This window comes from Triticum dicoccoides, chromosome 5B (assembly GCF_002162155.2).
Source record: "Triticum dicoccoides isolate Atlit2015 ecotype Zavitan chromosome 5B, WEW_v2.0, whole genome shotgun sequence".
Lineage (NCBI taxonomy): Eukaryota > Viridiplantae > Streptophyta > Magnoliopsida > Poales > Poaceae > Triticum > Triticum dicoccoides.
The window spans coordinates 680,808,823-680,875,498 of NC_041389.1; the positions used below are offsets into that span (position 1 = coordinate 680,808,823).

The window sequence follows — 66,676 nt, forward strand, 5'->3', positions numbered from 1 at the left end:
TTCATTACTCTTTTCCTTCCTCTTTCTTGATTTTGCCTTGTCAAGTCATACCCATAAGAAAAAGGAATAAAATTTGCTCTTCAGAACTCATTGATGCATGATACTGACGAACACTACTTTCATGTAAGGAAGCCGCATGATAGCAGGATGGAATATGTATGAAAAACAGGATGGTGTGACATATTGACATGTATGATGTATATAGTGTAAACTAAGCACAAGGTGTTTAAACTTGTTAGAATCAATGCAAGCTAGAAAACATATGAAAGATGAAACCAATATCACTCTGCCAAATTAAAAAGGTACCCTAACACATGTATTTGACCAAATTAGAAGCAATACATGGCAACAGGCTAGAAATAATATGCAATATGCAACGAATAAAGGTGACTCATCATAAGTGATTGATGCAGGATACAGAAGAGAGGTAGTTTCATGTAAGAACAAGGTTAACACATAGATGTAGTGTGTACCAAAAATAGGAAGCATGTCATATTCACAGGTATAGTGTGTAAACTAAGAAGATGCAATTTACCCTAATTAGAAGCATTACAAGCTAGACACCGTATGCAACATGCAACCACATATCACACTACGAAGTTAGAGCAACCTGTGATGGTGGTGTAGGGGAAGTGCGGTCTTGAAGTACAGAGCTATGTTCAATATCTTCATTTAGGCTTGCTGTTTCTTGAGAATCATGTGGAGAGGATGAAATTGCATTCTTTATAAGAGTATTGCATCTCATATTAACCCACGCGCCTGAATGTCTCATCATAAGCGATAGATGCAGGATACACAAGAATAGTAGTTTGATGTAAGAACATGGTGTGATAGGCAGATGTAGTATGTACCAAAAACAGGAAGGTGTGTCATATTCACATGTATAATGTGTAAGCTAAGGAGATGCAATTTAACAAATTAGGAGCAATACAAGCTAGGCACCATATGCAACATGCAACCAGATATTAGAGCAAACACCTTGGGTTGTGGAGTAGGGGAGATGAGATTTGGAACTAGCACTGCAGTACGAGTAGCAGGAGAATCTGCAGAGATCATCTGTTTCGGTTGCTCCAGAGGACCACCATCATTCCGTGCCTTCGTCCTTTCAAATTTTGCCTTGTCAAGTAAACACGCAAGAAAAAGGAATGAAATTCGCACTTCCAAATTCGTTGATGCATGATACTGACGAACACAACTTTTATGTATGGCAACCACATTGTAGGAGGATGGAATATGTATGAAAAACGCTAAGCAAAAGGCATTTCAACAAATTTGAAGCAATGCAATCTAGACACCATATGAAAGATAAAAAAATCACTCTACCAAATTCGATGTATCTCATTATAAGTGGCACTTCAACAAATTAGAGGCAATACATGTTTGAAATGATATGCAAGATGCAACAAATATTACACTGTCAACTTGAAGGTGTATCGTCAGAAGTGATTGATGAGGGATACACAAGAAAAGTAGCTTGATGTAAGAACATGGTCAATAGAAAGACGTAGTATGTACCAAAAATAGGAAGGCATGTCATATTCACAGGTATAATGTGTTAACTAAGCAGATGCAATTTACCCTAATTAGAAGCATTACAAGGTAGACACCATATGCAACATGCAACCACATATCACACTGCCAAGTAAGAGCAAGCACCTGCGATGGTGGTGTGGGGGAATTGCGGTGATCAACTAGAGAGCTACGTTGACTATCTTCATTTAGCCTTGCTGTTTCTTGAGAATCATGTGGGGAGGATGACACTGCACTCTTTAAACGAGTAGGGCGTCTCACAGTAACCCACTCGGGTGACTATCTCATCATAAGTGATTGACGAGGGATACAAAAGAGCATTAGTTTGATGTACGAACATGGTTAATAGACATATGTAGTATGTATCAAAAATAGGAAGGCATGTCATTATCAAAGGTATAATGTGTAAAGTAAGCAGATGCAATTTAACCAAATTGGAAGCAATACAAGCTAGACACCATATGCAACATGCAACCACATTTGATAGAGAGAAGTTAAAGCAAGCACCTAGGATGGTTGTGTGTGGCAATTGAGATCGTCAACTGCAGAGCTACGTTTACTGTCTCCAACTACTAACACTGCACCCATTAGAGCGCTGAAACGCTTAGTGCTTATCTTCGAATTACACTCGAGCGACTTCTGTCTTTTCTTTTCTGCATTCATCAACACTGCGTCAGAGTCTGAAATACCCATGCATAAAAAACAATAGTGTGAGTATGGGTGAAGTGTGTGCACAATTACTACAGTGTAAAGGTAGCAGATAGCAGGTCGGTGAGAAATAAATGATGGGAGACAAATGATAGCTCTACAACATGCACGGCACACTAAATTACTACAGGATTCTATGAAAATAACAGTCGACTGAAAGCAAATAGGTCGTTCCATTTTTCTGCACCATCCGATGTACAAAGAACGGGCAGATCGCCTTCATCTACCTCCAGCCAGTCAGTGTTGATGATCTTCCTCGAAACGCCAGCGACCATCGGCCCAGTATTCCTCCCCTGCCTGCGCCCTCCCCTCGATCTCACCGCACCGCCGTGCTTGGCACCGCCCCCCGGCCATCCATTCAAGCCCCGCCGACCTCCAGATCAGGCGCAAGCAGCTCCTGCACCCCACACCCCTATGATAGACACCGATGTGCCGCTTCCCCGGGGAACAGGCGGACTAGGTGCTCCGCGCGCCTAAGCGGGTGCTGCTTCTTTTAATTGCGGTTCGACTGACCCTGAATTGAAATCCAGGCGGGCTACTGACCTCTAGCAAAGGTGAAATAGTAAAGGGAGGAAACCTTGTGCATTTAGTATCACGAAGAAGACGCAGTAAGAAGCGCTCAACTAGTTTCTTTCGTGGGATGAATATGGTGTGAGCAGAGACGTAAGATTTGCACGAATAAGGGAAGAGTACCTCTTTCTGCTGGCAGTGTTGTGTCCTCCTTCAATTTTTCCAACGATCTTCTTGTGGTTTGCTGGAAACGAGAAGTTGTGGAGGATGGTGGAACCTTGGACAAACCCATGGCCAAGTTGTTGAGTGTGGTGCGGTGGCCATCTGTCGGCGGCGGGGAACCAGATTCGAGGCGGCGAACGACGGTGTAGGGGAACAGCTCCGGTGCGGTGGACGGTTGCGATAGTGGAGCGGCAGCAGTGAGGCGCAGGACGGCGTGGTCGGAGTGGTTCTGGTACAGCGCACGTTGGTGTTGGCATCGTGGAGGCAGCTCTGCTTCGGCTTCAGCTGCTAATTCCTTGAGGGCGTTGCGGTTGCGGTTGCGTTGGGCGACGATGTCGGGGTACCGGATCCGGCGTGATGGAGGAGGGCGACGGTGGATTGGCCGCTATGGGGTGGAGGACGGAGGAGGCTGGGGTTTCACGGCTGGTGGAGAGGGCGTTTTGGCGCCCATGGAGTATGAATGGGGAAACAGAGGGAAGCGGGGAACTAAGGGGGAACAATGTTTCGGTTTGAGACGCACTTGTTTGAAATTTGGGGAAAGTTACAAACTTTGCCCCCATCTAAAATTTCGGACATATTGTGGGTTGGGGGTAGGACAGTAATCTCAGGTGTCCCAAATGTGGGCGGGATAGATTTCGGCCAAGCACATGGGTGTTTAGGCGCCCACGGCGTGTGAATGCTTCTCGGAGGCGGTTGAGACTGGCGTCTTGGTGAAGTTACAAACCTACCCCGGTTTAGACCTTTGGATATCGGGCCGATAGGCTACACGGGCAAGAGTCGGGACAGTAATTTCCTACCACCAAACATTAGTCTCGCGGTTTCGGGTGACCATAGGCCTATTTGGCGCTTCGTTCAATATTTGGGAGCAGAAGCATTAACGTTTTCGGTTCTCTTGAATTGAACTTTCAGGATTTGTCAAACTTCACAAATCTTTACTGTTGAAAATCCTAAAGCTATGATTATTTTGGAATGGAGGGGGTACATTTGAATATACATTGTACACGAGTATATATTAAAAAATATGCAACTTACCTCAGTTCATGCATGGTTCCAGATATAATCTCCTTGGTTGCAAAAAAAAAGTTAGATATGCGTATGAATATATATAGCATGTTCAAACTCACAACAAAGATTGATGCCCCCTTTTACATCTGATTTACAAATGCCATTATCTCGGGTTCAAATAGATGAATGCACTTCCTATGAATTCGAATCTTCGAAACCCCCTTTATGTTGAATTCGACATGTATTCTGTTTTGTAGCTAGCAATTTGGAATGTATCCATGCAAGTGACAAATGTATAAAGTGCTTCACACTAACAACATGGAGTGCACTAATTAATGTTTATATATGAATTGCAAAAGCATCCATTGCCTGTATTGCAAACTGCTCTCACTCTATGGATCGATAATATGAAATAAACACATGCACATGCTAGAATTCAATAGAGTATGGGTGTCTGATAGACCGATTTTCGTCCATACGCAATTTGCAAAATTCATGATCTCATCCAAAAATAAATGCCATTTATATTTTAAATTAATGCGTAGAACCTCCTTTTACACGTAGATGCACTATGCCTCGACCCGTTCTCACAAACACGTTATATATCTCTCTATCTAATGCATAAGTGCACACACTTTATATGCATTGGCATTTCTCTTTCACACATGCTCACAATCTCTCTCGGGGTGTCGGGGTGTCTCACACACATGCTCTCTCTGTTTCTCTCTCTCTCTCTCTTTCTGACTACTATGTACCACTCTTTTCACTAATCTCAGTTGGAAAACACTATTTCTCTCACATGCATATATACACACGCATGGTCTCTACTAGCCCTCTATACGCACATATATGTGCCTACGTGTCTCCCGCACGCACATTATCTTTAGGCCTCTCTCGCACACATTGCCCCCCCCCCATAGACACACCTCTCTCTTAGTAGTTGGCAGATATGATTTCATCATATCATTCGGTAGGATGTCCCTAGCTGTTAGGCTGGATGAAAATACGAGGCAAAGTTTTACCCTAGTTCGGACCCTTGCAGTTGAAGAAAGAGCCTACTCCTGGTACTGTATATTAGTGATAGGGGCGTGTACAAAGTACACGTGAATACCAGACATTGTGCATTTGTGTATACTATCGACAAACTAGCCCCCAAGCTTCTATAACATACTGGGGGCCTAGGGTTACAAATCATATATAGTCGGCTTATCACTAGTGGGGATAGAGTCCTCCGCGACTCTGGTAGCTTCATGTTGTATGTCGAGTCCTCCACATGGGTCTTCGTATAACGCGTCTCGGTCCAACCTATATGTGGCGCAGGATGGAACCGACCCATGAGTCTTCATGTTCACCCACCACAACTATAAATGATGTGCCCACCACACCACACACGCAATCGGCCACTAAGGGAATAAGCATATACAATAGTACAACAGTATCTAGCTCACAATACGTCTTCACATTTTGTTGATGGCACTGATGGACTTTGCATTTGATGTGTGCTTTGTATTTTGTTGGCGACACTTACGGTCATTGTATTTGAAGAGAAAGCACGATATGGTCACTGGACTTCAGAATAAGCTCATCACGGTCACCACATACATTTTGTCGTGCTGACCAACACGTGGTTGGATGGTTTGGAGGACAATGGTTTCTCGAGCCCACCAAGGTTAAAGTCCCGGTGCTCGCATTTATCTTATGTTAATTTTAGTATTCCCCGGCGATGTGCGTTCAGTGGAGGAGACGTTCCACTCGACTATGAGGCACCTATGGTGACTTCGTAAAATCTCAAGATCATATATGTTGGCCCACTCTCTCAAGTGTGCTCATAGGGGTAGGGTCCGCATGTGTGCGCTTATAGCGGTGAGTGCTTGCGCATATATATGAGCCCTTGCGTCTGTACCGTGTTAAACAAATACATGTCATGATTATACGGTCAGCGGCTCACCCGTACAACTCTGTGTTTTGTTGATGACACAATCAATTGACCAGTCAAACGTTCCACGCGGCGCAACTAGTGTTGCACCATCGGGGTGCGTAACCGTGGGGGCCACCTGTCAGCCCGTATATGAAAGAAAGAAAATGGTAGTTTGAGTCTATACTGTGTTAATAAAATAGGAGTACATTTTAGGGTGATCATACGGTCACTGGCTCACCATACAGCTCCGTAATTTGTTGATAACACGATCAATTGACCAGTCAAATGGTCCACATTCAGCAGTGCACATTACCATAGGGCCCACCTGTCAGCGCGTATATGAAGGACAGAAATGGTAATAAATTAGTGGTCAGTGGGTATTCAAAGTCGTGAGACCTTTGGTTGGGGGGCATTGATTGGGCGGTAGGGTGGGGATCGCCGGAGAAAAAGCTCGGTGCGGGGGGCCTAGAGGGATGGCCGGTGCGGCGGTGGACCGGCGGTGGGGAGTGGTTTCGGGGAGGGGCGGGCGGCGTAGCGGCACAAGCCGGCCGCGGGTGGCGGGGGCCGGCGGTTCGGCCGGTGGCGGCTGGCGGCTCAGGGGGGTGGAGTTTGGTGATAAACTGGAGGCCCTTGACTTTGTATCCAACGGCTGGAAAATCTAATGACCAGAGATTAAGAAGTCAGTCGACTAACGTGTAGCCTCACCCCGCATGTACACATGCATGCACGCAAGACACACACCCATGTAGGCGTGCAACACTGACACGTATACATAACATACACACGCACGCATGCTGACATGCAACACTGACACATACACATGCACTGACGAACACACGCACGTACGCGCCCATGCATGCAACACTGAAACGTACCCTTGCACGCACGCAACACTCGCATGCCTGCATGCACACAGCACACGACGCAAGACACACGCTCAACGCATACGTGCATGCACCCTTTGTTAAGGAGATGGATTGTTACGGGTATTAATCAATCTTATCTGTGATAAGTAGAACATTGATGTTTGCAACGGTCTTTATGAATCACAACGTATCGAACAGGCTATCAACATAGTAGGCTTATCTACATGAAAGAGATGACGTCACACTCAATGAACAATCATCGGTTTATGAAATGCCCGCTTCTGACCGCCTTGGCCCACCAAAGGTTCATCTGCTGTGCGCTGCCTGCGATGGGTCACTGACATGCAGGCCACGTACCCAAAGAGCCCACACGTTAGTGGAAGAATGGCGCGGTGTCCTAGGTCAGAGTCGAGGGCGCCACTCGCTGCGCGCCAGGCTGAACACGCCTCTTTCCCGCATTCAAACGCCTCCATGAAACCCGCCCGTGTGGAAGCCGAGAAACCCACTCTGAACACACGTCCGTTCATGACCGGGCCGACATTAAACGCAACACCGGCCGAGCTCCTCCCGTCCGCCATCTATTTAATCTCCTATTTAAACGAGGCCAAACGCCGGCCAAGAATCGCACACCTCCGCCGCTCCCCTATCTCCTCCTTCACCATTTTGTCCACTCTTACAATGGCTTACGAAGAGTAGTTATTCCGCATCCAAGCTGGCTGGGTAGCCCGCTGGATACGAGCTATGCAGCTCGCTGATCCACCTCCCTCCCCTCGCCCGACAGAGCCAGTTGCCGCCCCAGGCCGGCGCGCAGTTTAGCAACTCGCTGCTCCAGGCCAGCTCGACGAGGAGCGGCGCACGGGCGTCGTTGCTGCCGTCCATGCCGCCGCCTCGTACCACTTCTCCCATTTCTGTGGCCGAGACTCCCATACCGGCGGCCGTGCCATGCAAGCAGCGACAGAAGCCGGGTGTGCGGAGAGCGATGAGTCGGTGGCCAGCGCCTCCGCGTCCGCCGCCATCATCGAGGAGAAGTAGAACACGGGAGGCCGCCGCCGCTTGGGTCCCATGAAGGCCACCGCGGAGGCGACGCCGGCGTACACAGCAGGTGTCTTGCCGGATCCTTTTGTTGTGAGGACATTCATCGACCCTGCATGGTGATACGTCTCCAAAGTATCTATAATTTTTGCTTGTTCCATGCTATTATATTACCCCTTTTGGATGTTTATGGGCTTTATTTTACACATTTGTATCATTTTTGGGACTAACCTACTAACCGGAGGCCCAGGCCATATTGCTGTTTTTTTTGCCTATTTCATTATTTCGAAGAAAAGAAATATCAAACGGAGTCCAAACGGAATGAAACCTTCGGGAGCGTGATTTTTGGAACGAACGTGATCCGGAGAGCTTGGACTGCAAGTCAAGAAGCTGCCGATGAAGCCACGAGATAGGAGGCCGCCCCCTGTAGGGCGTGCCCCATGTCTCGTGGGCCCCTCGGGCGGCCACCGACGTACTTCTTCCTCCTATATATACCTACGTACCCTGAAAACATCCAAGAGCACCACGAAACACAATTTCCACCGTCGTAACCTTCTGTATCCGCGAGATCCCATCTTGGAGCCTTCGTCGGCACTCTGCCGGAGGGGGAATCGACCATGAAGGGCTTCTACATCAACATCCTTGCCCCTCCGATGAGTTGTGAGTAGTTTACCACAGACCTACGGGTCCATAGTTATTAGCTAGATGGCTTCTTCTCTCTTTTTGGATCTCAATACAATGTTCTCCCCCTCTCTTGTGGAGATCTATTCGATGTAATCTCTTTTTGCGGTGTGTTTGTTGAGATCCGATGAATTGTGGGTTTATGATCAAGTTTATCTATGAATAATATTTGAATCTTCTCTGAATTCTTTTATGTATGATTGAGTTATCTTTGCAAGTCTCTTCGAATTATCAGTTTGGTTTGGCCTACTAGATTGATCTTTCTTGCCATAGGAGAAGTGCTTAGCTTTGGGTTCAATCTTGCGGTGTTCTTACCCAGTGACAGAAAGGGTTGCAAGACACATATTGTATTGTTGCCATCGAGGATAACAAGATGGGGTTTATATCATATTGCATGAGTTTATCCCTCTACATCATGTCATCTGTCTTAATGCGTTACTCTGTTCTTATGAACTTAATACTCTAGATGCAGGCAGGAGTCGGTTGATGTGTGGAGTAATAGTAGTAGATGCAGGCAGGAGTCGGTCTACTTGTTATGGACGTGATGCCTATATACATGATCATGCCTAGATAATCTCATAACTATGCGCTTTTCTATCAATTGCTCGACAGTAATTTGTTCACCCACTGTAATACTTATGCTATCTTGAGAGAAGCCTCTAGTGAAACCTATGGCCCCCGGGTCTATCTCTTATCTTATTTGCTTTCAATCTACTTTATTTGCATCTTTACTTTTTACATCTATATTATAAAATACCAAAAATATATTTATCTTATCTTACTATCTTTATTAGATCTCACTTTCGCAAGTGGCCGTGAAGGGATTGACAACCCCTTTATTACGTTGGTTGCGAGTTCTCAGTTTGTTTGTGTAGGTGCGTGGGACTTTTGAGGAGCCTCCTACTGGATTGATACCTTGGTTCTCAAAACTGAGGGAAATACTTAAGCTACACTTGCTGCATCACCCTCTCCTCTTATGGGAAAACCAACGCTAGCTCAAGACGTAGCAAGAAGGATTTCTGGCGCCGTTGCCGGGGAGGTCTTCGCTCAAGTCAAGACATACCAAGTGCCCATCACAAACCCTTCTCCCTCGCATTTACATTATTTGCCATTTGCCTCTCGTTTTCCTCTCCCCCACTTCACCCTTGTCGTTTTATTCGCCCTCTCTTTTCGCTTGCCTTCTTTTGTGTGCTTTTTTGACCTTATGGTCGCGCCTAAGGGTCCTGACCACCTTCTCAGAAGGATGGATGAGATTGAATCAAATATTAGAAGCTTTATGAATTTGCAATTTGAGCATAATAACTTCTTTAGAAAAGAGCTTAAGGAACAAAAAAGTTTTTTGGGGTTTATGAACAAAGAGCTTGATGATATGAATAAACAATTCTATGGTGTTAACGCTCAAATTACCCGGGTTGAAAATGCTATAGCCAAAATTTCAGACAAGCAAGCCACCTTAGTCAATAAGATGGCCACTAAACCAGAAAAATTACCTGAACATAATGATGAGGATCTTAAAGTTATTAATGTGTCTCATATTAGATCTATACTTTGCAATATGAATTTTGATGATTATGGGACTGATGATGAATCAACTTTTCCTAGAAGGCGTCCCAAGAATTCAGAGTCTTTAGATTTTGATGCTAAATTTGGTAAAAGTGAGATTAGAGAATCCTCAACTTCTAATAGCATTGAATCTACTATCTCGGATTTCAAGGAATTTGATTATGATAATTGATCTTTAAAAGGTTGTATTTCCTTGTTGCAATCCGTTGTTAATTCTCCTCATGCTTATAGTCAAAACAAAGCTTTTACCAAACATATTGTTGATGCCTTGATGCAATCTTATGATGAGAAACTTAATTTGGAAGTTTCTATACCTAGAAAACTTAATGATGAGTGGGAACCTACTATAAAAAATAGAATTAAAGATTATGAGTGTTTTGCTTTGTGTGATTTGGCTGCTAGTGTTTCCATGATTCCGAAAACTTTATGTGATATTCTCGGTTTCCATGATCTTGAAGATTGCTCTTTAAATTTGTACCTTGCGGATTCCACCATTAAAAAGCCTATGGGGAGGATCAATGATGTTCTTATTGTTGCAAATAGAAATTTGGTACCCATAGATTTTATCGTTCTTGATATAGATTGCAATCTTTCTTGCCATATTATTCTTGGTAGACCTTTCCTTAGAACGATTGGTGCGATTATTGATATGAAGGAAGGGAACATTAGATTCAAATTTCCCTTAAAGAAAGGCATGGAGAAATTTCCAACAAAGAAGTCAAATTACCTTATGAATCTATCATGCTTGCTACTTATGAACTTAGTGCCAAAGATGACACTACTTAGATCTATCTTCGCTTTTATGCCTAGCTAGGGGCGTTAAACGATAGCGCTAGTTGGGAGGCAACCCAATTTTCTTTATGTTCTTTGTTTTTGTTCCTGTTTAGTGTTAAATTTTGTTTCTACTTTCTGTTTATATGTGTTTTCATGTTTTATTTAGTGTTTCTGCCAAGTAGAACCTATAGGATAAAATATGTTGATAGTTGATTTGATTCTGCTGAAAAACAGAAACTTTGCGCTCACGAGAAAAAAATCAATAAATCATAGGAATGAGATTTTGAATTGATTCTTTTTTATGCTGTTCAATAAACAAATTTTCCAGTACTTCCTATATTCGTAGGATTTTTAGAGTTCCAGAAGTTTGCGTTAGTTACAGATTGCTACAGACTGTTCTGTTTTTGACAGATTCTGTTTTTCGTGTGTTGTTTGCTTATTTCAATGCATCTATGGCTAGTAAATTAGTTTATAAACCATAAGGAAGTTGGAATACAGTAGGTTTAACACCTAAATAAATAAATAATGAGTTAATTGCAGTACTTTATGTGGTGATTTTGTTTTCTTTCACTAACGGAGCTTATAAGATTTCCTGTTGGGTTTTCTGCTGTGAAGTTTTCAAGTTTTGGGTAAAGCTTTTATGGACTATGGAGTAAAGGGTGGCAAGAGCCTAAGCTTGGGGATGCCCAAGGCACCCCAAGATATTCAAGAATAGCCAAAAGCCTAAGCTTGGGATGCCCCGGGAAGGCATCCCCTCTTTCGTCTTCGTTCATTGGTAACTTTACTTGGAACTATATTTTTATTCGCCACATGATATGTGTTTTGCTTGGAGCGTCGTGTATTATATTAGTCTTTGCTTTTTAGTTTGCCACAATCATCCTTTCTGAACACACCTTTTGGGAGAAGCCTACTTGATTAGAATTTGCTAGAATACTCTATGTGCTTCACTTATATCTTTTGAGCTTGATAGTTTTTGCTCTAGTGCTTCACTTATATCTTTTAGAGCACGGTGGTATATTAATTTTTAAGAAATTGCTAGTCTCTCATGCTTCACTTATATTATTTTGAGAGTCTTTTAGAACAGCATGGTTTTTGCTATTATCATAAAGTTGGTCCTAGAATGATGAGCATCCAAGTTGGGTATAATAAAAACTATCATAGGAAGTGAATTGGATGCTATGATCAATTTGATGCTTGATAATTGTTTTGAGATATGGAGGTAGTGATATTAAAGTCATGCTAGTTGGGTGATTATGAATTTAAAGAATGCTTGTGTTGAAGTTAGCAAGTCCTGTAGCATGCACGTATGGTTAAAGTTGTGTAACAAATTTGAAACATGAAGTGTACCTAGCTTGTGCATCCTTATGAGTGGCGGTCGGGGACGAGCGATGGTCTTTTGCTACCAATCTATCCCCCTAGGAGCATGCGCGTAGTACTTGATTTTTTATGACTTATAAATTTTTGCAATAAGTATATGAGTTCTTTTGACTAATGTTGAGTCCATGGATTATACGCACTTTTACCTTTCTGCCATTGCTAGCCTCTTCGGTACCGTGCATTGCCCTTTCTCACCTTGAGAGTTGGTGCAAACTTCGCCGGTGCATCCAAACCCCATGATAGGATACGCTCTATCACACATAAACCTCCTCATATCTTCCTCAAAATAGCCACCATACCTACCTATTATGGCATTTCCATAGCCATTCCGAGATATATTGCCATGCAACTTTCCACCGTTCCGTTTATCATCATCATGACATATATTACTTTTGTCATATTGCCATTGCATGATCATGTAGTTGACATCGTATTTATGGCAAAGCCACCATGCATTATTTTTCATACATGTCACTCTTGATTCATTGCACCATCCCGGTACACCGCCGGAGGCATTCATATAGAGCCATATCTTGTTCTAGTTTCGAGTTGTAATTCATATGTTGTAATCAATAGAAGTGTGATGATCATCATTTTTAGAGCATTGCCCAAAGAAAAAAAAGAAAGGCCAAAAAAAGAAAGGCCCAAGAAAAAAAAGAAAAAAAGAAAAATAAATAAATAAATAAATAAATAAATAAAAAGGGCAATGCTACTATCTTTTTTTCCACACTTGTGCTTCAAAGTAGCACCTTGTTCTTCATGTAGCGAGTCTCATAAATTGTGCTTCAAAGTAGCACCATGTTTTTCATATAGTGAGTCTCATAAGTTGTCTTTTTCATACTAGTGGGAATTTTTCATTATAGAACTTGGCTTGTATATTCCTACGATGGGCTTCCTCAAATGCCCTAGGTCTTCGTGAGCAAGCAAGTTGGATGCACACCCACTAGTTTTCTTTTGTTGAGCATTTATTTATAGTTCTAGTGCATCCGTTGCATGGCAATCCCTACTCCTCATGTTGACATCAGTTGATGGGCATCTCCATAGCCCGTTGATTATCCTCGTCAGTGTGAGACTTTCTCTTTTTGTCTTCTCCACACAATCCCCATCATCATATTCTATTCCACCCATAGTGCTATATCCATGGCTCACGCTCATGTATTGCGTGAAGGTTGAAAAAGTTTGAGATTATTTAAGTATGAAACAATTGCTTGGCTTGTCATCGGGGGTATAGAAGTTGGGAACATCTTTTTGTTACGAAAATGGGGCATAGCATAACTATATGATTTTGTAGGGATGAACTTTCTTTTGCCATGTTATTTTGAGAAGACATGATTACTTTGATTAGTATGATTGAAGTGTCACTATTTCTTTTATCAATATGAACTTTTATTTTGTATTCATTTGGATCTGAACATTCATGCCACAATAAAGAAAATTACATTATGAATTATGCTAGATAGCATTCCACATCAAAAATTCTCTTTTTTTATCATTTACCTACTCGAGGACGAGCAGGAATTAAGCTTGGGGATGCTTGATACGTCTCCAATGTATCTATAGTTTTTGATTGCTCCATGCTATTATATTACCCCTTTTGGATGTTTATGGCCTTTGTTTTACACATTTATATCATTTTTGGGACTAACCTACTAACCGAAGGCCCAGCCCATATAGCTGTTTTTTGCCTATTTCAGTATTTCGAAGAAAAGGAATATCCAACTGAGTCCAAATGGAATGAAACCTTCGGGAGCGTGATCTTTGGAACGAACGTGATCCGGAGAGCTTGGAGTGCAAGTCAAGAAGCTGCCGAGGAAGCCACAAGATAGGAGGCCGCGCCCCCTGTAGGGCGCGCCCCCTGTCTCGTGGGCCCCTCGGGCGGCCACCGACGTACTTCTTCCTCCTATATATACCTACCTACCCCGAAAACATCGAGGAGCACCACGAAACACAATTTCCACCGCCGTAACCTTCTGTATCCACGAGATCCCATCTTAGAGCCTTCGCCGGCACTCTGCCGGAGGGGGAATCGACCACGGAGGGCTTCTACATCAACATCCTTGCCCCTCCGATGAGTTGTGAGTAGTTTACCACAGACCAACGGGTCCATAGTTATTAGCTAGATGGCTTCTTCTCTCTTTTTGGATCTCAATACAATGTTCTCCCCCTCTCTTGTGGAGATCTATTCGATGTAATCTCTTTTCGCGGTGTGTTTGTCGAGATCCGATGAATTGTGGGTTTATGATCAAGTTTATCTAAATAATATTTGAATCTTCTCTGAATTCTTTTATGTATGATTGAGTTATCTTTGCAAGTCTCTTCGAATTATCAGTTTGGTTTGGCCTACTAGATTGATCTTTCTTGCCATAGGAGAAGTGCTTAGCTTTGGGTTCAATCTTGCGGTGTTCTTACCCAGTGATAGAAAGGGTTTCAAGACACGTACTGTATTGTTCCCATCGAGGATAACAAGATGGGGTTTATATCATATTGCATGAGTTTATCCCTCTACATCATGTCATCTTGCTTAATGTGTTACTCTGTTCTTATGAACTTAATACTCTAGATGCAGGCAGTAGTCGGTCGATGTGTGGAGTAATAGTAGTAGATGCAGGCAGGAGTCGGTCTACTTGTTATGGACGTGATGCCTATATACATGATCATGCCTAGATAATCTCATAACTATGCGCTTTTCTATCAATTGCTCGACAGTAATTTGTTCACCCACCGTAATACTTATGCTATCTTGAGAGAAGCCTCTAGTGAAACCTATGGCCCCCGGGTATATCTCTTATCTTATTTGCTTTCAATCTACTTTATTTGCATCTTTACTTTTTGCATCTATATTATAAAATACCAAAAATATATTTATCTTATCTTACTATCTTTATTAGATCTCACTTTTTCAAGTGGCCGTGAAGGGATTGACAACCCCTTTATTGCGGTGCTTGCGAGTTCTCGGTTTGTTTGTGTAGGTGCGTGGGAATTTTGAGGAGCCTCCTACTGGATTGATACCTTGGTTCTCAAAACTGAGGGAAATACTTATGCTACAGTTGCTGCATCACCCTCTCCTCTTAGAGGAAAACCAATGCTAGCTCAAGACGTAGCACATGGGCTCCACGGAAGAGGGGAATGTTAGGATGAACTCGAGCCGGTGCCGGCCATGGCGAAGTAGTGGCCGGTGATGAACTCGAACTGGTGCCGGCCACCATCATCTTCGGCATCAGCCAATGATATCACTTGGGTAGTGGGAAAGCGAGCTGTCCTTTCGCTGAAGCATATACCTCCGGGGATCCCGGCAGTCCGGTGATCGTGCTGCCGGACATGAGGAACACAAATCGATCGGCGGGTGACCATTTAGGCCAGGTATTATATACATGTGCTGTCCAGAACTAGCATCGCGTAGTTCATTTGAATGCAATGAAATCCGTCATGTTTGTAGGAAAATGTGGTATTTTATATGATTTATGTCGTTGTTATATGAAATATCAGTTTGTCTACGTGTTTGCGTGAATTTTGTCCGGTTGGTTGAGTTGTTGTCATAATGTGTGCGGCTACGGTTGGATGGCGTAATTTGCGGGTCACCGGTCGGTCTGTGGGTGGCTCGGGTGGCGTTGTGGGACAAAAACACAGCTCATGCGAGCTCGTCTCCAACCTGCGTGCTGGAGGATGCATGAGCACCCGAGCCATTCCTCGTTCATCGGTGGCAAAGGCACTGGTGGACAAAAGGGTTGCCAATATTTTGGCTACCCCAGGCAAGATCCAAACAGCCCCTCCCAACAGATTCAAATCCCTCATTCCCCATGGAATTTTGCCATGTGTTGTTTTCATGGACTATCAAGATGCTCGTGCATTGCACGGAACATCAAGATGCATTTTTTACAAACTCCCGCATGCATGCAAGGGATAATTAATGTCCTCCTTTGCTAGTACAACGAGGCAAACACCATTAATATTGCATCGATTAGTGTTAGTGGCCTTGTATATCTGCAAATTGTAATTTTGATAGTGGTCCCTTGTATATAAAAATGGAGGGAGAAAGATGAGAGATAAGGTGAGGAGGAGTGGGGCATGGTGGTGACTGGTGGTCGGACTGGGCGGAGGCATGAGGATGGACGGCGCATTATGTCTAGGTTTGTATCTCTCTCACACACACCCACGTAGGTGGGGGACGTGCACGAAGAGAAGAGGTGCACGCACGACGCACGTACTCCCGTCTCTTTCCCAACCACAGCCACGCGGGTACACGGTGGAGCTCATTTCTGTACGAAAAGGCAGCCCACGTGGTAATTTGACACATGTACTGGTTGTCCACTTGGTGGAGGGAGGATCGTCTACCACGGGTGAACAAACAAATTGCGACTTGACGTGTTATGTTAAAAAAGAGGCAAACCATGTGGGGCCTACCTTAGAGGCAAGGCTCTATACACTAGAGTACTTTTGATGTGTCCCGTCAACTCATAGAACGAGAAGAAGCTTGCTTAGTACACCGTCTCCCCCGCCCACGGGCGCGGTGGCTCGCAGGATGAGGTGAAGCTTGCTTACGAGTAGTAGTACTACTGTACGCCTTACGCCTGCTCCCTCGCCCACACGTGCGGTGGCTCACAGCAGAAGGAGAAAATTTTACTACTCCCTCCGTTTACTCCTCGTCCCTACTATGTACCTTGGTTAGAGAGATTATCATATTGTTTGGAATATATACTCCCTCCGTTTCTTTTTAGTCTGCATATAAGGTTTGGTCAAAGTCAAGCTTCGCATAGTTTGACTAACTTTATATTAAAAAATATCAACATTTCAATATGAAATCAACATTTTCAGATGCACCATGAAATGTATTTTCATATTATATAATTTAAGTATTGTAGATGTTCATATTTTTTAATATAAATTTGGTCAAACTTTGTGTAGTTTGACTTTGACCAAAACTTATACGCGGAGTAAAAAGAAATGGAGGGAGTATGTCTTTAGTACTCCATCCTTTTACTTATACAAGTCCACTATAAAAATATACATTTTGCATCTATACAAGGCCACAAATAGTAATCAAGACAAAAGTTACTACTCCCTCCTTTCCAGTTTATGGCTCAATTTCAAAATCTCTCCAACCAAGGTAGACGGTGAGTGGTCGAATTAATTTCGTAGTTTGCACAAGTAATTAGTATGCTCGTTTTTCTCAAGAAGTTATGTTTACCGAGGATTTAATTAGAACGAATGCATGAATGACCACTAAATTTCCATGAACTTCTATATGCATTGGTGAGTTTCCTCTTGACACTGCTCGCATCAGGTGATCTAACGCACCTCGAAATCCAACATGTAATGATACTACTACTAGTAGTAGAATTGAGACTTATCAAACGGAAAAATGAATGTTTTTTAGATGAGCCCTATAAACCCTAGTGGGTACGTACTCCATAAAAACAGTTTTTTTTTCAAAACTAAGTCGCTCCCTTTCATGAATTATGTACTTCCTGTCGCCGACCTGTGGGACATATAGCAACCGGGTCGACGTGTCAAGCGCCAAATAACAGTGCAGAACAGCAGGGGGATGCACCCCACTCGTACCGGCCCAGTAGTAGTAATGAGAAATGAGACGTCAAATCACAATGCCGCACCTTCCCAGACGGACGAAGCAACCATTATTTCACACTTCGGTTCGCCATCATCTCAAACCATGTAGTATTGCTTCAGCCTCAAGAGGGACACACGCATCGCCTTGGTACATCATGACACATGGGACCGCGTGACAGGCCATGCTCCCCCGCCGATCGCTCGGTAAAATCACCTCATTTTTACTATACTTCCTCCGTATCGGTTTACTACATGGCATGCACGTCGTTCTAGGTTGAGAATTTAACTGGCTATATATGTGATGAATAGTACTCTAGCCTTTTAAAAACTGTATACTTTTGTACATTAGTAGTATCGATTGATTGCACCATGGAGCAAAAATTGAAATTAAAAAAAAGGTGGTACATATAGAGAGCGCTCGTCGCCAAATTATGCATATAGTACTATTAAAAAAGCTAGTACGTGCTTAATTGGGGTGCTAAATTCTATTAAAGAAATACTAGTAGTATGTACATACTGAAGAGTTAAAGTAACAAGAGGAAACATAACATAGTTCTGCTGGGGGCTCAGCACAACACACCCCTCAAATTAAACTAAGAACGCCTGAAATTAAACTATGCAACTAATACGGTAGACACTGCATTAGAACCACCATGAGCAACGATACTGACACCTTACTCACTCGGAGTCCTCGTCCACGTCCTCGACTTCATCCTTGTCCCTCTTCCTCTTGGCCGATACTTCTTTGCTTGAACCGCACAATTGGCTCTTGCTCTTCATCCGACCCTTGTAGATATTGAAACAAAGGTAGCCATACATTGTAGCGTAGTGGATGTGGTCTATATCTAGTACATTCCGCTGCCATGCATGACGATGAAACGTGTAATGAGGTTTCTCCAGTTTACGGTACGAAGTATGAACCATGGCTCCTGCCAGGGTCAGTATTGAAGGCTGACGAGAGGACACCAGCCGATTCTTCTGGAGGTCGAAGGGGTTGCCTACAACGAGGCCTATCCGACCCAGGACTTCTTTTTCGTTCCTAAAGTCTACAGTAATGAATTTGACTAGGTTGCTCTCGAGGAAATTCTTAAAATCCAGGCATTCAACATCGGCATGGCATATGTGGTAGACCAAGCATAAGTCATGCACGCAAACCTGGATCACGGCGGGCTTCTTCCTCTCTTCGTCCTTTATATCCTTCTCTCGTCCCAGGACTATGGTATACTCAACATCTAGCCTAGCGACCCACTCATCTGAGTTTTCGAACATGCGTCTGAAGCGAGAAAGGCATCCTTTCACCGTTGCGGAAGAACGGGTGTAGATGACGTCGAACTCATCGCCGGTGATGGTTCTAACCTTGTACTCACTGCCGATCATGGAGATTTGGGACGCCATGGATTTGGGAGGAGGGTTAGGATTAGTGGAACTGCCATAATGTGAAAAGGACAAGACGACTAGGAGCGCACCGTCGTAGTATTAAATGACGTGCGGGGACGAGTAGGAGCGAACTGCCAGCGTGCGAATTACAGGGTAGTGGCTTTCAATTCTCCCATGATACGGGCTTTCGTGAGCCCTTGGATCTGAGATCGAACGGTTGCATGGCGTGATTCTAGACCTATGGGTGAATATCCTATCCTGGAGGGTTATTCTGCAAATTTTCAGCAACTTAGCATGCGAACGTTTGATCTTAGATCCAAGGGCTGCCAGCAGCCCATATCATGGTCGTGCCTACCACGGCCGTCGCGTCGCACGCGCGATCGTGCCCTTGGAGATTTAACACGGTGCGTTAGGCTATCTGATGTTGGCATGTCATACATAGTCATCACTTAGTCACTCATACTACAACAAGGTTAGCTATAAGGTTGGCTATAAGTGTATTTTTTTACTTCTCTGTATCTCTTTCTTCGTACTCCCTCCGTCCCATAATATAAGAACGTTTTTGACACTAGTGTAGTGCCAAAAACGTTCTTATATTATGGGACACAGGGAGTACTTGTATTTATTGCATTTTCCAAGGAGTGACCTCTTCCAATGAAATGGTTTGCTTATTAGTTTTTTGTTGCTAAGTTTGCTTCATTTAATTATCTATAGACTCAAAATTGTCTTTTCACCTAGGTACACGCTCTTAGCACCTTTTCTTCCTTGGGTCACCAAACTAGTCTCTCTCTCCTTGATTAACTTGCCACATCAGACTTTATGCCCATGTGGCAAGCTTAGCACCTGTAGGAGCAAGTAAGTACAATAGTGCGCTTTACATGGCATTTTTGCATATGTGGAGGAAAGAGAGGCAAGGAAAAAGTGGAGAAGTGGGCTCTCATGCAAGACCAGCCTCTACTACAGTCTACATGGTGGAGCATTGGGAGAGGCACCTATAAGGAGGTGGTTAGGAATTGGGAGACTCACGCCGGTCGTAGCGCTGCAGTTAAAATAATAATGGCAAGTCAAATCATGGGGCCCCACCTGTCCAGCAATAACTCGCTGTCAAATCACACAGCTCTACATTTGCAGCAGCTTACTCCCTCGTCTTCTCACATCTCTGTCGAACCGACTAGGCAGAATTGCCCCGCCTACCGCGCAGGAAAAGCCCCGCCCTCGACTTTTAAATACAACTACATCCGCTTAAGAATCCAATGATATACTTTTTGTGACATAGTAACTCATATTTAGTTAGTCAAATGGATGACCTAGAACTACGTGCACGCCCTATAAACCGAGACGCCTAAAAATAAAAAACCGAGACGGAGAGGTTAGTTCAGCACATATCTTTTTAGATCAATATAGTCGGGATTCACCAAGGAGCAAAACCAAGTGGTAGGCTGCTCCTGTCGTGCTGGCGTAGCAACTCAAGCAGGGTCAGTCCTTACACGAAATGGGGACACACTTAACAGGACCCCTTTGGCCGACATGTGGCTCATCCATCGTCTTGTTCCACGTGTGATGCACCAAATTACAGTTCGGAGCAGCGGTTGGAATTGGAGGCACCCCGGTCGTAACGCCGCAGTAGTAGAAAATGAGCGATGAAGGGTCAAATCACAAAGCCCCACCTTTCCCGCATTAAGCTGGACGGACAAAACAACCATCATTTCACTCTAGGGTGCAAGAGCATAAAGAAAATAGAAAACAATGATGCGTGCGGCAGCTACCTAGGGCACCCTAGGGTAGGGGTCTCCAGATCCTTTTTTTGAAAGCACCTCCACTACAAATCGGCTTCTCCCTCGTCCTCTTGAAGAAAACCGATGATGATTGCAGCGGTAGGGTTTGTAGGAGTACTATGGCGTGCGGGGCCACGTCATAGTAAACGGGTTCGAGTCGATGCCTTAAATATGTGTGGGCCGCTTGGTTTTACGGGAATGAGGCAGCATTTTGGGTTCGGGGACCAGTGGAGATATAATATACGTACAAAAAATTGTGGACGTAGGTTCGACCGAAAGGCAATGATGCATGGGCCCTGCATTTTGATATAGATGGGGCCGTGTGAAGTTTGCTACTCTACTCGAAACTAGTAAGGTACACATGCATTGAACGCATGAGATTTTGAAACCAAATTATGAATAAATACACACTATAGCATGTAAAGCTTTGAGTCGTATATGCATGATGTAGATGTTCGTTTAGTTCTTATAGTTCATCTCATTAAAAATCAATTAGTTTTATAAAAATGTTAAGATTCATGGGGTTGTGCATTGCAAAGCATAAAGTAAAAAACAAATAATGGCAATTCATTTAGAAAAAAAATCAATTATGATACAGAAGATTCTAGAACAAAGGAGAAGTGCTTGTGTTTTGAGGTTTGTGCATTATGCTTAAGTTCAACCATGGAGTCTTCTAAATTGTACATGTGGCAGATCTGGTGGAATGTTGATGATATCCAACGGCCAGTAGTGCTCGGATTTGCCATCTCTGCATTGTCGGATTAGCTTCATCCAGCGACCATCTTTCAAAGTTATTGGCACACTATATAGTTCTTGTGCCATAGTTGCATGTTTAGGAAAAAAGCTACTAGTGGGTTGTACTATCTATTTAGGAATAGAAGAAGTATACATGGAAGTTGTAGGGAAAGAGATGACATGGAGCATCTCAATTCCTATGAGTAGGGATTGGAAAAGAGGTGTCATTTGGTTCACATCATAGGAACTTTTCTATTGAATCTAGAGATGACATGTATCTCAATTCCTATGAGGAGGGATTAGAAAAGAGGTGTAATTTGGTTCATATCATAGGAACTTTTCTATTGAATATACACTAATGTTTATTTTCCTTTGAAATTAAGGGAGTATAGGAATCCATTCATATTAACCAAGTGGCTCTAAAGCTATAGAAATGATATCATGTTTATTTCCTTTGAAATGTGGAGTATATGAATCTATTCCTATGAACCAATTGGCTCTAAAGAAAAAAATCCTATAAAAATCATATCATATAGAGTTCCTATGATATTCCTCGACACTAAAGGATGGTTGAAATTGTTGCGGGTGATACAATGGTCTTTCTTTGTAGACTCCTCACCCATCTTTATAGTTACCTCTCAAAGATGAATGAAATGATATATACAGGGTATTCTACATGTGCAATTTGGTAGACGAAAACTCGGTAAAAGTTTGCGAGGTTCGAATTTTCAATAAAGCTATATGCACTGCATTTTGGAACGGAGGGAGCATACGACAGTTGCTAACACTCACGTGGAAGATTTGTGTGTAGGAGGAGTGGCTGTTCTGTTAAATGACATGGCAAAACTGACATTGTCAGATGCCGATCTAATGGTCTTACGGCGTTCGTCAGGAAAAGGCTTGTGGCGAACGTTTGTCGGATAATGATTTACGGACACATGCATTGCATTGATACGTGCCCCCCTCTCTCTCACGCACACGCAACCTCACGAGTCACGACTCTCCTGAGTCCTCTCGCAGACTCGCACGTCGCACCCACCGTCTATCTGCAGGTAGACGTCAAGCACATATGTGCTCTTCACACCCTACCCTCAGAACTTCTAAAAAACAAAAGACATCGCGCACATTTTATTTTAGCTCATACGTCACACACTTATACTATTACCCTTGCGGCGAACGTTCTTTGGGCATAGTATATTATACTCTCATGAAGAGAAGCGGTGCACACACGCACTAGTTCTCTCACACCCACTCGCGGGTACATGTAGGAGCGCATTTTTTTGAAGCTGGTACAACAAAATCACTCCACTATATATATAAGCAGGAGCCTTAGGCTTGCTTTACTAGGCTTCCTCCCATTCACTCTCTCATGCTCTCCAGGTCTAAGCAAGACATAGGTGGCCACACTCTCTCTCAGCTCACAGCTGGTCACAAATCCGGCCGGACAACCTCGACCGGGGTAGGGGTGTAGGTGCATCATTCACGCTGTCGTCAGCGGTGAGGGAGGAGACCAATGGCTGCCCGCGCGTCCCGATCGGTGGCTGTGTGGTTCTCTCCGAGAGAGCGCCGGCTCGGGAGGGCCTCCAACCCCTTCTTCCTCCCTGCGGTATTGTGGCCAAGATGCGGCCTCCCGACACCGTCTTTGCCACATGCCGACGACCCTCAGGTATATATTCCTTCGAAACCTGCCTTGCTCTACTGCCCCAGCTCCCTTCATGTGGATCTTTTTCTACTTCCGTCCGCTGTTCCAAAGCCACCTAGACTTTTACTATTATTAGAGGTAAAGCTAGTTCATACAGCCGACTCTAAGCGTTGGTTCAAATAGGGAAGAAAGTGGGAAAGCTGTAGCATCAATCTAGGACTTGGTTCTAAGAGGAAACGGGGGAAAGTAGTAGATACTGGCTACCCAACCGGTCTCTTGGTTGAAAAGACGAAGAAAGCATGGTGGATGGCGAAGGGTGGGGGGAAGTGGACCTATCTCTTGGTTGAAAAAGGAAAGAAAGTGACGGGTATTGGGGGACAACGCAAATGAGAATGAGCAGGTCTAGATTTCCTGTGCTCACATAGGAAAATGTCACTGAGGAGATAAAAAATGGGACAAATGCAGACATGTTGCCTGAGTGTTTGCCGCTCTCGGCAGCACATCTGCCTCACCACTTTATTCCCCTGCTGTCCCTATGCCCATATCGCTACCATTAATGCAAAATCACATGAAGCATTAAGAAATGCCACCTAATGTCACTATAAGTAATGGTCTAGTGCCGTCGATAAATTGAAGCAATGCCACCACCATTTTATGAAGTGCTTCCGTCTTGCTTTATTTCCCATGAATTGTGTTTTTGCAGTTACACTTAAATCTCAGACCGCTAACATTGGTCCATCCCAGTGGAACTACACAAATTTGATTGCACATTTACTGACCATGTGCTACTCTCATGATAGTAATACTAATGCTATTGTTCTACATGTTAATCTAGTGGCATTTTTGATGCTATGTGATGCTACTTACTTAAGGACTCTTCATACTGTCAATCTAGTGCCAATTATAATACAATAGATGCTATTGTTAATCATACGCCATTGCAAATATCTGTCACTATTTAAATAACCGTATTTCGTATTTGCGCAAACAGGGATGTCTGTCTCTGTATCGTTTCTATCTGCAATCAAAAGCACACACCTCAGGTTTAGTACAACTGCGCAAAATGAGATGGCTATCCCTCGTAGCCGTCGTCTAACCTCCCGTATTCAAGGTATTCCTACATTGGTAGTAACTAAGGTAGAATGACCAACACAATCTAAAAGAAGCTGATTCGTACGTTTTACTTCCTGATTGCAGTGCAGGGACGAGCGAAAACAATTGCATCCTAGTCCGGAATGCACTTTCTACCAGTTCATCCATGGACCAAGGACTAGCTGGCACAGCTACACGGCGGGTTTTTGGACAGGTGCGCGGATAAGAGGCATTGTGGTCTGCTTATTTCTCTAAATAGCGGTGCTTAAATTTAGTGGAATGCACAAGAATTTCACCTGGTCAGTACACTACATGGTTCAGTTCAGCATTCCAGCTAAGACCACAATTATAATTGGTTATTCTGGAATGAGAGAACCTAACTCTGAATGGTGGCAAGAAGAAAAAACCAGAGTGAACTCCAGGAAATTTAAGCATGCCGGGAGGCCCTTTGCTCAGAGAAGCCTTGCTTGTTTTTTCCTGATTTGTAAACCTTCTCACAACTTTGTCTTTTGTTGTGAACTAGTATATGTTTGTTATGTTCTATGAATCATTGAGATGTATAAAATTGCTTAACTTATGCTTTTCAAGTTTTTTATGAAGACGAGTTTAATGTGAGTGTTCCACATGAGCGCTGGACTAGCGTCTGAACGTTTGGAATTTATTACATTGTGGCCTCAGTTAACTGCATGAACCACTGTAACAAGATACATAGTTGCTTATATGTCAGACAACAGATTGTTGATTGTTAGCTGGTCGATAGCCTAGTGTTGAAGCGAGCTGAGCCAATGTGCCGTGTTTTGCACAATTGCTTACAAGTGGGCTAGCACCAACAATGTTTACAAGTACTTATGTATACGTCGGCGCATAGTTCTCGAACGAGTGCTCTATTTCATCAAAACACACACTGCTCGTATGATAAACCGTGACAACTTATGCCTTACCATGCCATATTCATGAAAAAACTAGCGAGGATGCATCTATTTCGGCAACAATTACGATGGTTCTCACATGATTCATGGGCACACAAAAGTAGCACCAGTTCCCATAGACAGATTCAAACAGAGTACTAGCCCCAAAGGGGTCTATAACAGGCAAGGTTCGGATAATTAGACACAATCCAAACTACTATTAAACACTAGCTGGGGAAACTATTTCATGCCTCGATCTAATTTGGGCTGGACACAAGATGGACCTTGCCATGAACATCATCGAGGACGTCCCGTAGTAGCTCAATCATGTGAACCTTCATGAAGACAACCTTGTGGCCTTGCCACTGATAAACTTGTTTGTGGAGGCATGCCACGTCATCTTCCTGCGTAAGCTTGACAAGAACAGTATGCCTCACAAATGAAGGATTAGCTTTGAACTTCTTGTGCTTCAGTACACCCTGGACAACATGCCTGACAACAGTGAGGCTGGAATACAACTCTTCATTGGTATAACCACAAATGGCTTCCAGGATCCAACAGCCTAAGAACTATGTTTTCCCAGCGCGTATATTCAGGTCATCCGACTCATAGCGAGTGACATGTACAACCACACAATCCTTGTCTGCATCAGGGCTCTAATTGAAACAGAAACAAATTCTGAATTACTTTTCAGTATAAGAAACACAAGTTATTTAAACCACTAGGTATAGCATGGCATCAAAGCTAATAAAATTTTGCATTATTAATCACCACATACTTAGATGAAAAACCACAATCGAGATCGGCAAAGAAGAAAATCGCCTTGGGCAGCTCAGCGGGGGGTGGGGGGGACACATCCTCGAAGGGGGAAAACTGCTCCTGCAGTGCCACGGGGGCTGTAACCTCAAACGGGGCGTTGACCATCTCAGTAGTGGCCGTGAGCGTATCTGGGGTCAGTGTAGGACCTTGATAAGAGGTGTCTAGAGGGGGTGATTAGACACTAAGTACCAAAGTTGCAGTTTTTAGCCTTTTTAGAGTTTGAGTGGAGTTTAGGCACAAGTTTAGCATTCACAACACATAGCAAGAAAGCATGCAAAGAGTATATGAGCAGCGGAAAATAAAGCATGCAACTTGCAAGAATGTAAAGCGAAGGGATTGGAGGATTCAAACGCAATTGGAGACATGGATGTTTTTGGCGTGGTTCCGATAGGTGGTGCTATCGTACATCCACATTGATGGAGACTTCAACCCACGAAGGGTAACGGTTGCGCGAGTCCACGGAGGGCTCCACCCAAGAAGGGTCCACGAAGAAGCAACCTTGTCTATCCCACCATGGCCGTCGCCCACGAAGGACTTGCCTCACTAGCGGTAGATCTTCACGAAGTAGGCGATCTCCTTGCCCTTACAAACTCCTTGGTTCAACTCCACAATCTTGTCGGAGGCTCCCAAATGACACCTAGCCAATCTAGGAGACACCACTCTCCAAGAAGTAACAAATGGTGCGTTGATGATGAACTCCTTGCTCTTGTGCTTCAAATGATAGTCTCCCCAACACTCAACTCTCTCTCATAGGATTTGGATCTGGTGGAAAGAGGGTTTGAGTGGAAAGCAACTTGGGGAAGGCTAGAGATCAAGATTCATATGGTAGGAATGGAATATCTTGGCCTCAGCACATGAGTAGGTAGTTCTCTCTCAGAAATAGGATGCCGGAAGTGTAGGTTTAGTCTGATGGCTCTCTCCACGAATGAAGAGGAGGTGGAGGGGTAGCCTCCACAAAAAATCTAACCGTTACACACAATCTACCAAACTCGGTGGGACTAAATCGTTAAACTCGGTCAGACCGATTTAGCAAATAATGTGACCGTCAGGGTTTTCGGTGGGACCGAAATGCAACTCGGTAGGACCGATTCGGTTAGGGTTAGGGCATAACGTAATCTCGGTGAGACCGATTACACAAACTCGGTAGGACCGATTTTGGTAATTAGCTAACCAGAGAGTTGGTCAGGCAAACTCGGTTGGACCGATTATCAAACTCGGTGGGACCGATTTTGATAATAAGTTAACCAGAGAGTTTGCATTGTAATCTCGGTAGTACCGATTGCTCAAACTCGGTGAGACCGATTTTGATAATGGACATACGCAGAGAGATTACAATCCCATCTCGGTGAGACCGAGATCCCTATCGGTGAGACCGATTTGCCTAGGGTTTGTGGCAGTGGCTAAGACATCAAAACTCGGTGGCGCCGGATAGAAAGAATCAGTGGGGTCGAGTTTGACTTTAGGTTTAGGACATATGTGGAAGTGGGAAAGTAGTTGAGGGTTTTGGAGTATAACACAAAGCACATGAAGCAAGAGGCTCATTAAGCAACACCTCATCCCTCCTTGATAGTATTGGCTTTTCCTATAGACTCAATGTGATCTTGGATCACTGAAATGTAAAATGAAGAGTCTTGAGCTTCAAGCTTTAGCAAATCCTTTGTCCTTAGCATCTTGAAGGAGTTCCCACATCATTTAGTCCATGCCACTCCAATGTTGAACTTATCTGAAATATACTAGATCAAAGTGTTAGTCCAACAAGAGATATGTTATCATTAATTACCAAAACCACCTAGGGAGCACTTGTGCTTTCAATCTCCCCCTTTTTGGTAATTGATGACAACATACATCAAAGCTTTAGATAAGGATATGAAGAATAGCAAGTAAAGCTTTGGAAAGACATGTAACAAGCATAGGCTCCCCCTACATGTATGCAATCATGTGAATATGAAATATAGAAGCATGTGATAGCATAACCATGATAGAGCAGGCAATGTGTTACATGTATCTTGGCCATATGCATCAGAGCAAAAGAAAATATTAAAGGAAATACCTTCATGCCCATGAGTCCTTCTTGCAAATAGTATGTACATCAGCAAGAATTCCTCATACACATGATTGTGATGCATATACTTACCTTGTAGTCTTGAGTTGGCTTAGGATAGAATGAACCTGCGTAAACAAGGTTAGATAACACAGATGCACCTACTAGCCAGAGCAAACAGAAGAAACCACAAGAATACCAAGACTGGATGACATGTAGAGAGTGAGTATTGAGTACCACATTAGACATGTCCCCAAGAGTAAAGATATGCAATGAATTTAAATGATCTCTTTCCCTTAGATGTCTTGCTCCCCCTGAATCTAACATGGGATACTGGGAGAAGATAGGGAACAGAAAATCAGAGCTGAAAGGTACAAAGAACAGAGCTAATGCAAGCTAATGCAAATAAGCACATATGAACATGCCTTTCCCCTCAAGAGGACATGTGGCATCTCTCCTATTGAACACCAAGCATCTGGGATCCTTGAGAAATACTTTCTACTAGTATTTTCTCCCCCCCGGAGATCTCTCTCTCCCCTTGAAGGATCTCTCTCTCTAAATGATAAGCTTTGATGTGATCTCTCTCTCCCCCTTTGACATCAATTTCCAAGAAGGGCTTGATAAAGATGTAACCTCTCTCTCCCTCTGGAATTTGACGTGAATGGGTTTGATCCTTGAGTCACAACATAAAGCAATGATGAAAATGTGATGCTTGTAGAGGACAAGATTCATTGAGTGGAGTAGGATCAGAAGAAACACAGAATAAGTGGAAAACTGTTTTTCCTGTTGTGAAATCGGTGGCACCGAGTGGTATGCTTCGGTGGTACCGAGAGTTTTCGGTTGGACTGAAAATAACAAATCGGTGTAACCGAGTTCATCGCAGAGAAAACACTTGTCACCTCAGTTCACTAGACTAATAAGATCTCACAAAGATTTGCAAGGAATTTACTGAAAGATATGCAAGGAATTGGATGCAGAAAATGCAGAGAAAACAGAAAGAAATCTAGATGAAGTTTTTTTTGAAAGGGAAACACATATGCATGAGACAAATGCAAAAACACAGAAGAAAACACAAGGGAACTTCATCTAGAGATGGTCGGCAACGAAGTCACCTATGTTAGAGTATATTGATTTAGGAGTCAAGTGAGATCACTTGATCATAGGTCATACTCATCGTTTAAGCTCAAAATGGAGTTGCCATTTTTCGTTTAAGCATCTTGATGTATTCACATCTTGTCAAGTTGCTTTAGCTCATGTCTCGGAGTAAAGCTTCTCTAAGATGGAATAACATACCTTGGTTGGTGGTGTTGTCCATGTAGTTGAACTTGCGTGGGTTGCTCAAGGTTGATGTAGCTCATCAAGAAATTTGGAGCACCACTTGGAATTTGAGTCCATCTACCTACATGGGTTAGTTCTTGCAAGGAAGAGCACTTGGGTATCCAAAAATGACAATCATGAAACTCAACATAGAATTTGTCAAAGGATATGTTTGAATGGTTTCGTGCTTCCTTGTCTTCAACCACCTTGTGTAGAGACTTGGTGATGTAGAGATTGCTCAAGATATGAGTAGGTTTCAACCTCATGGAATTTGATTCAACCAAGTACCTACATGGGTTAGATAGCATGCAAGATACGATTATATCCAGGACATAAGATTGTCATCATAAGAGAAATATCAAGGATTAGTCATAAGCTCATGTCTTGCATGTATCCAATGGAGTTTCTACTCCAAGTTTGAAGCATCAATGATGTTCAATTCTCCTCTTAACCTGCAAAACACTTTCTCATCAAGAGGTTTAGTGAATATATCCGCTAATTGATTTTCGGTGCGAACATGCTTAAGATCAATGTCACCCTTAGCAACATGATCTCGAATGAAATGATGACGAACTTCAATATGCTTAGTTCGAGAATGTTGCACATGATTATGACCAATTTTGATAGCACTTTCATTGTCACAAAGCAATGGAACATGTTTCACATATATCCCATAATCTTTAAGAGTTTGGGTCATCCAAAGTAATTGAGCACAACATGAACCAGCGGCAATATATTCAGCTTCGGCGGTGGATAAGGATACCGAGTTTTGTTTCTTGGAAGACCAAGACACAAGAGATCTACCAAGAAATTGACAAGTACCCGAAGTGAACTTTCTATCAACCTTGTCTCCAGCATAGTCCGAGTCGGAGTAGCCAACAAGATCGAAAGAGGCCCTCTTAGGATACCAAATGCCAAAATTTGGTGTATGGATTAAGTATCTCACTATCCTTTTCACAGCCTTAAGATGACATTCTTTAGGAGCAGCTTGATATCGTGCACACATGCACACACTTAGCATAATATCAGGACGTGAAGCACATAGATATAACAATGAACCAATCATAGAGTGATAAACCTTTTGATCAACCGGTTCACCATCTTTGGTCAAATCAAGATGTCCACTAGTAGGCATGGGTGTAGACATACCTTTGCATTCTTGCATATTGAACTTCTTGAATAAGTCCTTAGTGTGCTTCGTTTGAGAGACAAAAGTACCTTCCTTAGTTTGCTTGATTTGCAACCCAGGAAAGAATTTGAGTTCACTCATCATTGACATCTCAAACTTCTCCGACATTAGCTTTCCAAACTTCTCACTAAAATGAGGGTTAGTTGAACCAAATATAATATCATCAACATAGATTTGGCATACAAATAGTTCACCATTAACCCTTTTAGTAAAGAGTGTGGAATCAATTTTCCCAATTTCAAAGCCTTTTTCAATAAGGAACTTGGTCAAGCATTTATACCATGCTCTAGGAGCTTGTTTAAGACCATAAAGAGCTTTGTGAAGTTTGTAAACATGATTGGGTTTCTTAGGATTGACAAAGCCGGGAGGTTGTTTAACATAAACTTCCTCCTCTATTTCACCATTTAGAAAAGCACTTTTAATGTCCATTTGGTACAAGGTGATATCATGGTGATTAGCATAGGCAAGTAAGATGCGAATAGACTCAAGTCTAGCAACGGGGGCGTAAGTCTCACCATAGTCCATACCTTCGACTTGTGTGTAGCCTTGGGCGACGAGACGTGCTTTGTTGCGAACTACTTGTCCATCTTCATCTTGCTTGTTGCGAAACACCCATTTGGTACCGATGATGTTGTGGTTGTTGTCGGGCTTCTCAACCAATGTCCAAACTTGATTCCTCTCAAAGTTGTGTAGCTCTTCATGCATAGCATTTATCCAATCCGGATCTTCCAATGCTTCTTCAACCTTCATAGGTTCAATGCTAGAGATGAAAGAATAGTTTTCACAAAAGTTAGCTAGACGAGTTTTAGAGCGAGTGATTCTCCCGATTTGAATATCATTGTAGATTTGTTCCACGGGATGGTCTTTAGCAATTCTTGCTTGAACTCATGAAACCTTTGCTTGGATCTTCGTTGAACATCTTCTTCATCTTGTTCTTCTTCTTGGCCTTCTTCATTGTTGGCGTTGTTGTTCTCTTGTCGTGGTGGAGAAGGAGGTTGTTGACGTTCATCTTGATGCACTTCCTCGTTTCCTTCATCTTGGTGTGTCCTACTTGTGGATGCTTCCATATCAACTCTTGGTTCACCTTGTCGTGAAGTAGAAGCTTCCACTTGGACGGACGAGGTACTCTCCTTCACCTCCGTTGGACGAACCTTGCCAATAGACAAGTCTTGGATTGCTTCCGAAGGATCTTTGTCTCCTACATCAATTGGCAATTGCTCTACTTGCGAGCCGTTAGATTCATCAATCTTCACATCTACCGTCTCTTCAACCTTTCGGGTGAAATTGTTGTAGACACGGTAAGTGTGAGAGTTTGAGCCATAACCTAGTAGGAAACCTTCATGAGACTTAGGAGCAAATTTAGAACGACGATGCTTATCAAGAATGTAGCACTTTGAGCCGAATACTCGAAAGTATCCAACTTGGGGTTTGTTACCGGTGAGGAGCTCGTATGCCGTCTTGCCGAGTAGCTTGTGAAGATACAAGCGATTTGTTGCATGACAAGCTGTCTCAACCGCTTCTGCCCAAAAGTGCTTCGGCGTCTTGTACTCATCAAGCATCGTTCTCGCCATTTCGATGAGCGTCCGGTTCTTCCTCTCAACAACTCCATTTTGTTGAGGTGTGTACGTAGCCGAGAACTCGTGTGAAATCCCTTCTTCGTCAAGAAAGGTGTTCACATTTGCATTCTTGAACTCCGTTCCGTTGTCGCTGCGAACCTTCTTGATCTTCACTTCAAATTGATTTTGGGCCTTCCTAGCGAAGTTCTTGAAGATCTTCTGAACCTGCGATTTATCATCGAGAAAGAACACCCACGTAAATCTGGAAAAATCATCGACTATAACTAGACCAAAAGAATTTCCACCGAGACTCTTGTAAGAGTTGGGACCAAAGAGATCCATGTGAAGTAGCTCGAGTGGCCTCTTCGTGGTCATGATGTTCTTCACGGGATGCCTTCCTCCAACCTGTTTACCTGCCTGACAAGCACTGCATAGTCTATCCTTATCAAATATGACATCATTAACTCCAAGGATATGATTTCCCTTAATAAGCTTGTCAAGATTTCTCATGCCAACGTGACCTAGTCGTCTATGCCATAACCAACCTTTTGAGGATTTAGCAATGAAGCAAGTTTTAGGTTGAGCCTTTTTAGTGAAATCAACAATGTAAAGATCACCTCTACGCACACCAGTAAAGACCATTTTATGATTATCTCAACGAAACACTTGGCAATCTACTTCAGTAAATAGAACAGTGAAACCGAAATCAGCAAGTCTAGATACTGAAAGTAAGTTATAACCAAGAGATTCAACGAGCATAACATTTTGTATGGAGCTATCATGTGATATGGCCACCTTACTGAGGCCAACCACCTTACCCTTTGAGTTGTCACCGAAAGTGACATACTTTCGAGGGCTATCATTATCAGCAAGCTCACGAAACATGTCTTTATCTCCGGTCATGTGATCGGTACATCCACTGTCAAGGACCCATTCCTTTCCTCCTGACATATATCCCCAAAGATTTGCCATAAGACCAAAATGTCTCATTGCATCATCAAGATCGAAGTCACCATCATCATCCTCATCATAGTATCCATGTTCAACATCGTCATGTGGTGGATCAAATCCTAGAGAGGGTGATTTGTTAGAGTGATTTTGACAATGATCTTGTCTATGAATTTTTATAGCTTCGGAAATAACATCACTAATAATACCAACATTTCCTTTGGCGCGCATAAGGTTTGTAAATTCAAATAGACGATCACCAAACATAGGATCACTAGAATTCATTTTACTCAAGGCAATAGACTTATGGAGAATTTCATCTAGATTTTTCAAAGAATAATCAGGAAATCGTTCCTCAAGAAATTTCCATATAGTGTAGGCACACGCAAGAGTAGGCAGTTTTATAATCAAGTTTCTAGGCAAGCCTCTAGTGATAAGATTAACAGTTCTAACATTCCTAATCATGTCAATTGACTCATCAAGTGTAGGATGCATAGGATCAACACAAGGTGCACAAGGACTAGCAATGTACTTGTTCAAATGATATTGATTGAAAATTACAAGCATCTCATTTTTCCACTCATGAAAGTACTCTCCATCAAGAATAGGCACTCTATGTCTAAGACTCCCCAAAGTAGACTCATCCATCTTCCTCCAATGGTGATTAAACCAAAGCAATGGAGACCAATGCTCTAATACCACTTGTAGGACCTTGAGAAGAGGTGTCTAGAGGGGGGGTGATTAGACACTAAGTACCAAAGTTGCAGTTTTTAGCCTTTTTAAAGTTTGAGTGGAGTTTAGGCACAAGTTTAACATTCACAACACATAGCAAGAAAGCATGCAAAGAGTATATGAGCAGCGGAAAATAAAGCATGCAACTTGCAAGAATGTAAAGGGAAGGGATTGGAGGATTCAAACGCAATTGGAGACACGGATGTTTTTGGCGTGGTTCCGATAGGTGGTGCTATCGTACATCCACGTTGATGGAGACTTCAACCCACGAAGGGTAACGGTTGCGCGAGTCCACGGAGGGCTCCACCCAAGAAGGGTCCACGAAGAAGCAACCTTGTATATCCCACCATGGCCGTGGCCCACGAAGGACTTGCCTCACTAGTGGTAGATCTTCACGAAGTAGGCGATCTCCTTGCCCTTACAAACTCCTTGGTTCAACTCCACAATCTTGTCGGAGGCTCCCAAATGACACCTAGCCAATCTAGGAGACACCACTCTCCAAGAAGTAACAAATGGTGCGTTGATGATGAACCCCTTGCTCTTGTGCTTCAAATGATAGTCTCCCCAACACTCAACTCTCTCTCGTAGGATTTGGATCTGGTGGAAAGAGGGTTTGAGTGGAAAGCAACTTGGGGAAGGCTAGAGATCAAGATTCATATGGTAGGAATGGAATATCTTGGCCTCAGCACATGAGTAGGTAGTTCTCTCTCAGAAATAGGATGCTGGAAGTGTAGGTTTAGTCCGATGGCTCTCTCCACGAATGAAGAGGAGGTGGAGGGGTATATATAGCCTCCACACAAAATCTAACCGTTACACAAAATCTACAAAACTCGGTGGGACCGAATCGTTAAACTCGGTCAGACCGATTTAGCAAATAATGTGACCCTTAGGGTTTTCGGTGGGACCGAAATGCAACTCGGTAGGACCGATTCGGTTAGGGTTAGGGCATAATGTAATCTCGGTGAGACCGATTACACAAACTCGGTAGGACCGATTTTGGTAATTAGCTAACCAGAGAGTTGGTCAGGCAAACTCGGTTGGACCGATTATCAAACTCGGTGGGGCCGATTTTGATAATAAGTTAACCAAAGAGTTTGCATTCTAATCTCGGTAGTACCGATTGCTCAAACTCGGTGAGACCGATTTTGATAATGGACATACACAGAGAGATTACAAACCCATCTCGGTGAGACCGAGATCCCTATTGGTGAGACCAATTTGCCTAGGGTTTGTGGCAGTGGCTAAGACATCAAAACTCGGTGGCGCCGGATAGAAAGAATCAGTGGTGCCGAGTTTGACTTTAGGTTTAGGACATATGTGGAAGTGGGAAAGTAGTTGAGGGTTTTGGAGTATATCACAAAGCACATGAAGCAAGAGGCTCATTAAGCAACACCTCATCCCTCCTTGATAGTATTGGCTTTTCCTATAGACTCAATGTGATCTTGGATCACTGAAATGTAAAATGAAGAGTCTTGAGCTTGAAGCTTTAGCCAATCCTTTGTCCTTAGCATCTTGAAGGAGTTCCCACATCATTTAGTCCATGTCACTCCAATGTTGAACTTATATGAAATATACTAGATAAAAGTGTTAGTCCAACAAGAGATATGTTGTCATTAATTACCAAAACCACCTAGGGAGCACTTGTGCTTTCAGTCGGCTCGGTGGCTGCCTCCATCTTCTTGGACCTCTCTGTCTCGTGGGGATCAGCCTCCCGCGTCTGCTCCAATATCGGTAGATCTTTGCTTGGTTCTCCTTGGTCCATCATGAAACTGACGAATACTAGGAGACCACTAAAAGGAAAACACAATCGCAATGACAATGAAACAAAAAAGAGAGTGAGGATCGGTTACTGCTTTGCAGAAGTTCTTTTTTTTATCGGAACGAAAATATACCAACTTCACGGATCTGCTTACCTTCCCTTCGTTGGGAGAGAAGAATAGTGGCAGATGCGAGTGTTGCCTTTCTTGAAGACGGTGAGGGAGAAGGGGATTCAGCAAAGAGTGAAATGATGGTTGCTTCGTCCATCAAACTTAGATTGCGGGGAGGTGGGGGTTTGTGATACGACGGCTCGTTACTGCCGTGCAACGACCGAGGTGACTCTCTGCCTGCATACTGCCTTCTAATTTGGTGGATGGCATTTGGGCCCACACGCTGCATGGCCCGCATGTCGGTGAACAAAAGTATAACGGCATTCAGTAGACGGAGACATTTCAATGACCTAGGAGGAGCCAGAAGCGGTAGAGTGTCTCCACTATACTAGTAGTAATTGTTTTTCTGGGTAGGTGTAGAGTGTCTCCACTGTACTAGTAGTAATTGTTTCTCTCGGCCCAAGACAAAACAGCCCATCCACACTAGTAAATAGTAAAATCAATTCAAAAGCCCATATATTTACTGAATGAGAGGCGCTACCCACACCAAGCACACCCCCCCCCAAAACCTAGGTGCTCTTCTTCCTCCTTGCTCCTACCCACCTCACGTCAGCTCGCTCCACTCGTACCCCCAAATTCCTCACCTCACTCCTACAAAAAAAACCAGCTCCCCTTCTTCCTCACTCCTACAGAAACCCCCCAGCTCCCCTTCTTCTTCACTCGCACTACAACTAGGCTCGTCATTCGTTACTCTGCTCAAATCCGTGAGCGCGACGCGGTGCCCTTGAGGAAAATGGAGTCGGCTGACCCCAGCGCCAAGAAGATGAGGCTCCCGCCAGTGGTGACGCCTGTTGTAGATCCCGCACCCAGCAGCACGGGGAGAAGCGGCGACCCCGCCCCCACCGGATCCCAGGAACCCGTAGAATCTCGGGTGGACCGCATCAGCGATCTCCCGGACGCCATCCTTGGGGAGATCATCTCGCTTCTCCCCACCAAGAATTGCTGCCGCACCCAAGTCCTCTCAATTCGGTGGAGCCCTCTATGGCGCGCCGTGCCCCTTAATCTAGACTGTCGTCGGCTATCTCGCTTCAATGATTTTGAAATCCCCGGAGCCATCATCTCCTCCCACCAGGGCTCCGTTCAAAGCCTCTGCATCCCGTCATGCTACCTGAGAAAGCATACCATACCCTGCATGGGGGACGCCTGGCTGAAATCCCCTTAATTCACACAACTACAGCTGCTTGAGTTCTACTATTCCCCTGGAAATCACATACCACATACCGAACGCCATGAACTTGTGCCCTCAGCACCGATGTCCATCTTGCGGTTCTCCTCCTCTCTCCACACCGCCACCTTTGCACTATGCTACCTACCAGACAATCTGGTACTAAACCTTTGACTCCCATTTTTCAAGAAACTTTCACTTGTGCAGGTTCATATATCGGAGGCCTCATTGCACAACATCATCCACTCCAGTTGCCCTACCCTGGAGTGCTTGGTGCTTGTTTTCACAGTTAGAATCGGTTGTCTACAAATAAAGTCGCCTAACCTTGTAAGAATTGGAATTTCTTTTGACGGAAGGCAGCTCAGCATCCAAGATGCCCCTTCACTTCAAAGGTTGATCCTTGATTCTAGTTATTCACTGTTCCAAATAACCGTCCTCTCCGCGCCTAAATTGGAGACCTTGGGTGTAATACATGATCTTTGTGCTCATTTCAATATGATGTTTGGCTCCACAGTTCTTCAGGTACTTTATATTATCATCTACACTTGTAACCATAAGCTGCATTTTAAATTTCTGCGCATAAGTTATATATCATCTTGGAGTACACATTTTGTACTAATATTATGTTCTATGCTCAATGAAGAGTTTCTCCATGGATGGCCTATCAATGGTGCTGGATTCTGTCAAGATCTTATATATCCAAATGAATAGTTTTGATCTGAGCAAGATTATTGGCTTGATGCAATGCTTTCCATGTCTGGAGAAGTTGTATATAAAGGTGATAATTTCATGCACATTGGAAGCCCGCATATAGTGTACTAGAATTAACCGTTCAGCAGTTGCTCTTTCGACACTCCTCTTTTAGACCTTACTATTTTCAATCTTCATGTCTATTTAGGCAACATGACGGGGTAAGAAAGTTATAACTAATCGGTGGATTCGTAAGCATAGGGATTTTCTCACTTCTCATGAGATTCAATTGAAGTCAATAACACTAGAATGATATGTAGCCAACCGTGCAAGATTTGTCACATTCTTCCTGCTGAATGCGAGGTTACTATTGTCCATCAGGCTTAAGTTTATCAGCAGCATGGTTTTGACGGATGGGTATGTCGAAGAGCAAAAAAAGGAGTTTCAGGTGGGCAAAAGAGCTTCTGAACGTGTCGGGCTTCTATTTACAACATATTGTGGTCATAATCCAGTAAATTTTATGGCCCAGGATGTTCATTCTATGGACCTGACCGATCCATTTGACTGTGACTGCCGAAAACAGTGCTGGAGTTAGATGTTGTTGCCCTTTTTCAACTTGGGTTTTTTTGTAAACCTGATGAACAATTAACCCTCGTGCTTTTGTACAGTTTGTAAGCTGGAGTTAGATGTTCCTGCCATTTTCAACTCGGCTGTGACTGTCATATTTTCTTTGAAACAAGGCAAATGGCTTGCCATTCGTTTAATTTAGAGTGAAATATTGTAACAAATCCCAACCAAGGAAAATAACATCACTCTAGCCGGCTGCTTGAGCTCACTGTGCATTACAGAAGCCAAGTGATTAGCCCCCACCAGCACCCACAAACTTATTTAAAACTAGCACATCAAATGGGCTGTAAATTTTCATAGGAAAGGTTGCATGACCATGACTGATTTGGATTCTGACATTTGGGACCCGCGAGGAAATAGCCTATCCAAGGTGGTGTCGACTTACTAGGCAGTGAACAAACGATTCTGCCTACCAGCCATTGGATTGACATCCAACATCTGTCGTGTATCTTCTATCTCTTGTCTTCTTCTTCCTCCATCCGCCCAAACCAAACCACCCCATCAGCTCCGCCTGCTCCCGCCTCCCATGGCTGGCTGCGCTTCAGCATTAAGCTCGAGGAGACCTTCGATGTTCATACGGTACGCAACGACGACAATAGTTTTTTTCGTAATTAAGCATGACTTCAACTATTTTAACGTATATTTTTCATCTTTTCCAATTCGACTAGCTTATCACATGCTTTGCAAGACGCTATGTCTTGGAGAGGATGGGTTTTGAAGACCATGAAAGTATGGAAACCAAAAAAATTATCCTAAGTACCCATCATGGTGTGGATTTTCAAGTAAAGATGTACAATGCTCAGAGTGTAACCCATTTTGGTTGCAAAAACTGGGAAGCACTTTGCAAGATGTATGGTTTTGATGAGGGTATGCTTATCACCATGGATCTTGGTGATCCTACAATCGCGCAAGAGAGACCTACGATTTTCGTCCTTGTGGATACACCTCCAATTCTTCCCCCATGTGAGCTTAACATAGTTATTAAGTAATTTATATTGTTTATTTCAAAATAGTTGACAAGTTATTTTCCATGGACAGCTTATTTTCATTCTTCAAAGAATGTGCGAAAGATGGTAGACAGAACCTACTACACCGAAGGCTCCGAACTAACTTATCAGGAGAAAAATCATCTGGTCGCATTTTGTACTGATCTTGAGAATTACAATGTCTATAATCAAACTCCTCAACATTATGGTCAATATGTGCCACTAGTGCACGTGTTGAACTACGGTAACTACCATGGAGATACCCTGGTAAGATTTTTTACTATTACGACATCTGTGCATCTTTTTGCACACTTCTAAAACTAGTACATCATATCATTGCTAACTACGAAGTTATTACTATATTTTTCAACATATAATCCCGAATGATTGTGTGCCTCATCTGATGTATACACACGGTAGCCTTCATGTTTTGAACATACAACCAGGTCTTCCTGCGAATCTGAACTGTCCATACCGGGTTTCTAAAAGAAGTGGAGACATGACAATCAAAGAATGGAAAAAATGTATGGACAGTCGTAAGGAGCTTCTTGGAAGCAACAATCAGCGAAGGGCAAAAATTGGAGACAGGATGATCGCCATTCTTCATAATGGAGAGTCAGGGTCTATATTGTTTTAAGCTATTTTACCTTAAGGGTGTTTAGGTCATGTCCTACCTGATACTAATGATCATGTGCTAAGAACAATTATGTAGGGTTGGGTTCGATGACTATGAGGATGATGATCGTATGACTTATTATTAATAACGAGTAGAAGTTGTATGATGATGCATGATTAGTAGGACTTGTTATTATATATGATGATGTATGATGCAAGCATGCATGAGTTAATTATTATATCAGCTCGTGAAATGAACATATATAGCAGCAGCAATTGGTAAACCAAGGACGAAGATATAAGAGAGGACACTTCTCTCTATTATCTAGCTAATAACAACCTAAAAATAACCCCCAAAACCCCTAAAGCAGCCACTTTTCTAAAAAAAACATGGACTTTTGGTCCCGGTTGGTGCCACCAACCGGGACAAAAGGCCCCCTGACTGGGCTCGGCGCACAGGGCCACGTGGAGGCACATTGGTCCCGGTTCGTGTTTGAACTGGGACTAATGGGTGGAGGTATTAGTAACGACCAATTAGTCCCGGTTCTTGAACCGGGACTAAAGGCCCTTACGAACCGGGACCATGCTTAACGGCTTAGAATCAGGACTTCAAAGACGTTTTGAACGTCATGGACCATATGAGATGTTCCAGGAGTTGAAGTTAATATTTCAAGCAAATACCCAAGTTGAGAGATATGAAGTCTCCAACAAGTTCTATAGCTAAAAGATGGAGGAGAATTGCTCAACTAGTGAGCAAGTTCTTAGATTGTCTAAGTACTACAATCGCTTGAATCAAGTGGGAGTTAATCTTCCAGATAAGATAGTGATTGGCAGAGTTCTCTAGTCACCATCACCAAGTTACTGGAACTTCGTGATGAACTATAATGCAAGGGATGACGAAAATGATTCCCGAGCTCTTTGTGATGCTGAAATTGACGAAGGTAGAAATCAAGAAAAGAACATCAAGTGTTGATGATTGATAAGACCACTAGTTTCAAGAAAAGGGCAAAGGAAAAGAAAGGGAGCTTCAAGTAGAATGGCAAGCAAGTTGTCACTCCCGTGAAGAAGCCCAAAGCTGGACCAAAGCCTGAAACTAAGTGCTTCTACTGCAAAGGAAATGGTCACTGGAAGCGGAAATGCCCTGAATATTTGGTGGATAAGAAGGATGGCAAAGTGAACAAGGGCATATTTGATATACAGGTTGTTGATGTGTACCTTACTAGTGTTTATAGTAGCCCCTGAGTATTTGATACTTGTTCGGTTGCTAAGATTAGTAACTCGAAACAGGAGTTACAGAATAAACAGAGACTAGTTGAGGGTGAAGTAACGATGTGTGTTTGGAAGTGGTTCCAAGATTGATATGATCATCATCGTACACTCCCTATATTTTCGAGATTAGTGTTGAACCTAAATAAATGTTATTTGTTATTTGCGTTGAGCATAAATATGATTAGATCATGTTTATTGCGATGCGATTATTCATCTAAGACAGAGAATAAATTGTTATTCTGTTTACATGAATAAAACCTTCTATGGTCATACACCCAATGTTGATGGTTTATTGAATCTTGATCATGGTGATACACATATTCATAATATTGATGCCAAAAGATGCAAAGTTGATAATGATAGTGCAACATATTTGTGGCACTGCCATTTGGGTCATATCGGTGTAAAGCGCATGAAGAAACTCCATAAAGATGGATTTTTTGAATCATTTGATTATGAATCATTTGATGCTTGCGAACCGTGCCTTATGGGCAAGATGACTAAAACTCCGTTCTCCGGAACAATGGAACGAGCTAGTGACTTATTGGAAATAATACATACTGATGTATGCGGTCCAATGAGTATTGATGCTCGTGGCAGGTATCGTTATTTTCTGACCTTCACAAGATGATTTGAGCATATATGAGTATATCTACTTAATGAAACACAAGTCTGAAACATTTGAAAAGTTCAAAGAATTTCAGAGTGAAGTGGAGCATCATCGTAACAACAAAATAAAGTTTCTATGATCTGATCATGGAGGAGAATATTTGAGTTACGAGTTTGGCCTTCATATAAAACAATGTGGAATAGTTTCACAGTTCACACCACCTGGAACACCACAACGTTATGGCGTGTCCGAATGTCGTAACCGCACTTTATTGGATATTGTGCGACCTATGATGTCTCTTATCGGTTTACCACTATCATTTTGGGGTTATGCATTAGAGACAGTTGCATTCACTTTAATAGGGCACCATCGAAATCCATTGAGACGACGGCTTATGAACTGTGGTTCGGCAAGAAACCAAAGTTGCCGTTTCTTAAAGTTTGGGGCTGTGATGCTTATGTGAAAAAGTTTCAACCTGATAAGCTCGAACCTAAATCGGAGAAGTGCGCCTTCATAGAATACCCAAAGGAAACTGTTGGGTACACCTTCTATCACAGATCCGAAGGCAAGATATTCGTTGCTAAGATGGATCCTCTCTAGAGAAGGAGTTTCTCTCGAAAGAAGTGAGTGGGAGGAAAATAGAACTTGATGAGGTAATTGTACCTTCTCCCTTATTGGAAAGTAGTTCATCCCAGAAGACAGTTCCAGTGATTCCTACACAAATTAGTGAGGAAGTTAATGATGATGATCATGAAACTTCAGATCAAGTTGCTACCGAACCTCGTGGGTCTTCCAGAATAAGATCCGCACCAGAGTGGTACGGTAATCCTGTTCTGGAAGTCATGTTACTAGACCATGATGAACCTACGAACTATGAGGAAGCGATGATGAGCCCAGATTCCGCGAAATGGCTTGAGGCCATGAAATCTGAGATGGGATCCATGTATGAGAACAAAGTGTGGACTTTGGTTGTCTTGCCCGATGATCGGCAAGCCATAGAAAATAAATGGATCTTCAAGAGGAAGACGGCCGCTGATAGTAGTGTTACTATCTACAAAGCTCGACTTGTCGCAAAAAGTTTTTCGACAAGTTCAAGGTGTTGAATACGATGAGATTTTCTCACTCATATCGATGCTTAAGTCTGTCCGAATCATGTTAGCAATTGCCACATTTTATGAAATCTGCCAAATGGATGTCAAAACTGCATTCCTTAATGGATTTATTAAATAAGAGTTGTATATGATGCAACCAGAAGGTTTTGTCAATCCTAAAGGTGCTAACAAAGTGTGCAAGCTCCAGCAATCCATCAATGGACTGGTGCAAGCATCTCGGAGTTGGAATATACGCTTTGATGAGTTGATCAAAGCATATGGTTTTATGCAGACTTTTGGAACGGCCTGTATTTACAAGAAAGTGAGTGGGAGCACTACAGCCTTTCTGATAAGTATATGTGAATGGCATATTGTTGATCGGAAATGATGTAGAATTTTCTAGAAAGCATAAAGGAGTGTTTGAAAGGAGTTTTTCAAAGAAAGACCTTAGTAAAGCTACTTACATATTGAGCATCAAGATCTATTGAGATAGATCAAGATGCATGATAAGATTTTCAATTAGTACATACCTTGACAAGATTTTAAAGTAGTTCAAAATGGAACAGTCAAAGAAAGAGTTCTTGCCTGTGATGCAAATGTGTGAAGTTGAGTAAGACTCAAAACCCGACCATGGCAGAAAATAGAAAGAGAATGAAAAGTCATTCCCTATGCCTCAGTCATAGGTTCTATAAAGTATGCTATGTTGTGTACCAGACCTATTGTATACCTTGCTCTGAATTTGGCAAAGGAATTCAATTTTGATCTAAGAGTAGATCACTGGACAGCGGTCAAGAATATCCTTAGTGAGGACTAATGAGATGTTTCCCGATTATGGAGGTGATAAAAGAGTTCGTCGTAAAGAGTTACATCGATGCAAGCTATTACACCGACCCACATGACTCTAAGTCTCAATCTGGATACATATTGAAAGTGGGAGCAATTAGCTAGAGTAGCTCCGTGCAGAGCATTGTAGACATAGAATATTTGCAAAATACATACGGCTCTGAATGTGACAAACCCGTTGACTAAACTTCTCTCACGAGCAAAACATGATCATACCTTAGTACTCTTTGGGTGTTAATCACATAGTGATGTGACCTAGATTATTGACTCTAGTAAACCCTTCGGGTGTTGATAGTGTTAATCACATACAGATGTGAATATTGGTGTTGAAGCACATGATGATGTGAACTAGATTATCAACTCTAGTGCAAGTGGGAGACTGGAGGAAATATGCCCTAGAGGCAATAATAAAGTTATTATTTATTTCCTTATTTCATGATAAATGTTTATTATTCATGCTAGAATTGTATTAACCGGAAACATGATACATGTGTGAATACATAGACAAACTGAGTGACTAGTATGCCTCTACTTGACTAGCTCATTAATCAAAGATGGTTATGTTTCCTAGCCATGGACAAAGAGTTATCATTTGATTAACGGGATCACATCACTAGGAGAATGATGTGATTGACTTGACCCATTCCGTTAGCTTAGCACTTGATCGTTTAGTATGTTGCTATTGCTTTCTTCATGACTTATACATGTTCCTATGACTATGAGATTATGCAACTCCCGTTTACCGGAGGAACACTTTGTGTGCTACCAAACGTCACAACGTAACTGGGTGATTATAAAGGTGCTCTACAGGTGTCTCCAAAGGTACTTGTTGGGTTGGCGTATTTCGAGATTAGGATTTGTCACTCCGATTGTCGGAGAGGTATCTCTGGGCCCACTCGGTAATGCACATCAATATAAGCCTTGCAAGCATTGCAACTAATGAGTTAGTTGCGGGATGATGTATTACGGAACGAGTAAAGAGACTTGCCGGTAACGAGATTGAACTAAGTATTGAGATACCGACGATCGAATCTCGGGCAAGTAACATACCGATGACAAAGGAAACAACGTATGTTGTTATGCGGTTTTGACCGATAAAGATCTTCGTAGAATATGTGGGAGCCAATATGAGCATCCAGATTCCGCTATTGGTTATTGACCGGAGACATGTCTCGGTCATGTCTACATAGTTCTCGAACCCGTAGGGCCCGCACGCTTAAAGTTCGATGATGGTTATATTATGAGTTTATGTGTTTTGATGTACCAAAGGTAGTTTGGAGTCCCGGATGAGATCGGGGACATGACGAGGAGTCTCGAAATGGTCGAGACGTAAAGATCGATATATTGGACGACTATATTCGGACATCAGAAAGGTTCCGAGTGATTCGGGTATTTATTGGAGTACCGGAGAGTTACGGGGAATTCGTCGGGGAGAAGTATTGGGCCTTATTGGGCCATACGGGAAAGAGAGAGGGGCTGCCTAGGGCAGGCCGCGCGCCCGCCAAGGCCTAGTCCGAATTGGACTAGGGGGAGGGGCTGCGCCTCCTCCTTCCTTCCATTCTTTCTTCCCTTTCCTTGACTCCTACTCCTACTACATTGAGGGTGGGGGGAGTCCTACTCCATCCCCAGGGCGCGCCACAGAGAGGGCCGGCCCCTCCCCTCCTCCCCTCCTTTATATACTGAGGCAAGGGGCACCCCATAGAAACAACAATTGATTCCTTGGATCTCTTAGCCGTGTGCGGTGCCCCCCTTCACCATAATCCACCTCGATAATATCGTAACGGTGCTTAGGTGAAGCCCTGCGTCGGTAGAACATCATCATCGTCACCACGCCGTCGTGCTGACGGAACTCTTCCTCAAAGCTCGACTAGATCGGAGTTCGAGGGACGTCATCGAGTTGAACGTGTGCTGAACTCGGAGGTGCCGTGCGTTCGGTACTTGATCGGCCGGATCGTGAAGACGTACGACTACATCAACTGCGTTGTGCTAACGCTTCCGCTTTCGGTCTACGAGGGTACGTGGACACACTCTCCCCTCTCGTTGCTATGCATCACCATGATCCTGTGTGTGCGTAGGATTTTTTTTAAAATTACTACGTTCCCCAACAAAACCGACTTCTCAGTGTCCAATCATGTGTTGCTGCTTCTGCCTCTTTCATATTTTAACCTTATTATAAGAAACTTAATACTGACTTTTGAACCAAAAAATCTATAATTTGAGTATCTAAGTATAGGTTAAACTAATGTTCCTTTTTATTGAGAGCTTTTGACGTTGGTCATAAGCTTACAAAATTCATCATTACGCCTGCATTTGATAAAGAGAGTAAGTCATTATTCAGATCCCCTCTTTTGTCTGTTCTTAGTTGCTTAAGGGAGAGTGATCCTTAACATTGGCATATGATCATCTTACCATTATTACTTTTAATTTCGCACAAAGTTGTGTATGTTCTTCATTGAATTTACTGTACTTTTGACTAATTGTGTGGACACAAAAAGTTCTCAAGAGAGATAATGGTGTGTTACTAAACCAAAGAGGTGCAGGGTGGTCGGCAGAGACAAAGACCCCGATGCTTCTCGCAAGATGTCCAAAGAATTACCTTTACATGCATGCTCGTAACAGAAGTACCTCTACATCGTCGCCTTGAGATATACTTTTTACTGCCGTTGCAACACACGGACATGTTTGCCGGTAAACTAAGAAATAAGGTCTGATACATCCGTAGTGCAAGACAGTGTAATCCACATTGAGTGGACATTGTATTCCTCTCATACACATAGACAATTACAAGAGATTGAATACATATACATATGCACAAAAGGGTATATCTAGACGTATGCACAAGTCATTTGTTTTGTGTATGATGTTATCTTGACAGTTTATTTTCTTTGTTTTATTTACTTTCGACATGTTGGACTAATAATTGACTAATTGTTAATCCATGTACCATCATCTAATCCTGCTCAGCACTGCAAAGAAAGGCTAGTTAATTACTTAGTCAACGGGGCACGAGGGGACGATGTCACTGAAATCTGCGCCTGGATCCCCACTGTATAGAAATGAAATGTCTCGGCTGCAATGGCGGATCTGGTCGCTTGCGTGCACGAGATCGATGAAAATTTTGGCTGCATTCGCACGCATTTCCCGGTCACTCTCAGCTCACAGGCAGTAGCGCAGGCGTACATGCAGGTCGGTCGTCGCTGACATTTTCAGATTTTCTTCTCCGCCACCGCACCGAGCCGTGCGTGCGTGCAAGCTGCAGGTCTAGCCACCGATGGATTTCGTGTGGGCGGTTGTGGCGGCGGCCGCGGCGGTGCTGGCAACGTGGGTGCTGAGCGCGCTGGTGTGGAGGCCGCGCGCCATCGCCCGGCAGCTCCGCGCGCAGGGCGTGGCCGGGCCGGGCTACAGGTTCCTGGCCGGGAACCTCGGCGAGATCAAGCGGCTCCGCGCCGCCACCGCCGGCGCCGTGCTGGACGTCGGCTCCCACGACCTTGTCCCCATGGTGCAGCCTCACATGCGCGAATGGATCCCCGTCCACGGTACCAAACTCATCGGCCTGCATCTGTAATTCCTTCCATTATTCCATGCCGACCCTGTGCTCTGTGGTCTGTGCACTGCAGGACGCACGTTCTTGTACTGGTTCGGAGCGCGGCCGACCCTGTGCGTGGCGGACGTGAGCATGGTGAGCCAGGTGCTCCTGGACCGCACCGGGCTGTACCCCAAGAACACCGGGAACCCGCACATCGCCCGCCTGCTCGGCAAGGGGCTCGTGTTCGCGGACGGCGACGAGTGGAAGCGCCACCGCAAGGTCGTCCACCCTGCCTTCAACATGGACAAGCTCAAGGTACGTACGCAGGAACCACACGATCGACGTGCGTCATCCAGCTCCAGCGCTAACTTAACAGCTGCCATTGGTATGGCACGAGCGACAGGTGATGACGGCGACCATGTCGGACTGTGCCGGGTCAATCATGTCGGAGTGGAAAGCGAAGGTGGACGAGGGAGGCGGCGCGGCGGAGATCGAGCTGGGCAGCCAGTTCGAGGAGCTCACCGCGGATGTCATTTCCCACACGGCGTTCGGAGCTAGCTACAGAGAGGGGAAGCGAGTCTTTCTCGCGCAGAGGGAGCTCCTATTCCTTGCCTTCTCCACCGTTTACAATGTCCAAATCCGGGCATTTAGGTGCTTAACTACTTGCTTCCTTTTTTCATTTTGTAACTTGGTTCAAAACGATACTGCAAGATTATAATCTGTATATTGGAGCATGCATGTGTTCATGGAATTCGATGGTCATCAGGTACCTGCCAACGCAAAAGAACCTCAAGATATGGAGGCTCGACAAGGAGGTGAGGGGCATGCTCACCGACATCATCAAGAGTCGGCTCGCAACCAAGGACACCATGGGGTACGGGAACGACCTGCTCGGGCTGATGTTGGAGGCGTGCACTCCGGAGGAGCACGGCCAGGAACCGCTTCTAAGCATGGACGAGATCATAGACGAGTGCAAGACCTTCTTCTTCGCTGGCCACGACACTAGCTCGCACATGCTTTCATGGACCATGTTCTTGTTGAGCACACATCCAGAATGGCAGCAGAAGCTCAGGGCGGAGGTGGTGAGAGAGTGCGGTAATGAGGTTCCCGCCGGTGACGTGCTCAACAAATTGAAGCTAATCAACGTGTTCCTGCTAGAAACTCTTAGGTTATACAGTCCTTTGTCGACCATTCAGAGAAAGGCAGGTTCAGATCTTGAGGTCGGTGGCATCACGGTGCCCAAAGGCACGGTCCTGACCATCCCCATCGCGACGATACACCGTGACAAGGAGGTATGGGGAGAGGATGTCCATGAATTCAATCCTCTCAGGTTCGAAAACGGAGTGATGCGGGCAGCAAAGCATCCTAATGCATTCTTGTCTTTCTCTGGTGGGCCAAGGTCGTGCATTGGGCAAAACTTCGCGATGATCGAGGCCAAGATTGTGATCGTTATGATTCTTCAGAGGTTCTCCTTCTTCCTATCCCCTAAGTATGTCCATGCCCCCATGGACGTGATCACACTACGGCCCAAGTTTGGTCTTCCCATGGTCCTCAAGAGCCTAGAGATGTAGAGGCATGTGTAATGTGTTGAGTATAACACAAGATTTTATATTTGTTTGACTAGGGTATAGTTTATGTTGTACACTAGATATGTTTGTGTAACCGCTATAAGCTCTTGTTTGGGCTCAGAAACCCCACACATTCAACTACATTGATGTTGCTAGCTGACTAGTTGCAAATAATTCATGCAAGCACGGTGAATTTACCGCCCCTCCAACCCACACGACAACTTGGGCTTGCTGACAATGCAACACTTCATGTTCAATGATTCCTATAGTGTTTTGTATGAAAAATTGTCATCTTAATATGTGCTTTGTCCGAACTTTGAGAAATCCTAAGTCCATGAAGTCGCCTTCTAAAATCTTCAACCAATCCCCTAGGCAAGAAACACTGGATAATACAAAAGAGCCCCCAAGGCGCAGAATTTGATCTTCTGGACCGCAACCCTCATGTGAGCAAAGAAAGTATGAGATGTGAAGTGATTCTTCCTATGCAGTGCAACCGCCATCCATTCGATTCATTCATTCGCCACATCTTTTGTTTCTTAAAAAACAACACCTTCAAACTCCTCTTTTTTTTACTCTGAACTCCTCTTTCTCCAAACCAATCCCCACAACATGTCATCGATCATCTTTGGTTCTGCTAGGGCATCGATCTTGCTACTTACACTCAAGTTTTTCTTGGCACCCCCATTGAACCCTAAAACCTTAAACCAATAAATACCCAGGCACCAAGTCATCGCCAAGGTCAGGCGAGTGGATAAGCCATCCCCGTAGTACGCTCCAGCATGATACAACACCTTGGTGTCCGATTTTTGTAGAAAGTTGAGATCGATGGCCACAACCCATGAAGCAAAAGTGACGAATGGCTTTTAACATGTGTCGTACAAATAAACCCGGATATAACTAAATGTGCAACAGTAGATATGTTGGACTTATGTCGAAGAAAGTCCTTGGCAGAGGAGAGCAAACCCTAAGTCATGAGACCTACTGGATAAAACTTTCATGCTGAGTTGCTTTTGACTTTTTTAAAACTTCAAATATAATCTCCTCATCCTCTTGGTTTGCCGGGAGATACATGGCTTGGTGAAAAAAATATTTAAAACAGAGGCAAAATATTTCTCTCATTCAATAATTAAGTAGAAGAGAATTGTCCGGCCTATAGTTTTGCTCCAAAAATTAAATTCTTCGGAGAAAGTGACTCAATTTCGGCCTATCAGTATATGCAATGTAATCTCAAAGATGCTAGCAGCAAGGCTGAAAGCTTTTTTACCAGACATTATTAGCCCAATGCATAGTGCTTTTGTTCGTGGGCATCTAATCACAAACAATGTCTTGGTAGCTTATAAAAGTTTTCATGTGATAAAGGACAGGAGAAAGGGACATAATGGTTGGTGTGCGGTGAAGCTGGACATGCATAAGGCATATGACTGGGTTGAATGACCGTTTCTGGAAGGTATTCGGCTGAAATTGGGATTTCATGAGGAGTGGGTTAAACTGGTTATGCAATGTGTTAGTACAATGGAATACCGTATACGTTTTAACTCAGAACAACTTTTAAACCGTCTAGAGGCTTGAGACAATGCGTTCCATTATCGCCTTATTTGTTTCTGTATGTACTGAAGGATTAACTGCTTTGCTTAATAAAGCCGAGGAGGAAGGAAAGCTTGAGGGAGTAAAGGTGTGTAGGGAAGCGCCAACCATCACTAATCTATTGTTTGCAGATGATTCATTAATCCCGATGAAGGCCAATATTGAGAATGCTGAGTGTTTGAAAGAAATTTTTGCATCATATTGTGCCGCTTCGGGACATAAACTTAGTGTGGACAAGTCAAGTGTGTTTTTTATACCTAATACTAGAGTTGAGATGAAGGAACAAATTTGCAGCAGTTTGAATATAATGACCGATGCACTATCAGATATTTATCTAGGCTTACCATTCACTGTGGGTTTACATAAGACAGATTGTTTCCAGTTTTTGGTGGATCGAGTTATGAAAAGAATTGTGGGATGGAAGGAAATGCAACTTTCAACATGAGGAAAGGAAGTGCTACTCAAATCAATGTGCGTGCTATATCATCTTATGCACTGTCGGCTTTCAAAATTCCAAAACATACTTGTAAAGGAATTACAGACGTGATGTTGCATTATTGGTGGGGTGACGATGGCACTCATAGGAGAATGCACTGGCTTGCATGGTGGAAGTTGTGTGTGCCAAAGAAAGAAGGTGGAATGGGATTTCGAGATATTCATTGTTTTAACCTAGCCCTGTTGGCGAAATAGGCTTGGAGATTAATTGATAATCCGGATTCCTTTTGTCCTCGTGTTCTCAAATCCAAATATTATCTGGATTGTGATATTTTGAATGCAACTCTAAAAAAGAGAGCCTCATTCCCACATGGCAAATTAAAGTATTATGTCAAGGGTGCAGACACTAAAAAGGTCATATATGGATGATCGGTGATGGTAATCAGATCAATGTTTGGATGATGAATGGATCCCTAACTCACCTACCAAGAAAGTGATCACGGCTCGTGGGGGCAATTTACTATCAAAATTAAGTGATTTCATTGACCCTGATACGGGTCATTGGGATGAAGAGTTGGTTTCTCAAACATTCTGACAAGTTGATATGGTGTGGATCCTTGCGATTCCGTTGCCTGAATTTGATATGTTTGATTTTGTAGCATGAAACTTATTCAAAAATAGAAGATTCTCAGTGAGATCGACATACTTTGCAGAGTGGCACAACCAATATGGACACATAATATCTAGAGAAAATACAGTCGGACCCTCACAGAATTCACCAATATGAGGACTATCTGGAGTCAAGGTTAAAAAATTTCTCTGGCGAACTTTGTTAGGATCACTACCATGTCGAGTGACTTTGGCTAACAGGCATATAAAAGTCAGTGGGCAATGTCCTACATGTGGTATAAGAGCGGAGGATACCAAGCACATGTTATTCACTTGTGCAAAAGCTAAAGAGGTATGTCACTAACCGGGTTTGGACTTTGCTATGGATAAAGCATGTGATGTGGATCATGCGGGGAGAAGTTGTGCTAGAATATTTATTGCTACAACCAGCCAAAGAATATGTGGTCCTTGGTCTAGGAAATTCAACGAAAAAATTGCTATTGGTTCCTGGTATTTACGGTGAGAGGAGAACGTTAGTGCATAATGAAAATGTCCAAAAACCTACGTTCATAGCAATGACAATCAGAGCTTTGGTTCCTAACTATACTATGGCGAGTGATGGAAAGGCGACGATCAAGCGACATGGCAGGGAAAGACAAAGGAACAATTATGTGAAGCTAAACATGGATGGGGCTTTTAACCCAAACTTACTCAAGGTCTCGTATGACGCTGTAATCAGATACTTGAATGGCAGATTCGTCACGCCAGGAAATGGGGAAATCGATTTGGTGCATAGATGCGTTTATGGCCGAGGCACTGGCTTTACGATTTGGTCTCAATTTGCTACAGCTAGGTTTAACCGCTTAGAGGTAAACTCCGATAACTTCAAGGTGATAGGGACAATGAAGAATATAGGCTGCTCTTTCGGTCTATCGACAACAGTATATATATATATATATATACCTTGCCTGTGATTTTCCGCATATTATTTTTTAGCATGCTCCTAGGGAGTCTAATTGTACTGCCCATGATTTAGCCAAAGTAGTTAGAAGTAAGGTATGTGCAGGGCGGATGAAAGATCCATTCATAAAGATTGTTGATACTTTTGTAAAAGATAATATGATGATATCTTGCAATAAAGAGTATAATTTTTTGAAAAAAAGTAGAAGAGAATTGTAAGTTAATTAATGCAAAATCCTGGTGAAAACCAAGAATCTGATTTGTGCTACGAAGCACTCCGGGTGAGGGGACCCACCAGTCAGGCCAGTCACCTTGGGCCCACGCATCAGAGAGAGGAGACCAAAATGACCCGCAGCTTTACACAAACCCCCCTCGTTTCCTCCGCCATTCCAGCGTTCCACCCCGACGAGCGGCTCGCTCCGAGTTCGTCCCCCTGCTCGCTCCCTCCGACTCCCCCACCACTCCACCCCCGCTCTGCCGCTCGCCCGCCGGGCCGAGATCTCCTCCCCCCTCGCCGCCGCCTCGTCGCGGCGCGTCGCGACCGCCGCCCCGCGGACCCCCAGGCTCCGCCGGCCGCAGATGCGTCCCCTCCTCGCCCTCGCCGTGTGCGCCCTCCTCGCGGTGGGCGCGGCCGCCGCGGGGGAGGATGCTGCCAACACGACCAACAAGTTCCGCCAGCGCGAGGCCAGCGACGACATGCTCGGCTACCCCCACCTGTGAGTCGCGCTCCCCCACTGCCCAGCCGCCCCTCCCCGCTCGCCGCTCTAAATTCGGGATCGCTGCTAGATCCCTGGCGCCGGAAACGATCAGATGATATGTTAGCTTCCGTCGTTTCTGCTAGTCTCGCTGTATCCGTTGGCGTGAACCATTTCCTGCGCGGTTCCTCGTAGCCTCGTTGCTGTTGTTGACCTCAACCAGTTTGTTTGTGATCGCTGTGCCAGTGCTCTGTTCATGCCTTCACGCCAGAGGCTCTGTTTATGCTTAGAATGACGCTATGCCCACAAACTATGTTAAACCACTGTATGATTTCTGTAATTGATATATTCAGTGCTTAAATTATTGTGTACGAGTTGAGTATTGACATTTCACATTGCTAGTTGATCTATAAGGTGCAATGAACTCATCGCATCTGAACCTGATGTTCTATGTCATGTTATAGTTAAGCAGGCTACTTGTGCAGAAGAATGCTATTCCCAATCCTGATACACATTGGTCTGGTTGCTTAAGTATGAACCTGAGCTCCATTTGGCCTGCACATATGATGCACATAATCTGATTGCATGACCTCACCTATCAAACTGAGGGACCATCGGGCCCTGGGGAATTTTTTCCCAGCAATTGTGCTCATATCCCATGTTCCCATAAGAGTTAAAACCCACTAAGCTCTTACAGCCCCCCCTCTACCACACCCAACCTAGAAAGAGAATGAAAAGACAAAATAGTGAGCTGAAAAGGTGAAAAACTCTTGCTTGATTTTGGTTGTGAGGCCTACGACCAAAACCTAGTAAGAACTTCACTGACGCCTCTTAGAAGTGTAGTTTTATGATAGCTCTTTACAGTGAAAGTTGCGATAAAACACGAGTATCTCCTGAAATTCACAGAAAAATCATGGGATCCATGTATGGCTTCTGCAAAATTGTTGCCTGGAACATCTGCTGATCTCGGATAGAACTAAAAATAGCTTCGAACTTGTCCACATAGATATCATGTGGCATTAGATATCAAGGATGCTAATGCTTTTGCTGCTCCTGAATTTCACTGGCACATTAATTCTTAAAACTGCTAGAAAACACCATACAGGGAGCACAATGCATAGTTATTTAATAGAATGCTTACTACATTTTATATCTGTAAACGGAGTATCTTGGTTTGTTAGATTAATATACGTTTTTGTTCAAATTATTGATGTGTAGTTATTTTTTTCTTTCACTAAAGAAGACTCCAACTTAAGTGAAGCTCTTTTATCCATGACCTGATTTATGTGCACACCTGCTGACTTGCAAATGGTACAAGCACACAACTTAATTTAGTGATTTAGTTAGACCAGAGGACATGTGTTGTTCTAAGTTCTAACCATTATGCACATTACATATTTCAAAGGTGCATAGGCAAATAATGTCAGCAATCTGTATGGCTTGATGTATACACTTTACAATATAACATCTGTAAACCTTCTGTAGTGATGAAGATGCATTGTTGAGCACCAAGTGTCCAAAACACGTGGAGCTGAGATGGCAGACTGAAGTTAGTTCCAGCATTTATGCAAGTCCACTGATTGCTGATATCAACAGGTATATGCTTGAGAAGTTATTTAGCCTCTTTCTGCCATTAGTATCACACTGGTCTGTGTCATATGTACTTGATCATTTCATGTTTCCATCCTTTTTTGCTTACCTAAAGACGAAATTATCGCTCCATGCTCTGTAAAGAGTAGTGCGTTCCCTCTGTTTGATCACTATAGTAATAATGTGGTAAATCAGATAAGTACATCATCACCATAAACAGAGTAGCTGCAGCTTGTCCCCCCTATATGGTTTTAGCTTACAAAGTCCAAAGTGCAAGCATTTCATAGACATGCTAAATTTGACTTATTAAATAATTAAATGTCAGATGCATGCACATTTTTTTTCCTTCCAGTTGCTGCCTTAGCGCCTTCTATCTTTTTATAATTCTATTTCAAACACACTTGCATGAACTTCTTTTTGTTGTGATAGTGATGGAAAGTTGGAAGTAGTGGTGCCATCGTTTGTCCATTACTTAGAAGTGCTTGAAGGTTCCGATGGAGACAAACTACCAGGTGAGGCTTCATCCTATCATTTGGCATGCTATGCTGAGCTCTTTGTTACATATTCTCGAATTTTTCTAACCAAACTATATTATATTAGTTTAAGATACGCTAACTCCCTGCTATGTCCTGAAGAACTTTCAGTTGAATATCTGTTATCCATATCGTTCTTTTAATTGGTATGGTTTACTTTTCTTTTTAATTAAATATATATTTGTTGAAACACTAATTCCAGGATGGCCTGCGTTTCACCAGTCAAATGTTCATTCAAGTCCTCTTCTCTATGACATTGACAAGGATGGCACACGGGAAATAGTGTTGGCTACTTACAATGGTGTAGTGAATTTCTTCAGGTAAGGAACTCAATATGTGGCTTTTTTTTTCTATGAACATGCGGATCTTTATTTGTTTGTTATGTAGGATATCAGGTTATCTGATGATGGACAAGCTAGAGGTACCTCGTAGGAAAGTTCATAAAGATTGGCACGTTGGGCTAAATTCTGATCCAGTAGACCGTTCCCACCCGGATGTTAATGACAGTTCAATTGCGAAACAAGCTGCTTCTGAGGAATCTCACCCAAATATTCAGGACAAATCAGTTGGTGATGAATCTTCAAAGGAACCTCAGTCGCGTAAGTTAGCTTATAATCTGATGCCACATCTCTCACTGGTCTATACTAATGCCTTGTTTTATTTTTGCATTTGGATGTATAGATTTTTCTCTAGCAATTTGTATCTGGTAGGCTTCGCGGAAGTTACATGTACTGTTTCTTTACATTTGAATCAGGGGCTATTAGTTTGGTGTTGGTGTTTTTCCCTCTGAGAAAACTAAAAAACGTTGTCTTGATCCCCCACCACAAAGTATTGCTGTTTGGTGAACATATTTGTCGACTAGGCTCACTTATATTTGTAGATTGTACAGTTCACTTTTTCACATATTTGAGTTGGTATATAAATGTACAATTTGTCTGTTGTCACCACTCACCAGTATGAGGATTGATAATGTTTAAAAGAAATTCGACATTACATGCACACAGTAATCATTGCACTACTCTGATGTGGGTAGTGGACTATCCATGCCGTCCTGCTGTGGGTGTGTGGATGCAGGAAGGATGCATTTTGACGTTTTCTGTTTATTACTGTAGGAAGTACAACCAACACACCACAGGGAGCTGATCCCTTGAAACATCCATCTGAGCTGCAGTCATCCGAAGCAAAACCTAATCCTACCACTGAAAAGGAGAATCCAGAGTTGCCAAAAAATCCGAAAACCACGACAGAGAGTGCATCACATGCTCAGAGAAGGTTGCTTCAAACAGCAGATAAAAGTGATGATCAAACGGGAAGTGCAGAAACTCATGGAAGTGATGCAGGAACAACAGGAGAATCAACTGTTGAAAATGATGAGCCTTTAGAGGAGGAAGCTAATGCATCATTTGATTTGTTTCGGGATGCAGAAGATCTCCCTGAAGAGTACAGTTATGATTATGATGATTATGTCAATGAGACCTGGTGGGGAGACGAGGATTGGACAGAACAAGAGCATGAGAAAGCGGAAGATTATGTGAGCATAGATGCTCACATATTGTCGACCCCAGTAAGTGAACGTTTTTGTTCCGTTTAACATAAATTTTGATGATTGTTCTAGTAATGTTCTTGAGTTGGTTACTTTGTTGCCATTTTTTCTACAGGTAATTGCAGATATTGACAATGACGGTGTACAAGAAATGGTTATTGCTGTATCTTACTTCTTTGACCGCGAGTAAGGCTGCTTTCTCTGCTACTAATGCATTTCGTGCGTGTTGCTCATGACATCTGGATGATGACTCATAAATAAGAAGCTCTGAGTGCCAGTTTATTTGTGATTTCCTATGTTGCATTTCATTAATTCTCTCCAAGATTATTTTTGCAAAAATAGGACCCCTTTGTTCTCTCTTAGCATGGACTGGTTGGTTGATGGTGCTTATAGCTAGTCTCAGTTAGATTGTGCATTTGCTTCCCTGACTAAATTTATGCTTTGCTTTGATTGTTTTTGTTCTATATCATGCTTGTTCCAGTAATGAATACAGGTACTAAAGCAAAAGCTAGGTGTTTTTTTTATCTTGCTGTGCTATCTTTTCGTTATGATTGAAATGTTTTTTCTTAATGCAAAATTTCCAACCGCAACGCGAGCACTTCATTATATATTGCCTGTGTTACCGTGGTGGTGTTCCTTTTGCAGCCTAGTAATCTGCTGTCTTTTACTGGCAGGTATTATGATAACGCAGAGCATTTAAAAGAGCTAGGAGGGATTGACATAGGAAAATATATTGCAAGCAGTATAGTTGTTTTTAACCTTGATACAAAACAAGTAAAATGGACAGCAGAACTCGATTTGAGTACCGAAAGTGGGAAATTCCTTGCCCATGCATATTCGTCTCCAACTGTGGTTGATTTGGATGGTGATGGAAATTTGGATATCCTTGTTGGAACTTCCTATGGCTTGTTTTATGTTCTTGATCATCACGGTAAATTCTTAACCTTATAATGTGTAGTATTGCATCCAAAAGCAGATTTAGCCTGAGCTGTCATCTCATATACTGCCTACATTTAACTCTCGTAGCCTAGTGTTTCTTCACTAGAATTGTACAAGACCTGGTGTAAAGTATAACCAGTTTTTATCATGCTATTTTTCATTTGGAAAATTCGTTTATAATCCACTGATATCCTCATAGGGAAAACAGTGAATTTCCACATTGTTCATACTTTTATCTTTGATGTGCTGATATATGTGAAGTAACCATGAGCTCTTTGTTGTTGATTTGTTAATATAGGTAAGACTAGGAAAAATTTCCCCCTTGAGATGGCTGAGATCCATGCACCCATCATTGCAGCAGACATCAATGATGATGGTAAGATCGAGATGGTCACTGCTGATGTGCATGGTAATGTAGCAGCTTGGACTGCAGAGGGAGACGAAATCTGGGAGGTGCATCTGAAGAGCCTTGTTCCACAGGCAAGTTTCACCCTATTCTTTGTACGGTGGTAGCTGAATGCTTATATAAATTTGGTTGTCTATTCATATACCAATGTAACCCATGTCTCTTACAATCTATACTCTGCAATGGCTACACATGCTGAAGTTGCTTGCCTAGTTTAGCTCAGGATAATATGGTTCATCCAGAATCTTGCTTCAATCTCCTTAATATTCAACCATTCTGCCTTCTGGTACTATTAAAAATTGTTCAAGACGGATTGAAAACATCATATTTTGTTTTAGTTAAAATAAAGTTTATCACACAGACGTATTTCTATCGCAGCATCTTCGTCTTCTTTACTTTGTTTCATCTAGGCTTTTCTATATTCAATCTGATTGTTATGATCATGTGATGACAGCGACCTACTGTCGGGGATGTCAATGGAGATGGCCACACTGATATTGTGGTCCCAACTGTATCGGGAAACATCTACGTTCTTAGTGGAAAGGATGGCTCAAAAGTTCAGCCTTTCCCATATAGAACACATGGAAGGATCATGAGTCCTGTCTTGTTAGTTGACATGAGCAAACGTGGAGAAAAGACGCAAGGACTAACCCTTGCTACTACGTCCTTTGATGGTTATCTGTATTTGATCGAGGGCTCTAGTGGCTGTGCAGATGTTGTTGACATTGGAGAGACCTCGTATGCTGTTTCTTCTCTGCTCCTAAAGACATTTGGTTGCATTTTTGGATATTGTACTTGCATTTCACCAAAATGAGCTCACTGCTTTGCACATTGACAGGTACACTATGGTTTTGGCGGACAATGTGGATGGCGGAGATGACCTTGATCTCATTGTTACTACCATGAATGGCAATGTCTTTTGCTTCTCCACTCCCTCACCACACCATCCTCTCAAGGTAGGCGATGCTTAGCCTTGGTGGACTGTTTGCAACTTCTGCTTGAGCTTGGTTTATAAATAGAGGATAAAAAGCATGGTAACAAGGTTACTTCTCATTCTAACTTGGTTGTAGGAATGGAGATCATCAAACCAAGGAAGGAATAATGCTGCATATAGGCACAACCGTCAAGGTATTTATGTTAAGCATGGTTCCAGGACATTCCGTGACGAAGAGGGTAAACATTTCTGGGTCGAATTTGAGATTGTAGACAAGTACAGGGTTCCCTATGGGAATCAAGCTCCTTACAATGTCACGGTACATCCTGTCAGCCCAAAACCTCACCTGACGGACAAACCAAATACTTTTACTAACTCCAAACTATCTCCATTCTACTTCTGGGTTTCAGGTAACTCTACTCGTCCCCGGGAATTACCAGGGAGACAGGAGCATTGTGGTCAGTGAAGTCTACAATGAACCAGGACACAAGCGGATGCAGCTCCCCACCGTGCCCGTCAGAACCACAGGAACTGTGCTCGTGGAGATGGTGGACAAACACGGGCTGCATTTCGCCGACGAGTACTCGCTCACCTTCCACGTGCACTACTTTAAGCTGCTGAAATGGCTTGTGGTTCTGCCGATGCTCGGGATGTTCCTTCTCCTCGTCATCCTACGGCCCCAAGAAGGCGCACCGTTGCCATCGTTTTCGCGGAACAACATCGATTAGTGGTTCCCGCGGTGAAGCAGGTGAAGGGGCTGGCCTGCCGGCTCTCCCATGACAGGACCTCTGCACACCGTAGCATACCGGGGAGCGAGCGCAGTCTGCACCATGAGATCAGAAATCCTGTTCGCCGCTCCCCCATCCATCAGTTAACTAGTTCGGCAGGGCAGATATAGTTTTACAGTATAGAAATACAGTTGAGTTTTGAGGAAGAATTTTGTGACACACTTGAATTATTTTCTAACTGATGATGTGACGCGCTGTTCATCGTGACCCTATTTTTCTGTCAACCTGATGTATGTACTCAAGGGGTCCCTGTTTTTGTTGTTCGGCTTCAGGCGCTGGTCTGTATTTCTTCAGTTTCTTGTGATGTCCGGAGCTTGTTTATGTGCAAGGCCACAAGCGTCCAGATTCTTAACTGCTGGGTTTCTGTTTTTTATCCGAAAACAGATGTCAGGGAATGAGGAAATATATGCTGGCCTTTGTTGTTTTTGTTTTACTAGATGAAGATCTATTAGCCCATTTATACTTGCACCAGTCTCGATGTCTAGACCAGATTGTTTTCAGTCAACTTTCCAAGGCGAATTCTCAGTCTAGCAGGCCGCATTTGTGCGTGAGATCTGAGATGCTACCGGGGAATGCTGGAACCAATTTTCTCGAAGTCTTTACTTTCTTGGGTCAAAATATGCATACATTTGTAGAAGTAGAGTTCATAAGTGGCTTGGCTTGTGTGTAATATTCTTTCTCTATTAAAAAAGCTGCAATGGCAATGATGTTTGTACAAAACACCGGTCAGGGTCGCAGTTTCCAAACTGCAACACCAACGTAGATTCCAAAATTTTAACAGCGTAGGCAGTTTTAACCCCAGAACCCCTGGTGGTTTTATTATTATTCTTCCTCCCATCTCTTTTCTAGATGAAAAAAGCTCTCTGACTATCTCTCAATCATCATCCTCTCTATCATCTTCCCCATCTTCCCCCTGATCTAAGAGATCTTTTGGGGTGTAATCCCCAGTATCAATGATCTCAGCCTCTTCAGGCATTACAGCTTGTTTTTGTTCTCTATTAAAATCAGACAACCATAGATCAATTCTAGCCTGTTCCACTTTTTTTTATCAATTCAACATTATGTTTACTCATATCAGGATTATTTCCTAGTTTCACCCCAATCCCCTCAGCAACTTTCTGAAAGAAACTATCAGAATTTGGAAAACTTTCGTTATTATTTAGCTTACCATAATTGTCCTTCTTAGCAACCCTTTCCTTTGCTAGCTCAGTGATATTTCGATCTTCCTTGCCTTTCAGCCTAAGGCACCTCCTTCGCTCCTCCTCTTCTTCCTTTAGATCAACATCACCTTTCCCGGCCTTCATAATCTTGGTCTCAAAAGAATCAGTTTCTTGACTAGCTGTGTAATCCACTGGCTCAACATATCCTAATCCAATGGCTTGTTCCATCAACTCCTGATCTGTCATCTCTCCTCCCCCCTCTTGTTTGTCCTCAATCTGCATATCTTCATCCAAGTTCTCCATTTCCTCTCCCTCAGCAATATTTCTCTCTCCAGATTGTGACCCTTTCACATCCTCATTCCCTTTCAGATTAATTTGAAGCAACTCATGTTGTCTCTTCACTTCTTTCTCAAGGGTTTTCCTAGTGATCTCCATCTCCTTCCTCTTTTTTTCTTCCAATATCAACTGTGCAGTCTGCCTAGCAGACAATTCTTCTGCCTTTTGTAGCCTAGATAACAGATCCTCCTCTCTCCCCTGCCTCTCTGCACTAATCCCTACTTTCTCACTTTCTTTAGCAGTGTCATTATTTTGACAATTGTCTCCAGACTTCAGAACCACCTGTTCATACTGTTTTAGGCCCAAGCTCCCTAAACTCACATTCTGTTTCCCAGTGTCTGTTTGCTTGCTTTTCTTCTGCATGTCATTCTCTCTCTGTGCCTCAAAGTGTTCCAGCTCCAAATATTCAAACATTTTCCTTTTATTCCCCTCATCAAACTTGTACCATCCCTGTTCAGCTACCGAATCAAATTCAAAGCAAATATCATACAGAAGCAAATCCTTGGTGGTTATCTCAGTCCCTGCTGGTATCTTGTGTATTCCCCTCACTCCAACCTTCACCTTGATCTCCTCCCTGGAATGAATGTGCTCAATGTCCACCTCCACCACTGGCCCCAAAGTAGAACCAATCTCACAGATTCCCAGGTAATGCCTCAGTGTATCAGGTACACCCCACATTTTTATCCACACCAAGTGTAACTTCCCTTTGACTTTATCATCTGGACTCCAGAAGTCAACCTCCACCATGGCTCCTGTCCCCAGCAGAGTAAATTTACCAAAGTTCTTTAACTCCACCAATTTGGTCTTATTGGGGAATCTCATCAAAAATGTTGCAGGACTATGAAATTTGGCTCTCCAGGTCCACCCCCACTCAAACATCTTGGAGAATCCAAAGACAACTGTAGTTTCATTTAACTACCCAGAGTGAACAGTCACCAGTGCCATAGGATTTGTGTGTTCAGCAGCCACCATATCCTTAGTGTGTTGCGCCAGAAGACACCCCAGGCCCCTAGCTCCATATCCAACATATTTGGCCACTGGTTTAGCTTGTTTCAAGACTGTGCAATCTTCAGTGTTATGTGATGCTCTCTGGCACACCACACAAAAAAGCTTATTCTTGCAATCAATCTTCAGGTGTCCTTGTTCCTTGCACTTCACACAGAACAGTTCCTTGATGTTGCTCCCTGCATCTTTCTTCTTTGATGTTCCTTTTCCCCCTTCATCCTTTTGTTGACCCTGCAGTTCCAAGGTCTCTTGTTTTGACATGTTGGATAGCAGATACTGGTATTGCTGTGCCATTTGCTCCTGGGGCATGAAACCAAATTGGCCAAGGCCCATTCCCATTGGCACTAACTGGGGGAAACTAAGGTTGTTCATCACAGGAAAACCACCCGCCATCTGCATTTGCCCCCCTTGCATACCCATCTGTGGGACATCAGGACTGACTGTTGCAAATCCACTGCCAGATCCCATTTCTCCAATCCCCCAAGAACTCTTTCCTGCTGCCCTCCCCCTCTGCTGGGGCCAAGATTCCCAACCCTGTTATCCAGATCTCTACTACTTCCCATAGATGCCCCTTCACCTCCAGATCCACTGTTGTTTGTCCCAGATCCCCCTCTGTAGTTACCATCTCTATTTCTCCACTCAAAACTCTCCTGATCTCTCCCATCAGGCCTATTAAAGCCTCTCTCAGAATTTTTGGGTTTGTTGAAGAAGTTACCTCTTCCTCCAAAACCAGCTCCTCTCCCTGGTCTGGGACGCCAGCTCTTCTATCTGTTGGCCATGATCTCTTCTCCTCCTCCGGCGAAATCTTCTTCCTCAGGCTCAGCTTCCCTACTCGCCGCCGCCTTGGGATTTTTAGGGTTTGGGGTGTGGAGGAAATCAGGTTCAGGGACCGCAGGCGGAATGCCTCTGTTATATAAACCATTCCCCCACTCCCCCATCTGGGCCTCCAAAACTTTCTTCCTTACTGGGCCAGAGGACCTTGGGGCCCAACTCAACAGAATAATACTCCGACCATTTTTTTCCTCCTGCCATCCTCTCTGGCCTTTCCCCCAAAACTCTGAGTCTCCTTTCTTCTCTAAACTTCATCAGCCACTTCTTCCAACGCGTAATTTTTAGGAATATCTAACCTAAAATTATCCTTATCAATCTTATCTCCACTTCCCCCAAAACCATTATTGTTTTTTAGGGAGGGTTATCATCGTCGGGTTCAATGTCACTTAAGAATTCAGGAAATCTGGTATAATCCCAGATTTTTGGATTTCTAGGCTTCATTTTTATGAGCGCCATATCAACGTTATTGCAATGATATACTCCCCAACTAGGGGAGTCTATATGTATCATATCACTACTGGATTCAATCTGCATTCTATCATATTTCTTCTCAATAGCATCCCCCTGATTTTGTAAAAGCAAACTCTGAACTTATCTATTCATTTTTTTCTTCATTTTCCTATTCACAAACTTGATTTGGCTTTGTGTATCAACATTCTCAGAATCCCCACTGTATCTACTGACAGGAGGAAAATAAGAACAAGTAGGAGCGCAATATTTACCTGCATCATCAACCTCATCGGAATCGGAGCCTGAATCATCGCTAGCCAGCACCCAGAAGCGGTTGCGGGCTAGCAAGGGCTTCAGGCATCGATTCCGGTGAGGCGAGCCGAGCGGCGAGGGGTCGGTGTTGTCGGAGGTGGGGCGAGCCAAGCTGAGCGTCGTGGGATCTGCACCTCCATCTGCAGCGCCTCCTCCCGTGGTGGCTGCACTACTGGGTCTTCGAGGATCTCGATCGGCGCCATAGCCGACCTTGGAGCTGAGAGAGTCAACACCCCCTCGCGAGATCTGAGCGCCGACTCCCGCATGGCCGGGGCGAGATTCGCTGTCTCGAAGGAGGTGAATGCCACCCACTTCCTCGCCACGGCTCGCACCGGTGAGTCCGCCTGATCCATCGCCCACAGCAGCACCTGGAGTGGGCGCTTGTGCCCACCCCTCCCGATCAGCGACCGCTCCTCCGCCGCCTTGTCAGTCCTTCGAAAATTGCCTCCGCCTCGCCGTACATCTCCTTTTTGCTGGTATACCACGAACCGATCTCCCTCAGGCGAGCACGTAGCCGCGCATCCCTGCCTACAAACCTCCTCAGCTTCTCTTCACCGATCTCCACCATCGCTGCCGCAGTCACCGATCTGGAGAGAGGAAACCGAGATGGCTAGGGGAGGAAGTGAAGGGTCGAGGAGGAGCGGAGCCCGGGCATTAGTAGTGCCCGAATTTAATCCCCCACCGGCCGCAATTCCTCCCCCACCGCCCGCAATTTCCCCCTTGCCGGCTCCCGAGGCGCCGCTCCCGTCCAGGTCTTCCTCCTCGATGCGCGTGACGTGACAGGGGAACACGATTGTGACGCCAGGGGCCAACACGAGCCCAATCCTGGACCGCCTATCGATCATGCACCCCCGCTCATCCACGAGATCCACCGAATCCAAACGCGAGCCGAGCACCACCTCCCCACGACATGGCCCGAGGATCGTCGGCGTCCGGAAATTGACGGCGAACCACACCAGCCATCGCCGCGGAGTAGGCACGCCCAGCGTGTCGCAGGGAGACGTGACGAGCCCGTCATCTCATCCGCGGGGGAAATACGGGTTACATGAGCTTCTACACTCCAGGTATCATCCTGTCCCTTGCTTGTCTCTTGTCAAGCATTTTCCTTTACAGCTTTCGATTTGTGTGTGTGTGTGTGTGTGTGTGTTCTTTTTGTCGAATTTTTAATATGTTAGGCGTATCTCAGTTACTATCTGGATAATATGTCAGGCGTATCTCAGTTACTATCTGTAAATCAACTGAAGGACATACTTTATCAAGTGTGTAGCTCAGGTGTTTTACTGCAAACATGGAAAAGTGATGTCAAGGACCCAAGGTTATGTTGTCCTAAAATAAAATGCACCTCTTCAACCCTTCCCGTAGGGTGACGATTTGCGTAGGGTGACAGTTCACGTTTAGTCCAAGATTTCCAGGGGCGATTGCGAAGGCGATCATGATCGGGCTCGGCCAGGCTAGGGTTCTTCGTGATCCGCCGCCGTCCAGTCGTGCTGACCGCGCCGCCATCCAGTACACTTCAACCCTTCTACGTGCTTCCCTAGGGCACGTAGTCGTAAGACAATTTAACCTAGGAGGAGATCGGGGGCTTGGGGTGGAGAAAGTCTTGAAGATGAAGGACATGGCCGGGATGATGAGGGGTTTGAAGTTGTCGGGGGAGGAGAAGAAAGGAGTTAGGGTTAGGATCTCAGCAAGGGAGAAAGGGAAGGATTCGGTGATGCAAGCTGTTGGCAAGGTTATGTCTGAGAGATTGGCGCACCCGGATGCGATCTGCCTCTCCCTCGGCAAGGTCTGGTGCCCGATCAAAGGGATCGGCTGTAAGGAAATAGGAGTAAATCAGTTCATTCTCACGTTCCACCAGGAGTCAGGCAAGCGGAAGGAAATTGAAGATGGGCCATGGATGTTTGATAAGGAACTTGTCATGGTGGAATATTATGTACCGAGCAAGAGGCCAGAGGACTACACCCACAATAATATTCCAATATGGATTAGGGTTTACAATCTACCTCTTGGTATGACGAACAAGGAGTCGGCCAAGGACATTGGGAACATCATTGGGAAGTACGTGGAGGCGGATATCGGGGTCGACGACACAACTATTGGCAGGTTCCTTCGAATCAAAATCAGAATGCGCATTGACAAGCCATTGATGAGGGGTTTTATCCTAGATGAGGAGGAAGATGGAGAAGGATCCCTGGAGTGGAGAAAACTAGCCATGGATAGCGGGGAGGAAGAGGAGGAGAGAGACTGGTGTAGACAGGAGTATGAATACATGCTAGATTTCTGCTACACATGTGAGCTATCGGCCATGGGGAGAAGGACTGCGCCATCAAGCTGAAAAAGGGCGATCACTCGCAGTTTGGGAGGTGGCTGCGGGCTGACGTAGGTCAACGCAAAGGGTGGATGCAGGATCGACCATGGAGGAGTGGGAGAGGCTCGAGCTGCCCCCGTAACTATGGCTTTAGCCGGTCGAGCGGGAGGTCTAGTGGTGGAAGCGATAGTCTGTCATGGAGGAAGAGCGACTCCCGATCTAGTGGAGGAGGGGTTGGGAAGACGGGGGGAGAGGAGGAAGTCACTAGTCCGATCAAAAAGGACTCCGTTCAGAGAGCTAAAGGGAACGCTAGAAAGTCGGAGCTCGGGGAGGGGCAACTGGTGCTACAGGCGAGCTCATCTGAACAGAAGAAGGCGCCCCCCGTCAAGGTTCTAAAGCAACTAGAGGGAGGGATGGGGCCCGTGATCAATAGCAAGTTGCCGGTGGTGGTTAGCAATCCA

At 43.8% G+C, this 66,676-nt stretch overlaps 2 protein-coding genes across 2 annotated transcripts; both read left to right on the forward strand.

Moving 5' to 3' along the window:
* Positions 1 to 46,913: 46,913 nt before the first annotated feature.
* Positions 46,914 to 48,953, forward strand: LOC119306641 (cytochrome P450 709B2-like). Its single transcript, XM_037582815.1, has 4 exons — positions 46,914 to 47,242; positions 47,324 to 47,547; positions 47,636 to 47,883; positions 47,999 to 48,953. The coding sequence occupies exons 1-4, from the start codon at positions 46,978 to 46,980 to the stop codon at positions 48,801 to 48,803; spliced, it is 1,542 nt and encodes a 513-aa protein (XP_037438712.1). The 5' UTR covers positions 46,914 to 46,977; the 3' UTR covers positions 48,804 to 48,953.
* A 3,909-nt stretch (positions 48,954 to 52,862) lies between these two features.
* LOC119312587 (protein DEFECTIVE IN EXINE FORMATION 1-like) lies at positions 52,863 to 60,144 on the forward strand. Its single transcript, XM_037588322.1, has 13 exons — positions 52,863 to 53,104; positions 54,569 to 54,679; positions 55,103 to 55,185; positions 55,409 to 55,526; positions 55,594 to 55,805; positions 56,319 to 56,770; positions 56,865 to 56,935; positions 57,424 to 57,680; positions 57,987 to 58,168; positions 58,549 to 58,832; positions 58,933 to 59,050; positions 59,165 to 59,347; positions 59,439 to 60,144. Exons 1-13 carry the CDS (start codon positions 52,968 to 52,970, stop codon positions 59,754 to 59,756), a joined length of 2,526 nt encoding a protein of 841 aa, XP_037444219.1. The 5' UTR covers positions 52,863 to 52,967; the 3' UTR covers positions 59,757 to 60,144.
* Positions 60,145 to 66,676: the final 6,532 nt, after the last annotated feature.

What these genes read in the sequence shown, in the direction of transcription:
- LOC119306641 (XM_037582815.1), top strand. Translation starts at nt 46,978, where the DNA reads ATGGATTTCGTGTGGGCGGTTGTGGCGGCGGCCGCGGCGGTGCTGGCA. An exon ending in CGAATGGATCCCCGTCCACG is followed by an intron (nt 47,243 to 47,323) that starts GTACCAAACTCA and finishes TGTGCACTGCAG; the next exon opens with GACGCACGTTCTTGTACTGG. An exon ending in TCAACATGGACAAGCTCAAG is followed by an intron (nt 47,548 to 47,635) that starts GTACGTACGCAG and finishes CACGAGCGACAG; the next exon opens with GTGATGACGGCGACCATGTC.
- LOC119312587 (XM_037588322.1), top strand. Translation starts at nt 52,968, where the DNA reads ATGCGTCCCCTCCTCGCCCTCGCCGTGTGCGCCCTCCTCGCGGTGGGC. An exon ending in TTCAAAGGAACCTCAGTCGC is followed by an intron (nt 55,806 to 56,318) that starts GTAAGTTAGCTT and finishes TTATTACTGTAG; the next exon opens with GAAGTACAACCAACACACCA. An exon ending in CTCACATATTGTCGACCCCA is followed by an intron (nt 56,771 to 56,864) that starts GTAAGTGAACGT and finishes TTTTTTCTACAG; the next exon opens with GTAATTGCAGATATTGACAA.